The sequence below is a fragment of the Teleopsis dalmanni genome, chromosome 1, assembly GCF_002237135.1.
Source record: "Teleopsis dalmanni isolate 2A chromosome 1, ASM223713v2, whole genome shotgun sequence".
NCBI classification, from domain to species: domain Eukaryota; kingdom Metazoa; phylum Arthropoda; class Insecta; order Diptera; family Diopsidae; genus Teleopsis; species Teleopsis dalmanni.
In genome coordinates this window covers 163,754,460-163,826,548 of record NC_051846.1, presented here as the reverse complement: position 1 = coordinate 163,826,548, position 72,089 = coordinate 163,754,460, and the positions used below count along the sequence as shown (strand labels likewise).

The window sequence follows — 72,089 nt, the reverse complement described above, 5'->3', positions numbered from 1 at the left end:
TACTACGACCAAAAGATCAAATTGTAATATTGTATATTGTAATATTGTATCTTTTGTACTATTTCCGACGAAGTTAGTTCTGCTACTTCTTTAAGTCCAGTATTACAAATACGTACAATTTAGTGCGATATTCGTACTTGTTCAAATAAACGAATGGAATTAAAAAACTTGCAAGCAAACTATATTTTTTGCGACAGGCAAATATGAGCTGGACTCATACTTTCTCAGCAACTAGGTCAAAAGCTACAGGGTCCCTTCACTCCAATCACAGAACCTCTGCTAGGTCATGAGGTACAAGGTCCTTTCAGTCCAATCGTAGAGCCACCGGCGTCTTAATAGTAGGTTTTAAAGGGACACTGGAGTATAGAACGGCATGGAGCCCAATTCGCCTTGCTCCGTAATACTGGAGCTAGACAAAAAGAACACCAAAACACCTGTTATGTCCACGTTCACGTTTAAACTATTGGGCACGTCATTTTTTAACACACTTGACAAACATTAACATTGTCCAAATACCTGCTTCAGATGCATCAATGCATTTCGCTGTTTCAAATATGACTACTATCTATCCACTGTTACGAAGAATAAGAAATCAGCACGGCTTTCTAAGCAAATTAAGGAAGATTTCTTCTTCTTTTCAGTTCACTTCACCTAACCTAAACTAACAACGTATCAATTTTCACGGATGCCTCTAAAATGAACTACAGACTAGAAGTAGAAACTCTCGCTCGATTTCCACACATACTCCTCTCAGATACGCTTCCTACTGAAGCCACGGTTTTTCAGCCTGAAGTTAACCTAAGAAAATTCTTCATCTACATTCTTTGCAAATGACTATTAATTTTGGATAACTTTGTGTTCAGTCCCTGTCACATTGTCAACGTTCTTATTTACAATTTTCCTCGACTGTTTGATTCTTTTCTACGCATCCTTATCAAGGCATTTTAATGTGTATTGTAAACCATCCTCTTTTGAATTATTCTTCGACTTTACTCGTACTCCTTCACCTTACTCATAGTCTTCCACGACTTTTTAAATTTGGTCTTACACATTCCAATCGAAAGATTTTAATCGTCCCGATTATTCAATAGATTTCGATTTTATACCGTATACTTTTCATCACATATTTTACTGAAACCCTTTTTCTTATCGTATCTGACAATTTTCATTTTTTAGCGACGTAATAGAAAAAATTAGTTTTACTAGGGTTTTATATATCAGGATCTTTGATTTTTTACATAGCAGCTTGTTCTAAATCTGTTTGTTTAAATCATTTTATATAAGTAGAGCAGATCCGACTGTCTTATTCATTTCTTAATAGATACTATAGATACTACTATAATCAATACTATATGTGACTTTTTCAGATATCTTCTTGATTCTTGATTCTTCTTCTTAAGTTAGTGCTATAATGCACTTTTACTCTATAATGGCTGGGGGACTTATCTCTACCCCACACTAGGCTTTAACTAGGCTAAGAATTCATATAATTTATTTGTCTTTTAGTTGATCATGGACCTTAAATCAGCATATCTTCCTGAGAGTCCAGAATTGGACTTGAGGATTGTTAGGGCGGGCTTAAGTAGCGTATCAACTTTAGTGAATAATTTTAGAGCTCTGTCTCTGATATATTTTTACACTGAGCCAATCCTAAGATCTCTATGTATGTCTGTTGATCTAATATACCATGGAATCTTAAACAGTCTTCTTAAAGCCAGGTTTTGTGCTATCTGTAATTGCTTTATGGTAGTATTTGAGGCTTTGCTATATGTAACACATCCGTACAGTATTGCTGGTCTAATTACTTGCGTATAAAGTAACTTTCTGTTTTTGAAGTTTAAATGATAATTATTGAAATAAAAAAATTTGAATTAAAATTTTCATAATTTACTTTTTTTACAATTTGAAATTTTATATATTTTGAAGTTTTATTGATTGGTAAACCAGAAGTCTATCATGGGCATACTATAGTAATGACTCCTCGAACTGTTTCACTTTCAAGCATATCTGCATACGACATTCATTTTTTCCACTTCATCATCTTCTTCTTCTTAGTTGGCCATTACAGACGTGTGTCGTCCTTGGCCGCGTCGAGTAGCCTCCGCCAGTCAACCCGATTAGTTGCCTTCTGACGCCAGTTGGTAGTACCGAGCGCCCCCAAATCGTTGGTCACCTGGTCCTTCCACCGAAGATGCGGACGTCCTCTACCGCGTTTTCCACCTGCGGGTACCGAATCAAATACCTTTCTAGTCGGAGCACTTTCTTCCATTCGCACAACATGACTAAGCCAGCGTAGCCGCTGAATTTTTATGCGCTTAACTATGTTAATATCGCGGTATAGCTCATACAGCTCATCGTTCCATTTTAATCGATACTCGTCGCCAACGCGTAAGGAACCATAGATCTTCCGAAGAATTTTTCTCTCGAATGCTCCTAACGCCTTCTCATCACTGTTGGTAATTGTCCAAGCTTCTGCACCATACAGCAGGACAGGCATGATAAGGTATTTGTGAGCGTGATTTTTGTTTGTCGAGAGAGGGCTTTATTTCTCAATTGCTTACTTAGCCCGAAGTAATATTTGTTGGCAAGAGTAATTCTTCGTTGAATCTCTAGGTTGACGTCATTTTTGGTGTTTAAGCTGGTTCCTAAATAAACGAAGTCTTTCACAACTTCGAACTTATAATTGTCAACAGTGACGTAGGTCCCAAGACGCTCAGGAGATTTGTTTGTTGACAGAAAGTACTTTGTTTTGTCCTCATTTACCACAAGACCCATTTGTTTTGCTTGTTTTTCTAAGTTGGAAAATGCCGCACTGACGACGCGGGTGTTCAGACTAATGATATCAATATCGTCGGCATACGCAAGCAGCATTACACTTTTTTAGAATATTGTGCCAGTACGGTTTAAATCTGCTGCTTGAATTATCGTTTCCAACATTAGGTTAAAGTAGTCACACGACAAGGAGTCACCCTGTCTGAAACCTCGTTTGGTATCAAACGGCTCAGAGATGTTCTTTCCAATTCTAACGGAGCTGGTGGTGTTGCTCAACGTCATTTTACATAGCCGTATAAGTTTTGCTGGGATACCAAATTCAGACATAGCGGCATAGAGTGTGCTTCTAGTCGTAGTGTCAAAAGCAGCTTTGAAGTCGACAAATAGGTGGTGTGTTTCGATTTGTTTTTCTTGAGTCTTCTCCAGGATTTGACGCACTGTGAGTATTTGGTCTAGAGTGGATTTGCCAGGTCTGAAGCCACACTGATAAGGTCCAATCAGTTGGTTGACGATTGGCTTCAATCTTTCACATAGTACGTTTGATAGAACCTTATATGCGATATTTAAAAGACTGATCCCGCGGTAGTTGGCGCAGTTTGCAGGATCACCTTTTTTGTGGATTGGGGAAAGCACACTTAAATTCCAATCGTTGGGCATGCATTCATCCGACCAAATGTTGCGAATTAGCTGTAGCATGCATTTTGATAGCTCTTCGCCACCAACTTTAAACAGCTCAGCCGGTAAACCATCGGCGCCTGTAGCTTTGTTGTTTTTGAGCCGCGTTATAGCTGTTTTAACTTCATTATGATCGGGAGGCGGGACGATTATTTCATCGTCAACGATTGAAAATTCGGGATCATCTTCGCTTTCAGTCACATTGCTACTACCGCCATTTAGTAGTTTCGAGAAGTGATCCCTCCAAATATTAAGCATGCTTTGGACATCTATCACCAGATTACCGTTTTCATCTTTGCAGGAATTAGCTCCGGGTTTATAACCACTTGTCAGGCTTTTAATTTTTTGATAGAATTTTCGAGCCATATTCCTGTCGCCCAGCTTCTCAAGCTCTTCGTACTCACGTCTTTCTGTTTCCTTCTTTTTTCGCCTGAAAAGACGTTTCTCTTCCCTTCTCTTTTGCCGATATCGCTCTTTAACAGCGCGCGTCGCAACTGACCGCAGGGTGGCTTGATATGCTGCGTCTTTCTCTGCGGTAGCATTGCGACACTCTTGGTCGTACCAGCTGTTTCTTTGTATACGGTGATAGCCGATCACCTCTTCTGCAGCGGTACGCATAGAGTTAGAGATGTGGTTCCATTGCGCGCATATATCGGCTTCTTCAGATGAGTTTTCCAGATATTGGGAGAGTCGAGTAGCGAAGTCATTAGCTGTCTGTTGTGATTGCAGCTTTTCGACGTCTAGCTTTCGCTGTGCTTGTTCACGTACCTTTTTCATCGCACATAAACGTGTGCGGATCTTGGCTGCAACAAGGTAATGATCCGAGTCGATGTTGGCTCCACGGATAGTACGTACATCCAAGACACTGGAAGCATGCCTTCCGTCTATCACAACGTGATCAATTTGAGATCTTGTGTTTTGATCAGGTGACAGCCATGTTGCCTTATGTATGTTGAGATGCTGGAATCTGGTACTACTAACCACCATGTTTCTAGCCGCGGCGAAATCAATCAGCCTTCTTCCATTATCAGAAGTTTTCGTGTGAAGACTGAACTTTCCGACAGTAGCACCAAAGATACCTTCTTTACCCACCTTTGCGTTGAAGTCTCCAACAACTATTTTGATGTCATGATGGGGACAGCGTTCATATGCTTGTTCAAGTTGTTCATAGAAAATTTCCTTGGTGTCGTCATCTTTATCTTCCGTTGGGGCGTGCGCACATATTAGAGTGATAAAGAAAAATTTTGCCTTAATCCGGATTTTTGCGAGCCTTTCGTTTATTGGTGTAAACGTTGAGACCAAATTTCTCAGCTTTTGGCCTACCGCAAATCCGACTCCAAACTCGTGCTTTGTTGCATGGCAGCTGTAGTAGATGTCACAATGATCTCGTTTAGAGCATCCTTGTCCCGTCCATCGCATTTCCTGGAGAGCGGTAATGTCAGCCTTATATTCCTTGAGGACATTAACCACCTGTATAGATGCACCTTCTCTGTAAAGAGTTCGGACATTCCAGGTGCATATTTTTAAATCGTGTTCCTTAATACGTTTGCGTTTGTCGTCATCAGTAGATCGTTTCCTTATCCGAGGCTGCCTCTTCGTTTGCATTGAAAGGATTTTTTTAAATGGTGGGTTCCAAGCCCGACGCAAAACCTCATATATCCCTGAGGTGGATTTCGCTGCACACATTAGTTCACTACGCACGGATGATTGTAGCTATCCAGAGGGGCCACGTGGAGGCTGTGTGTCAACTTGGAGAGAACAGTGACAAGGATCGCGCTGGCATTTACCATGTTAAATGCAATCAGACACTTTACCTTGTATGTTCAATCCCATCCCCCCACTTCATCATCACTTACCATTATTTTATCGAGTGTCTTAAAATATTCGACCTTATCGTCATCAATGGTAATAATAGCCTGTCAGGACTTAATTTCCTTCATGAGTCCCCTCCATTTGCATCTACTGTATTCTTTGCAACTGATTAAGTAACAAAGCCATACCCCGCCAGACTACACCCGTGCACCATTTACTTTGGTTGGGATTTAAATTTATCAGTCATTCTAGTAGGATCTCTAAGAAATACAGAAAAAAAACTACATAAACGTGCTAATTCTTTAATAACTACAAAATCAAGCTCATCCTAATATAATATTAATAGATTATCTACCAGATGTGTGTACGATAATAAGTCAAAATATTTATCTTTTTTAAAAAATTAAAAAGAATTATATATGTATATCTATAAATTACTAAAATGCAGTGATATGCCCATTTTTGTGGTGACATTTGTTCATATACATTAAATATATATGTGTATGGTTATACCAACATACCAATATATGTTTGAATATATTTTCTTCAAATAATTTATATTTTTTTCTCTAGTTTTCTTATATCTCGACAACACTCAAGTTTTGTGTTTGGGTGTTAAATTTATGTTTAAACTGAAACTAAACTTGAATTCTATCGCTCAATTATGTTGTGATAAAAAGGATTGTTGCGACATTCATACCAATCTCATGTTACAATTTTAGTTGGACGTGATATTTTTTTAAAAATGCCGCCACCTTTTCTGAGATCGAGAAATATTCGTATTATGTTGCGGTACGAATTGATGGCGTTAAAATCGTTTAGAATTAATGCCACGCGTTTTGAATTTGTTGCGGCACTTTAAGAAAATCTCCATTCATACCTTAGTCTTCACAATTTTATATGTCCCATTCCTTTTTTTTTTTTTAATTTATAGCTAAAATTATCGACTAAACGATGCAAGCGAAAACAATCGATAAAATTGAATTCTTCAACCGGTTTCGTAGAGGCTATTCTCTTCGAGCAAAAGTCACAAACCAAACGAGGATCACCCATTAAACAAACCAGCAAACAAACACTTTTATACCAAAATTCATTAAATGTGGACTAAAAACGTACACACTTGAGTGTACAAGAAATTAATAAAAATAAAATAAAATACAAAATTAAGTGAAAAGCATCCAAGCATCCAAATGAAAGGCCGAGAAGGCCGAGAAGAAGGCACATCTCGAAAATAATACAAGAGAAAATAAAAGATACTTTGTACGTCGAAAGAAAAACCTTTTAATTTGCTTGTAACAAAAATTTGTTATCTCTTAAACTGTGCCATAAAATAAAAATGCACCGATAAGGCGACCACAACAAAGTCAGGCTCAGCGTGCAACTTGCACGCACGGACAGACGTTTTGATCTACCTTACGACCCGATTGCAGTTTAATATATCACAAGATGCAGCACGCTAGTGTAGCCCGTTCTAAAGGGTCTTAAAAGGTGTTGATGTTTAAGTTTAACATTGTTTCCTCTTATCGTTATGGTTTAGTGAAATCTCTTGAGTCTTACGAATTTGAAGTTTTACTTAAAATGTTTGTAACACATTATTATTGGCCTGTCCCTTTGATCGAACTATAAATCGACGGCTTCACATGGACTTCAATCCACGTATTAATTGTTTTAATTTCCGCTATTAAAAAAGGACTGCATCGAATCATGGGTAATAAAATGTATAAACTAATTAAATCTATTAAGTGATATTTTAACCACTAATTTAGATAAAGATTTCATTATTATTAAATTAATTTTACACATCTATAATATATAAATTTTGGAATTGAGACCAACAAAAAATGAGTTGTGTTCCATCATGACAATACCAAGCCGCACACATCTTTAATAACTCGGAACGAATTGACAGAACTTGGTTAGGAAGTTTTCATGCCCCCATCGTATAGTCCGGATCATGCACCGTCTAACTACTGTTTATTTCGGTGTCTGTAAAACTTTCTTAACGGTGAAAATTGTCCAGCCAAATTGTTTTAAACGTTCTTTAATTTCCACAGCACAGTGGTTTAACTAATTCTGATTTACCTTTGTTGCAGACATAACTGGACATTTACGGGATCAGCTAAGTTTGTCATATTTGGAAACACTGTTGGAAGTGCTTACACAAGTAAAATTTTGATTCATTGCGATTAAGTACGGCACCAAAATTTTATAATATTGTAGCCAGTAAACCTTTGGTTGCTTGCATTGGCACCCCATCATATAACTTTCAATGGACCTCAATTCTCCGTTTTGCTACCATAGTCCTCGCAGGAATCGCTAAGATAAATGAATATAGATTAAATCATTCCCGTCGAATTTAGATCATACATTAAGACCGAAAAGTTTTCGGAAATTCTCATTTAAAATTCGCGCGCTGTATATTTTTCGATATTTTAAGTTTATGTAGTTTGGCAGCAATTAAGGACAATTACTATGCAAAAAATGAGCGCGATCTGTCAGACAGTTCGTTTACGGCAGCTGTTGAAACCAGTTCACCTCAGTAGTGCGTTGCGAAAAAAACAATGGAAAAAAAAATTGAACAAAGAGTTTGCATCAAATTTTGTGTTTCGAACGAAATTTCGTGTGCAGAATCGTTGCGAATGCTACAAAAGTTATGGGGAATCAGTTTTATCGAAAACTCAAGTTTATGAGTGGTACAAAGCCTTTCAGGACGGTCGTACGACCGTCGAAGACATTTCGCAACGCACTACTGAGGTAACTGGTTTCAACAGCTGCCGTAAACGAACTGTCTGACAGATCGCGCTCATTTTTGGCATAGTAATTAAGACAGTGCTGCCAACTACATAAACTTAAAATATCGAAAAATATACAGCGCGCGAATTTTAAATGAGAATTTCCGAAAACTTTTCAGTCTTAATGTATAATAGGTCTTTCGTCTTTTCCATTGAACAGTTTGATAAGTTGTCAAAGAAATATCTTCCTAAAAACATTTTTCTCAACAGAACTTTAGTCATTAAAGTACTATTGTTCACTTCAGATTTAAAGCATGGTTTTAAAGCTATCCTATTTAATGCACTGCTTTTTCTAATTACTATTGCAATATATTTCTACACTCAACTTTTTCTGCTGGTTATGCTTAGACTATTTACCTATTCAATATTTCCAATTAAACTGATTAGTGACTTTGACATACACACCTTATTAACAGCAAAACCTTATCCGTTACCGATAATAAATATTTTTAAATAACAAGAATAGTGTACCAGAAAAAGTTTATTGATGTGTGTACTAGAAAGCTTTAAAGTCTTAATTCTATTTATTACTACAAAAATAAGTTACTTCTTATTGCATTGAAAGTTAAATTTAAAATATATAATCTTTTTAGAAACTTTAAAAGTATTCTTTTTTAATCTCTTGATTTATCTGAATATCGGTTCCATATCACTGTATTGTCAACATTCTCAGCGTTAATCTTCTTAGGCAATTTTGGCGGAAGAAGTTCATCCCTTTTTTGTTTTAATCTATTAGCCACATTGCTGAGAGAGATCGCGTTGTCTACTTGGCACATATAATTATTATTATAAGTATACATTTTTCTGAAACTACAAACCTCGCATTAAACGATACCCCGTCCTCGTCTTTTTTTCAATTACTTCTTTTAAATAATTTGCATCAAGATCATCAATACTTTCCGTACAGGTAATACAACGATCGAACAAGTTTCTTGTAGTATTATGTGAACGCGCTATAATTTGGGCCGTTTTCAGTAATTCTTCAACAGTATCACTCGCATCAGAATCAGAATCGTCATCTTTTTCCTCATCTTCACTGTCCATTGCAAGCAAGTCCTTAACACATTTTGGATCTCTAACAAAACATTTCTTTTTGTTGAGTGGTCTTCCGGGCAAAAATCCTTGCGCATCATTATCCTCATTAAAGAATGCATCAATGTCCATTTTACCACTACGTTTTGGAGGATTTATAGACTGATCTGATTTGGCAGAAGCAAACATTGCTTTAGCAGAAGTTTTATCTTTTGATACATCATAACCTGCATTTGAACGATGAGAATTGATTATATATCTCTCATGATCAGCGGCTACAGTAAGTGATAGTTTTCTTTTCGAAGCCACATTTACGTCAGAGCTATGTAAGTCAGTAACCTTAAGTGTTTTTTCTTCTCTTTCATCTTGGCGCTCTTGACGACTACTGCTTCTGTCATTCTCTTTTTGTTGTTTCCTGAATTTGGCGAGATCTTCTGTATAATGTGTTCGTAATTTCCTGTAATCTGGACTTGCGTTTTCAACTAATCTACAGATTTTTGGATCAGTACACTCTTCGACACGACTTTGTTTCTGTCCAATTTCTGCGATCTTCTTATCAATTTCTTGCAGTCTGGTGAGTTTAGCAGGCTGAACACCAGCTTTTTCTCGATGTTTGGTTAGGTGGTCTTTCAATAATTCTAAAAAAATAACGAAAACTTATTACTGTAGTACGAATAAAATTAATAAAAAAAAATTCACCCATTGTAATACTGCAGAGAAGGTTGGGCTATTTGTGAAAATTTAGAACTTGTTCGTAATTTATTTAACCATACTAAAAGAAAATTTCAGAATATGTCAAAAATTTTCTTGGAAATAAAATTTTACAACTAAAATTTTTGATTCAACTACTACTACAGAAAAGGTTTTAAAATTTGTAAAATGATATAATGATTTTAAATAATCGAAATATTTTAAATTTTGTTTTTTTATGTGATAACTAATAAACTTTGGGCCAAAGAACTAATAAAACTATTGGCTACTATATTCTGGTTTATTATTAAATTAACTATTTGTGGCATTATCCAAAATATCTCTGGTTCTTTAAGAGAGATATGGGGCAGAATATTCCCAACTTAATACATTACTGCCGTAAAAAGCTATTACTAGCGAGACCCAATCAGTCGTAGAATAATATATATCGGGATAAAAATAATAGCAATTCTAGTAATTGTTGAGTTGGCTCTTTTAAAGAATTGTAGTAGTTGGCAGGGTTGATACCTAAGGTATCGCAGAAAAAGTTTCAACATTAACAATTTCACTTAATGTGGAGTTGCATTTTTCAACCGTGTGTTATGACCTAAAAATCAACAGAGTTTTAGATAAGTCCCGATCCTCACAAAGACGAAATTATATCCAAACTTAGAACTACTATTGGTAAGTTTTCGATGAGGCCTTTAAGGCGAATAACCACGCAAAACAATTTTAAACTCTGTACATATCAGCAGTTCTACCTATATATATACGCAGCATACCGACGCAAGTCTACATCAATACAGAGATAAGGACGCAAATATATGGACGTTTGTGACATACGCTCCGTGAAGAATGTGATTAAAATACTACACGCTAACAAAATCTGCGTGGTACCTGACGCTTAAAAGATGATGCCATATTAAACCTAACCATTTTAGCCTCCACATAGGTGGATTTAACTATGACTTGGCACTGTAATCTTAAACTAAAAGCCATATTGAAAGTATTCAAAAATAAAGACAGACACAATATTCATAGAATAAGATTGATATAGCCGCATATATCTTATATATGATTTTGGCCTATAGTCTCGACAATTCGCGACCATTTACGAAAAGTCCAAACTAATACTTGAAGAAATTCTGTAACTGCGTTAAGCGTTCAGTTCATTGTTCTAACCAAAACTATACTTTGCTTTCTAATGTTGTATCTTGTCTTATTGTTTATAGGTATCTTATTTTATGTTAGTATCTTATATTGTTTGTTACTGTTAGTTTAAATTCTTTCAGAAAGGATAGACTTATTTTTAAAATTATGTGCTTAAGTTACAAGCTCTATTTTGGATGGATTCCAACCCAATCTTCTAAACGCATGACATCTAGAGATATTACGTTTAGCAACTTAAAGATGTTCTGAGAAAATTTTATTAAATTTTAACAAGGTATTTTTAAACCTTTTCTTACACTTGAATATTTTATTATTATTATTATTATTACAAGAAGGGATCGTGCACTACGACCTAAAAGATCTTTCGTGCCGCTTACTCGAGTTAGAGTGTTTCTCCAAGTCCGATTTCATTAATGGAAGACAGTATAGAGCCTACCTTTCCTAGTCTTGAATCCTTATGATCCATGAAATACCCTCCTAGGTGTTTCTTTCCCAACACCTCTCTCAACAGAGTTCTCCTCTGCGCCATTCATAAGAATGGATGAAGTTCCTTTGCCTAAACCACAGAATGATTCTGCGCCTTTTCTTGCAAGTTTGTCTGCCATTTCATTGCCTTGGATACCAGCATGACCAGGAATCTATATCAGGCGCACCTGACTGTTCCTGCCGAGTATGTTCAGCTTGTCAGTGCACTCTCATACCAGTTTAGATATTACATGGTAGGATAAAAGTGCCATTACAACTGCCTGGCTGTTAGTCAGTATTGCGATTTTACGTTTCCGATAGTTACGTTCCAGGTTGAAACTAGCGCATCTATCTATCGCATATATTTCCGCTTGAAAGATGGTGGTATTATTTCCCAGTGCTTCCCGGTATCTTTTGTCTGCTCCATAAACACCAGCCTCAGCTCCCTCATTTGTAAAGGAGCCTTCTGTATACCATGTTATCATGTTTCTTTTTATTATTTGGGTTTTGGAAAACCCTTCCCAATTCTTTTTGTTGCCAAGTTGAGTTTTGAAGTTTTGTGTAAAGTTATGCTTTACAATTATCCTCTCCGTTGGCATTTCAGTTTCTGGAATTTGTGCAGCGAGACTATCAAATTTTTTGCTGTTATTTTATTATTAGGAACTAATCAGATATTTCTTATAGTTAAGTGTGGGGAGCAATAATGAATACAAATGAATTAAATTATGTCAAAAGCAAAGATTTGCCACACAACTTACTCTAATCTCCCTACCGGTATACAGTATTCATTAGTGTTTCCCCAGAGGTGATCTCATATCAAATGAAATTAATTTATGTATTTCTGCCAAAAAAAATATTCAAATGTTCATCAAAATCTTTGAAAATCACTTAAAAAATGTTTAAACAAAAATGCTGAACAAATTGTTAACTTCATTTTGATGCAAATTTTTTTAATTCTTTTCAATTCGAACAAAGGAAAACGCTTATCTAGTTTTGGTGCGATAATGAAAAATCAGTACATTTACATAAAGAAAATGTTAATAAAGCCATTTTTCAAATCGAAATTAAAACAAATTTTAAGATTTTAAATCTTCATAAATTATTTCACACTTAAGTGCCTCTAGGAGATCTTCTATTCATTGTTGGTTACATTTTGTTTCCAAACAAACCTAAAACCGTAAAATGCTCAAATTTACGAGTATTGGGAAGAACTAGTCGTCGAAGACAAGGTTTGGCCAAAAGTTGTGAAATCGCTTTAATTTCAGAGATAAACTCACTTTTCGAAGGTGAATAATTAAAGATACAAAACTAGTGGAGGAAAAATAAGAAAGGTTAGGCGATATGTGAGGACATAAAGCAGGCCGCGGCGGGGAGAGCATCGCTGACGCAGATTAAACAAAAACGTTTAAAAGCGTGCTTAAGTGCTTTTTAACACTTTTACGGCATTAACTTTTTATTTTATTTGTTAATAAACAATTTAAACCAATTTCGTATAAGAGGAACGCGTGTTTTTTAATTGCCATTAATCGAGGCAACCTCATCGAATTTGTTTTATTTTCTGGCTTTGACGCCTTTTCTTGTAACCTGACTTCAAAATCGTTGCGGACGATTCTGAAGTCTTTTTCAAAATTTAAATTTTATCCGATTTGGCATAAAAAAGTAATTAACTAATTAAGTCAACATTTTGTTCGAGATAATATTAAAATATAACATATTTTATTAGATTTTATTAAACAAAAAAATCTTTAAAAACGAATTTATACAAGTTTTCGTATAAATAAATTTCGCATTCAAAGCCGTTGATAAACAAATTTTTTGGGAATATTAAATTAAATGAGATTTTGAATTTATTATTTGGCAGAAGTGTTTTCTATTAATTTACGACAAATTAATAACAAAAAACTGTGTTTTTGTTTAAAAAAACAAAGATTATTTATTGAGTATAAAATACTGCTTTTAAAATGCTTTTAACATAATTTTGTTTGCTAAAGAGTCACTTTCAACAGATCGGCAATAAAAATGCAAATGAACTTTAAATATTTTCAACACAAAAGAAAAATATTTTAAAATCATTTTTTCTTTAGATTAAAATATTAATTGTACAGTTTATTTATTGAAAAAAAAAACTTTAGTGTTTAAAAAAATAAAAATAAAATATTACTCACACGAATTATTATACAGCTTTGTATCTTATATCTTCAAAGCTATTGTTAACTTAGTTATTTGTGTTTATTCAAACTATTAAATAGAGTTTTAGGTAGAAATCATTATCTTTTAGTGCAGATTGGATATGTTACACTTATTGCTTTACAAAATTTAATTTATATCATATATAATATAAGCCCATGCATTCATTGCAGCCACACAAGCAGTCAGTGCTCAGCAATGCTTAAATACGCGAAATATTTCACCTTAAAGTTCTTTATAATTGGAAAGAAATCCCTTGATCTGATAAACAAAAAATTTGTTCTGGTAAGAGGATTCATTTTCAGTATTAACTAAAAAACGTAATGTTGTGTCTGGCCAGCTTATCTACTCCACAAATTCCCGCAATATTAGTGTGTACAAGAAATCTTATAAATAAATATTACCTATCTCATTTAGAAATTAGCGGAATAACGTAACTAAATTAGATTTATGGTAATCTCTACACCTGACTTGAACTCCACCGTTTCAGCCAGCTCACCGCAATTCAATCGTGACCTATTTCGTTTGATATTGTCGTAAGTGATCCTAATTCACTCTTCATCATCAGTCACCAACTGTTTCAGAAATGGGTCGATTTTGTTGCGATTCAGCAGCGATTCACAGATGGAAATTCAATCCATGAGTTTTTTGGAGTAAATTCGTGTTGCACCCATATATCGGGCTATATTTTGTATCCAGCTTTATTGAAATGGTTTCAAACGGTTTTTCATTCAATCTAAAGTTCTTGGGCAAACGAAACAGTGTTTACATGACAACAGCAAATCGGATATTCATGATTTTATCGACATTTTCGAGAATTGGTCTTCCAGTGCGTAGTGCATTTTTGACGTCGAAATTAACGGACCGAATTATCGACGAAACGCCATTATATAGTGTTTATATAAACACTATAAATAGCGCACTCAAACAAAATTAAGTCAACTAATTACCAAGCTATCAAATGATTTTTTTGTATGAAATCTCATCTTTATAACGCCATTTAGCACAACCCAATCGGACTTATACAACACGGGATACAGTTAACTAAAGTAATCTATTAGGAAAATAATCAATTTCTATTTACTACATTTATTAAAAATACCCACTAACCAAACCACAAAAATAGATTACTCTGAAAATGTTCGATTGGACAACAAAATTTTACAGATCGAGAGTAAATCTAATTTGAATCCATATTCACCAATCGATAATACTATCTGAAAAACTACTACCGTGTCTACTTAACTCATGTAATCCACTATTTCTCGCAATATCACTGTAGCCAAAAATGCTAGTTAGAAAGACTTTGTCTAAATTGCTTATCTCGTTTAGAACTGGTCGGCATAATGCCACTGATTTTGACGCCACTGTAGCTTATAAATTAGATTAAGAGCAATATGCACCATAAATACCAAATATATATACGTATATGTATAACCTCACATTATCGGGCGAGATTTGTTGTCTACAATCGTCATAATAGCATAAGGTTAGATTATGTTTTTCTACTCTTTTTTCAAGAACATCGTAATGGATCCTATAGAATAATAAGAATAATGAATCCTATCTCGAATAATCCATTAAATAGAAGAGAACAAATTAAAGCTTTTAACTTTCTACCGAAAAGGTTAAATGAACTGAATTTTAAGAACTTAATACCGAATAATGTGAATACTTCGTTTGATAATATTTTGTACAAATTGTTATATGAAGCCCTAACACGTGACAGGATGAAGTGTAAACAATTGGAACACGTTTCGGGAGCAAAAAATTTGACAAATGTGAAGTCATTTGACTGTCACGTGCGCTACGAACAACTAAAAGCGACCAATAAGTGTGACTTCCACTGGAACAATTAAAACGCAACATTAGTCAAAATATTTTAGTAAATCTAAAAACAGTGGGAATCTAGCCAGAGGATATACCATTACTTATGTATATGAATGAATGTCCTTAATAACCAATGATGGAATTATTTCAAGTGTTAAGAAAAACGCTTGAGGCGTCTCTCAACGAATTCGTATGCGCAACGGCGAATTAAATGAAATGAACACGAAAAGGCGTTAAAGCCCAAAAATGCCAATCTCAAAGCGATGTCCTTTGAAAGGATCATGCTGAGCTATAGCGGCTGTTAATCGTTAAAATTGTACAAATGTTAACAAAATAGAAAATATAAAAAGAAAAAAATAAAAATGAAATAGAATTAAATAAAAATTAAAGCAAACAGTTGTTGAGCGAGTATCCAATTACCAACATAATCTGTTGAAATTCCTTCCCTGCCTTTCAACACCAGCTCTGTGCTGCTGTTGGACTGGGAACATAAGTGTTCCTTCAGCACAAGCACGGGAGGGGGTGAATTATTTGAATATTCATTTAGTAGCATATAGGAAAATATATGTATAATTGTATATATATACTCATCATATAATGGTTTTTTTATTTTTCGTTTTGCTAATTTGACAGTTGTAACTGTCAGTTGTAAGCGGTATTATGTATAGATTTGTATGAATTGGCTTAGGTGATAATGCTTTGTGGTATGTTCTTTTGTTGGGTTGGGTGCTCACCGCTGTGAGCTTCAATTTGTCATCAATTAGCTGAGGGTGTTGTAGCAGTGGTAAGCCAAGTGAAAATTTTATTTATTCGTACCGCACTAATCAATCCCATTTCAAAAATTATTTCAAAATTAATTTTGATTATACGATTGTAACCATACTTGAAAGTTACGTTATGCAAATGTTAAAATATGTTCAAATAGAGTTGTATTATCCTTTCATTTCGTATCTACAATACAAAAACATGAACCGACGCTAATCGTTTTAAATTTCAACTTAATTTTGAATGCTACAATATCTTTGATTACAATACCAGATAATGAGAGTTGTTACTACTAATAACTTAATAAAAACAGTACATATCAGATTTTTCACATATGGGTAAATTACATATATCAGAATATGTTAAGGAATCTCTAAAAAGCAGTATTAGTATTATTACTATTCAAATTTCTGACAGTCAGTTGACTGGTAATCACACTTTCCGGATCTTAGACTAAGAAAATCACACTGCAGGGGAATTATCCATGCTTTATACGCTAATTCTAGCACCTCTCTGACTAGGTTGGCCCTTTTTATTAGTACTGCTTTCTGCAATTCTATGAATATATATTTTGTGAGATTGAAATCTACTATTGGTTTTGTTCTTTTTGTGGGTATGATTCCGGTTGAACTGATTATTATTGGAATTATTTTTACTGTCTTAAGATAATGTTACTTGTCTTTAAAATCTGTGATCTTCAATTTAAATAGATTTATTGACCTTAAATATCAAACATAACTCTCTTATATTTATTCAAGAATGTTAGCTAACTGGCTATTGTTTTTCATTGAACTGAGACAAAGCAGCCACATGTTGGGTTAATTGATTGAAAATCTATTGTTTGGTAGATGAACTTAAGTTACCATAAAACTTGCAGTATATAGTACTTCCAATAGCAATAATAATAATCAGCGAGTTCATTAAATGAATGATTAGAAACTTACTTATTCACTTATTTGGCTGTAACAACCCATTACCGGGCTTTGATCTAATGCAGCATGTCTCTTCAGGTGCCTCTGCTGTGTGCGCGTTCTCTTTAGTCTTGTACATCAAGTCCGGTTAGTGCGCCCTCAACTTATTCACTCCACCGAAAGCATGAGCTACCTCTACGGCTTCTTCCTCTAACTACCTCTTCAAACAACGCTGGAGCATTATAGAAGCTACCCTATACAATACAACGGTAATACAATTTCCGAACATATTAAGAGATTTAAATAATTATCTACTATTTTTGAGGTAATTTTCCATTGAACATATGAACATATAATACATTTTTTGATATGCTACTCGTAATTACTTTAGATAAAATATATTACCGCAAGATTTCGAATATTGCCACTATACTCAGCTCTATTGGGTGACCAGAACCCTATTGTTTTTTGTTCTTTATAAAATTTTTGTTATGTCAAATTTTTGCTCAAATTTCGTTTATTTAAATTTAATATACATATTACTAGAAAAACATACTTTTATATTCCTATAATGAGGTTGATACAGAAAGCAGGATATAAGGAATCGGAACTGGAAAACTAGTCCCAATGAAGAGGAATGATTATTTCTGTCCGTTTACTATACAATAGGAGGCGGACAAAGTATTTCTCGACAGAGTTTGTCTATATTTTATATCCTACTTTCACAGTCAGAAAACAAAAATGAGATTGATACATTCAATTGTTATTCATAAAAATCATATATTTAATATATTATAAGGAAAAATCTTTATATGTAATATTGCTATAAAAAAAATGTCACCAAAATTATTTTTTTCTATACTTTTTTTTTATTGAATTCCATATAGTCAAATGCCTGTAAAAAATACCAGTTGAGCTTAATACTATCAATGATATTTAACATCAAAGTCATGCACTCCCTCAAAGTTCAAATTTTTTTAACATTACCCATAAATATATATATCATATATGTTTTAAAATTTTTTATTCGTTTAATTTTTAGTTTAGTTTCTTAACACTTAAACACCTTTAAAGAATGCTAAGACCACACAGCACGATTAAAGCGGTACTTCTTGTCAATTTTTTCTTGGCAATTTCGATAATGTGACCAATGAAGTGAAAATTAATTTGAAAGAATTTTTTGTGCTTAACTTTTGAATTCTTAACATACAAAAAATTTATATTTTTTCCCCATTTAACTTTATTAAATTAATATGAACTGACAATTGCATTTAGACGGATCAGTCTTCTCAAAAACTTTATTGTGAGACAAACAAAAAAAGATTAATTATTTTAAATAATTTTTAAAATATAAAAAAAAAAATTTTAAAACAACAATTAATAATGTATATATTTTATTATTATGTGTAAATATTAATATATATTTAAAAAAAAGTAAAGCCTAATCGACTTCTTCAACGGGTGGCCTTCTTTACTCGCAGGGCTTGTGCCTTTCCATCAACAAGAATTCAAAGTTTTTTCTATTTCATTTGCCGTTGATTATTTTGTTGAGTTGATATTCTAGCCTCAGGCTTTGACCTAAAATTTCAAAAATTATTTCAAATATAAGCCTTAATTTGAAATATTGTATAGAAATTACTCACACTTGATTTCCTTTAGCTGAATAAATAAATTAATAGTAACTTCAATGTCAATTAGGCGCCTATAGAGCGGCTTTTATATCAATGAAATTCTAAACAAAAATTGCTCGAAGCTATAATTTATGTTAATAAGCTAGAAAAAATGTTATTATTTAATATTAATATTATTAATTAGTCATTAACTTCAATTCATTGGATCAACATAAAACAATAATGGGTATATTGTTCAACAGAATCATATTTTTAAAAGTAATTGCTATTAAAATATTATATTACAGATGATACCTTCTGCCCACATTCTCTTATACCTTACATATATTCTTATACTCACATATTCTTATACTTGTATATCATGATTTATTGAGAATTAGTTCTTTAACAGTAATTCGATCATTTGCTTGAACTTTTGCCGGATAGACCTATTACCTGCCGGGTACAGTATACTTTCAAACGCTATGTGTGAAAGGTTGAAGTTATGCCAACTTACACTTTGTGCCCTACTATTATGGCTTTTGATCAAGTTTCGCTATTATTAATCAGATTTTCACACTGCAGCGAATCCTTGAAAAAGCCCACAAATAAAGAAACCATCATATTTTTATTACTATAAAGCAGCATTCAATAGCACTGCGTATACACCGTATTAGATAAATTTTTTTATTCTGGAAATGCTAATGCGCCGCTACAAAATGACTTTTAGTAATATCTGTTGCTCTATCCGGATATAATTGTCAATATAGAATATACTTAAAACAAGGTGATATCTTACCTGCTGACTTTCGTTATGGAAATAATCATGTCAAGTGCAGGAGTGCATCGTATTGGCAACATTTGCTAATAATATGACTACCATAGTTCTTTGCTTACTCTGACGACATCAACATTATTTGAAATAGTATTTTTTTTGTCACCTTTAAGCAGTATTCAATAGTTCCATAAAGCCTTGCGTGTACGTTATAATATATAAGCTCGATATCCATACGAAATCAGTTCGACTCTACAGAATGACAGTGAGTCACATCTACAGCTATGTTGAGATAGGATCGAGTCTCTCTGTACATTTCAATACCGTACTAGTCTTTACACAATGTGATCTGTTATCTTACAAACTTTTGACAATATCGTCATCATTTGAAGTAGCAAGCGTGGTGTCTTTACTACATCTGCTATTATCGAAAATAATACTGTAGAACTTGGCTTAGCCATGATTAACGGAAAACAAGTAAGTAAACATACTACAGAACTGATATCTTAACGAGGCATTTCAAGGAGAGAGTTTGATTTTCTTTTATTGAAACGTGGCCAAATTACATTTTTGTATATATCGTTGAGTGTTCTCATCTTTTATGAAAGAGTTGAGCACAGAAAGAACTCAGTGCCAGCTTGCATGATGTCAACGATATACCCAGATTGTTTGAGTATTTCGAGTGATTTCCTGAAGCACCCCGTCTGGTTAGCTCGTTTGTTTTGCTGTTGACGAAAATATTCCTATGACCGGGAACCCAAATTGGAGAAATATTGAACTGTGTCGACATTTCATTTAAAGATGTTAGGGTTATCTTGCTACTTTGACAAAATATCTAAAGTGTTATATTTCAATCTCAAGTGTTATACATTTCATTCGAGACGTATATCGAAAATTAAAATCGCACTAAAAATGAAACTCGATTGAAGAAGTTCTCCCAGATTTACCAATCGAAGTAGTATATAAAACTTATATTAATATCTTGTTTGTATACTTTTTTGTAATATAAATGAATATTTTTGTTAAAGTAATATAATGAAATCTACCACATGAGTTACACATGTGAGAGAGTTTATGGAAAAATATTTACAAAACCTACATCATTTTATATTAGATTTAACTTATTTCATTTTGAAATAAAATTTGTCATATCCTTTTCATATAAAAGAATACCAATTTAATAAAAAAAAAATTCAATTTTCTCAACAACCTTTTCTAAAACAAATCCGTTTGGAAAACCCTCATAAATCCTGTAAACCAAAACCAAAACTAAGTTGCAAAGTTACAAGGCTGAAAGCGTTAATACTGACTTAACCCCAATCCAGCCTCTTGCTGACCTCTTAATACTTCCTAGCTTGGCCAAAGTACCGTAAACACAAAACAAACACAATCAAAGATGCAAACTCACAGCACACATGACAAAATAAAGCCATAAATTTTGGGTTCCTTTTTTTACTGACTGTGAAATCTGCGAAAATGTATCTTTTTTCCTCATTTCTCTCCACACAATCGTAGTATTCTACACAACAATACCATATAAAATACCATATAAAATAATAATAAATAAAAAAGTATCGAATGACAAAAGTGCATGGAAAATATCCACTAATAGTCGCATTTATGTAGTATATTCTCCGGGGGAGGAGTATGAGAACGTGTTGGCATGTGTATCTTTCCGGTAAGGAAAAAACTACATTCAATAGATACACAATTTATAAATAAAAAATGTACTAAATATCTTCGATTCAATGTCTAAACTTTGCTTGAAATGAACGCGAACTAATTCAGAATTTATTAGTTTCGGAAGTGCCAAAACAGTTTTTTTATTATAATATTTCCCTTTTGCGAGGAACTTATAGCAAATATCTTTCACCGCATTATTCCGAATCAATCGTTTGTTAAATAATTTGTTAGCCCTAATCGCAGATAAACAAAAACAAACATTAAAAAAATAGCATTTTTTATGACAATAACGCGTGTTAAGCGTGTTTCGTTCATTTTTTTTTTGGAAAAAGTGAAATAAATTTTCCTTTAAATAAAAAAACAATTTTTCTCATGAAAAGTTTTTTGCTTAATCGGCCTAATTACGTGCGTTCTCCATAAAATTCAAATATCCTGTCCAGTTGGCCTTCATTGTCCTTCATTGTCCTTAAGTGTTTTCTTTTGAGACTCAATGTTCGCAAACACACTTCACTTTGCCGAAATGAAAGGAAAACTGCTGAAATCTGATTTTGGTTAACTTCCTTTACGGAATTCTTCTTATTTCAGTACAAAAAACATAAAATGGAAATGGAAAACTTTTCATTTAAAAGTTTTTATTTTCAGAGATATTTTTTTTCTTCTTGGAAGATGACAACGTCGTCTCTCTTTTGCTTTCTGAAACGTAAAAAATACGTTTTAGGAAGTTTTTCAATCTGTGTTACGTTTCCTAATTTTAAATATTTTTTCTAGTTCTTTGCGTCAACTGAAATTTTTCGTCTTTTATCTTTTTTTCAAGGATTGCAATGCATTATCTTCAATTATTTTTAGTTCCTGTTCACGCACATTTAATGTGCAGATACTATTATTATATTAGTATTCTTGGATTAAATGAACTGTGAGATTGCATTAAAAATGCCATTATCAACACAAAAAAAGGGGTTTTAGCAAACAGTAAATGGAAAAGTTTTATGCAAGTCCTTCCATTTCTATTTGACATTGTTTACTATGAACAATTTGCAATTAAAGATTTTATAATAAATGTATCTGGATTTACTTGAAAAAGAAAGCAAAAAATTGATCAATTATAAAATATTTAGTAAGTCGTCTTCAAAGCAAACCTTAGCGAAAACATTAGAATTATATCATCGAATCACCCAAACCTAATTCTTGCTGAGGTGTACATTTCAAACCTATGTAACCGCAATCGAATCAACAGCTCATTTTTGAAATTATAATTTTAGCTTCAAGCACAGGAAAAACTTACGTGTATTTATGTAATTAGTAAATCCTACCATCTCTCCAATTTTACCTCAATATTTCAGGCAGAAATCTTCGCCATCCTTAGAGTATGGTGTCTTACTTTAAACATAGACTTTTGCGGAAGATAAATCTATATTTCTACTGATAGCTGATAGTCAACCAGCTATTAAAGCTTTATGAGCGCTATGTATTTCATCCAGATTCGTGCAAGAATGTAGAGTATTTATTAACGCACTAAGTGAAAGATTCAAGATAACTCTAATTTGTGATTCCCGGACATTCTAATATAATAGAAAAAGAGAGCGTAGACAAGCTTGCTAGACTGGGCGCCTCTTCCATACACGGAAACACCTATTTCAATTTCTGCCCTTACAATCGGAGGTTGATTTATGACCATTTTTTCCGACAGATAAATAGTGAGTAGACCTATACTGCCTCAGCAGTCAGGTCAACGACTGCATGGCCAACTTGTTCTAAATATAGAACCTCTGACTTGATACACACAAGCAACTCAGAAGTATTTGGGTTAATATCTAACTATACAGGGTATTGCACCATATAACAGGATGAAGCTTTGCTCGGCTTACCCTGTAGTACTTCTGCAATGCGTGACTACCGTCTCTCTCAGAAACGATACCAGAATACCTGTTGTGTCTATATCCAATCTTTATCAGAACTGAGCTTAAGTTTTGTGGGGGCTTCCTTCTTTCAAACACTCAGCTATGTCTCCAACATTAACATCGACCAGACTCTCGTCTTTATAAACGCTTCTAGCTGGTGCTAGCTTGACTTTCTTTTACCCATTATTACGAGGATTTGTGGATTCAAAATGAGTTTCTAATTGGAAAGGATTCGTTCATCCCTTCACTTCAACTAACTAACTAACTATTTATGTGAGTCCAATTTTTAGTTGGTTTGATCTCGGCTTTGAAGGTGGCTTGGTGACTTGGAGCAAAAGATGATGATCATATACTTCTTTTCTCCTAAGTATAGCATAGAGCCTCTACAATGAACTTGAGTTTGACTTTATTTTGAACATTTATGGTAATATCATTACCAAATTAAATTTAAATTTAACTTGATTATATTAGTTACTTTCATCAGGCTGTCAATATACTTCTTCGAGGTTTAATTGCATTGCATACTGCCATCTTTAGAGACATTCATTAGTGAGGTGCCTAAAGAACTATTCAAATGCAGGCCGTCTCTTACCTAGAGAACAGACACCTACCTAATTACAAATCGGCTTCCAAAAAAATACCAGGACTTGTTGAATTCATTGTCCCTACTAGACCTCCTCATCGCGACAAGAGTAAATTGCTAGATTGAATATTTCTGAGACTGTATAATGTATGATATATCTAATATTATATTTTTAGAATATAATAATATGATATGCGAGTATTATAATTATAATATATTAAAAAAAGTATTACATATTAGAATAAGTATATCAATTTTTTCCCTTATTTTTTAATTTTCCATTTACTCGTATAATTGAAGTTTATGAATGTCGAACCTAACTTTTGCCACAAAATGAATTCATAAAGGATGTTGTCCTGGGTTTAAATCAAAAATATATAAATTATAAATGATATGAAGAATATTTATAAAAAAAATTATTTCTTTGAAAGCTAAATACGCACCTCTAATTACAATACAACGCAATACATTAACCTCTAAACTGCAAGATGTTATAAAAAATAGAATTCTACAACTCATATTTCTCCGTTACTTCAAAATATTCCCACAAAACACCAACATTAGCCACATCCTCACAGTTATTAAATTAATTGATTCTCTACAAATGAACTTCGAGTAGACGCAAAGGCCAGGATTTGAAACAAAGTTCGCATGCAAATTTGCAAAACATACGCATAAACACACTTCAGAAAATTTGCCACATAAACCAAATTCAATTGAAATCGAATGCAGCACTCGACAAAGGACGAAGCATAAAGGACGAAGGAAGGATGAAATCCGTAACTAACATTCGAACACTTAAAAGGTACAACCCCATAAATTAAAACATTAACACAAAATCATTAAAAGACTTCAAATCCGAAATTACACCCGGGAAAGTTAGAGCGTTTGTGTCTCTTAAGTAGCATGGGTAATTTGATAATTCTCACAAGAATCCTATGCACAAAGGACTCTCAAGTCCTCAAGTCAAATGAAATTGTAATGAAAATAGAATAAAATCACCATGTAAACAGGGTGTAACATAAAAAACGAAAACAAACAAAACAATAAAAGGACATCAAGAAAGGAGCGTGCACGAAGAGGGTTGCTTTTGCATGTGGCATGAAAAATCAGTGCGCGTGAAGGCTACAGGGTTAACTCTGGGCTTTTGAGCGTCTATTGTTGTTAAAGTAGCATTGTCAAGGGGTGCAGAAGTCAATTGTGTTATATGAGGCAAGCATGTGTGTATACATATATGTGTTTTGTCTGTGTGTTTGTGAATGTGTTCACAGTCAGGCTCAGATACTCACAAACTGGTGCTTAAAGATGCCAGCTTGAGGGGTCTTCAACGCAAAATGCGCAACTTTATTTGAAACGTTTGTGCTACACCCATAAGTGCAGCACTCATGTGATTTTCTTTTAATTTTTGATAATTTGCAAATGTTAAAAGTTTTAAGTTCTAACTACTTCAGCACGTCAAGTGCACTCCACGAATCCATTTAAAGAGTTCTGAAGCTGATTCGGAGGCAGAAGTTTAAGTGCACTCAAAGTATGTAATAGAAATTTATGAAGTAAATGTCACAGTTTTGCAACAATTTTCCACGGAAAAGTGTGTGAAATAGTATGATTGAGAGGCAAAAATTAATAATTTTTAATTATGAAAATAATCAGAATCAGAGAATCAGAGTTTGAGAGCGAGAAAGAATTCCCCGTTTGACATATCAATTTAATTTAAATTGACTTAAAGAGCTATTGACTTCTTATCAAAAATATTAACGAGTAGTTTAACATGATTCTGGAACTAACATAAAAAGTCCAAGTTTTTTTTTTTTTTGAAATAAAAATGGAATTAAATTTTGCTAAAAGATTTTTGCAAATTGCGCATATCAATTGCAATCTTCTGCTGTATGTACGGGTACTCGAATTTCAAGTACTATAGTAGATTGTTATATTGCGATGACAGCTGGCGACGCGTACAACTCTTAAGTCATGTTTAAGAGTTTGTCATTTTCTTAAGTATGTAGCGCATAGCCTCTTATGAAAGTGCATTAAATATTTCTGTTACTGACACATATTCGGATTTAACGGTCGTTTAAATAAATTTGATTTGAGGCACAAAGATATATAAACGGAGAATCTGGTTGGACAGTTCTAATTTGAAAAAAAAAAATATCAGAATTGTATGTTGTGACAAAAAAACCAGTCTTCTGGTAATTGGTTAAAAAGTTTCTTCCAAATTTAAGTAAATTATATTCTAAGATTCTCTTGGTTCAAGTGATAACTCTGCATAAATTCACTCTTACCTTTCACACCACTTTGTTGCTAAGTACTCGTTATTAATTGATTGCCCGGTTATTCGTCTACACAAAAATTTTGAATCCAGTCTGTACGGCAAAACAACGATTCAAATTCATCGGGATTATTAAAGTGCAGCTTACCTAAAGTAATCATCAGATTTTCATTTAACTAAAGTATGGTGATAGGGTATTCTTTCTTAGTAAAATGGAACTCACATTGTTGGTAACCATCAGCAGCATCCATCATCTACCATCATCATGACCTACTTTAATATCTTAAGAGGATGGGTCTATCTGAGGAAGGAAAATGTCGTTTCTGCTTGAAGGTGAGTAAGACCTGTAGTTACATTATCTAAAGCTCTCTGGCTTTTTGATCATTTGCAAATGTAAATAGTTTTAAATTCTAACTAGGAAACTGCATGGTTGCGAGTTTCTATCCTCGGCTGAAGTTAGAATACTGTCAGCAGTAATATTTTGACTTTAATTCCAAAAAAAAAGTGTCTTTAGTTTAAGACACTAAAGCATAAAGCATTTTAAAGCACTAAAGCATTTTAATAAACTTAAAGTTTGTGTATTTACTGTGCAGTTACGTTACCATTGCACTAATTGTGCAATTTTTAGATATTTCGTCAAGTGGATTATAAAGAAATTGAATTGGAAGCGATTTAATTACGACTTCAGTAAATTGAAGATCGTTTCTTTACTGGCCTAGGAGATATGACAAAAGTGAAGTTGTCATATCTACACTGATTCTGTAGACATTGCCACGATCTTTATTTCTTTATCTTCGTGTGACTACAGATTTCGTGACTTGAATTCTTGAAGATCGTTTCCTTACTGGGCTGACATAGATGACAGCTTTTGTGATTTATCGTCCCACATCTCTTTAGTTTTATCTGTAAAACTATTTATTACACTATTATCAAATAGTGTAACGAAGATAATACACGAAGATGATAACAGTTATTGTCACACGCTTCTTCCAGGTAATTGCAAGGGCACCGTTATAGGCAAAAGATACCTCCAAGTGGAAGTGCTGATAATTGTATCAGTAATCGTTTTTTCAACCTACCCCAACTCAGCGTAGCCACAAGCTAATGATTCCAAGAACAGCCATTCATTCAGTATGAATAATACTTTAAAATCAGTACTGATTGTTAAGTTTTTATACCACCTATAGAGTATGATGATAAGTCTATATTTTGTCTTGAACCGCCAATATTTTCTGCATTGCACTGCATTGCAAACTTCGTGACAAGAACATAAAGACCGCAACTGTTCTCACAAGTATATCTAGATTACAGTAGTGTTTAAAAAATATTGAGACCCCTTAAAATTATGGTTTCTTTTTAACCGTCTTTCATGTATGTGGAAAAATTAATACTTTCCTAACGCAATTGCAATCGAATCTACCTACATATTAAACATTGTACCTGTTTAATATAATGTATGTTGATCCTTTTGACTCTTTGATAGCTGGGGGTACTACAGGGTCCCACCCATCTCATTGACTAATTTATATATTGCCTATAAGCTTCATGATTATTCAGTGATTGATCTAAAATCTGCGTACCTCCCCGTGCGGAGAGTGCTTACTCTAAGATTAGTGGGAAGTAGGATAGCCTGTCAATTTTCGCATATAACTTCAGGGCTCTGTCCCTTATGTATTTTTTTATCGGGTCTATTCTAAGGTCTCTTAGCATGTCGTTTATGCGGATGTACCAAGGCACTTTGAAGAGCCTTCGGAGAACGTGACTTTGAGCGACTTGTTGCTTTTGTATAGTAGAGTCGGCAGCTTTGCTTTATGCGAGACACCCATAAAGTAATGCTGGTTTAATTTAATATAATATACTATATTACATTTTATTAATTTGCGCTTTTATAAAACGCAAATAAACTCATTTGTTTCACTGCACAAATTAATTTATTAGCAATTCAGCTAACAAAGCAACTCAAATTAATTTTTAAAACCACAAAACTGAAATATTATGCAGCGAACAGATATTTTTATGTGAAGTGAATTTATTTCTTCCATTAGCTTTTAATTTTTACGAATTAAAATCCATTTTTATTTAAAATTTATAATAAATAAAGTATTTATTTATTTAATTATTTATTGCAGCACATTAAACATCAATTAAATTTCTAAATAAACTAAATAATACAAAAAAACTTTTATATACATTTATTTATAATTTATTATGATATAATCTAAAAATTAAGCTACCACACTTAAACACTTAAACAATATTGAGTATTTGCATATATGTACATATATATTTATATATAGATATATGCAATATATTCATATGAGATCAAGAGAATAAATACTAATTTTAAATTAGTTTCTTATGTACAGAAAATTCTTCTTTGAAGCAACCAATCAACATCAAATTTTATTTCCAACTGCAATTAAAGAGAAAAAAGTTAAATATTAATAAATATTTTTTTTTAAATATATTAAATATAATTAAAATAAATATATTTTTTAGCAGTATTGATAAATTATAATTTAATTATAATTTTAAAATAAAATATTTATAATTTATTATTATTAAATGTTTTTAAAAAAATTATTAAATTAAATTAAAATTAATTAAATATATAATGTGTGCGTACACACCTATAAAACTGATCCAAAGCATGATTCATAAATGAGAGAGTATCAGATAGTTTTGGAAGTTCTTTGGAGTTTAATACCATTTGTCTAACAAGGCACTTTGACTTTTCACCCGAAGCATTTACTTTTACCAGTGCGAAGAAACCACGCATCGTAACGCTAAAATTAAAAACAATAAAAATTAATTAGTAATTTAATATTTAATTAAGAAATTCTCAATAATTCTGAATGAAATGAATTCTCAAACAAAAAATTAAAACATTACTTATTATTAAATCATCTGCATAATCAACATACGAGTATAACTCACCTCACCGCACTGAAATAGTTGTTGCGCTCCATTGATATACACCGCCGGTAGGCAGCGCATATTTGAGCTGCATCTTTGGTGTACATTTCAGACTTCAATAGCACCATCATCCTCCTCAACATCCTCATCACTCGGTGGTGGGCAACTGCTATTATTATCAGTTCTTTCTGGTGGACTGCCAGGATTTAATTGTGGACTGGGCGAACGTCGTAATTCAGCGCTATTTCTTTGCTTATCGCTAATATCACTTTGTACCGGACTATGCGGTACATGTGTTGGTGGTAGGGTGTTATTATTAATTGTGGGATTTGATTGATAATAGCTGCTAAGTGACGATAACGAATTCGAAGCACTTAAATGTGAGATAGGAGTTGGTGCAATAGGCATGCCAGGTAGACCCGCCACTGGTACACTCGGGTACATACGATATGATAATGGTTTCTGTAGTGCTGCTGCAGCAGCCGCTTGTCTATAGTACAAGTCTATTGCAGATGGTGGAGCACCATGCGGGGATTGTGCTGCATATGGCCAAGCACTTAGATAGGGCGAACCACCATACAAACGTTGAAAAGCTGCATAATTTCCTGCCTCTGCCAGCAATTCTAAACCAACTGCTGTCTGACGCTTCCATTTTGTTCTAAAATAGAAAAATAGTAATAAATCATTATTATAAATATTTGCAGTTTATTGTAAAGACAGGAGATCTTTATCAGAGGTTTAGTGATATTAAAAAAAATAATGTTATTAATTAAAATCAACTATAAAGCTATTAAATATAAATTATTTATCGTTTTTTTTTTTGTTGCGTCATGCCTAGTCAGCAGTTTTTGTAAAATATTTAAATATTCATCACTCAACCCCATTGTCAAGTCGTTAAATTAAAAAAGAAGTCTCTTGATTTGACTGAAGTTTATTTCTCAAAACCTAAATTTGCACACACTTTTTAATTCGTTTTGGTTTACATTTCATTCAAATTTACTATAATAACTTCCACAAAAAAAAATAAAATATATGAGTGGTAGATCATATTTTTTGAGAACACTGTTTATATCCATTAAGTATAAAAAATGCATCCTGAAATTTACAGACTCCTCAGCAATGTGGGACATGTGCCGTTGTCAATGTTAATTCAAACATAATTAATCATTTTCAGTAGTCCTCTTACCTGAGCTAAAAAACCCAGTTGCTATATATGTTACAATTTTCTAAACTCTTAGCCCAGCTCATCAATGCTGATCCTTTGACAGTATATTAAAGAAATAATTGCTAAGTCATTCATGTCCTTTCGCCTTAATAATGCACGCGGCTTACTCGTTGCATTATTCTGGGATTTTGTTCTTTTTTCCTGATCATTTAAGAAAATAATTTGTGTTTATTTTTCGCACTTAATTGTTTTGTACTTTATCTTGCCGATCACTCCTACCAAAATTTGTTCTATTCATTGTTATTGTATGTCTTTAGATAGACAGGATATGAGACACCTCCTGCTGTTACTTTGTTAGGGACTGTTATTTTGTAATTGGCTTAGTGCATTTAAATGCATTTTTTCTTACAATTGTCAGGAAGCTGCTGTGCAATTCTTTCATTTAACATTATTTTTTTTCTAAATACTTAATCTTTAAATTAAAGAATTTTGTTTTAAACTAATTACTAAACGTTTTATTTTTTTTTTAAAATTTTCTGCAATAATTGTATTGTATGGCGCGCCATTCAAAAATCTTCTTGGCGCCAGCGAGGACGATTAAGACAGAGAAAAATGTTTTTTTCTTGTATGAATTTTTTTTGTATTTATTTATTCATATTATTACTTTAATAATAATATTTTGTATTCATTTGTATATATATTATATAAATAATATGCCACTCCAAATATAATTTTAATTTGAATTTCTACAATTTATACTGAATTGAATGGTGTGCAGACTTTAAATCTACCACACGCAGCAGCTGTGAAATTCATTAAGTAATTTTGTTATTTTTTTTTTTATTTTTGAAGATATTACAATTAAAAATGAAATTATTTTAATATCCGGTTTGAACACTTAAGTCCATAATACGTTTACATTGTGTAAAAATATGGCTATTAAAATTAAAAAGTAAACTTACAAGTCATTCGTCTTCAATTAAATGAAATGAAAGTAAATTTTAACGCCTTCTTGCTACTTTTTGCTTTTGGAAAATTCAAAAAATTCAGAAATTTATGGCATTTGGTCAAATTTTTTATCACTGAAAATTGGGGTTGAATTTACGTTTCAATAGTTAAACTTCTTAATAAAAACAAGTCCAACTCTGTTGAATAAGTAGCCATAAGCCACACAAATAGACCCATTCAAATAAATGGGTTTATTAGGGTGTTAACATAAATCTTAAAGTCAAATAATTTAAAGTACAATAAGCTTTTTTGCGATATTCTGAACATAATAATAGACTAGAAGTTACAAAATTTTGAGGAAAACACATCCTATTAGTCAAATATTTAATACTCGTAGCAGATCTGCTCAGTGATAACAGCTCTTATCAAAAATACCTTCTCAAGTTTTATGTTATACCGCATTTCAAATATTTAAAGATATAATTGTCTGTTATACTACTGCAGAAAAACGTTACGGAAATATTTTAGAGAACAATGCTTCTCTCTCACAAGACCTTTACAGCCTTCAACACCAACATTATTCTGAAAATTACTATAGCAAAGATTCTTTAGACATATTTGAGATTGGAAAAGCGACAGCCAATCTAAAACGTTGGCCCAGATAACATGACCCCGAACTGCTGATAGAAGACAAAAACTTAAACAGACCACATCCATTTTCATGCGACTCATTGACCACTCATTTATAAAAGTGTAACGATAATAAATCCATCGCAAAAGGTTAACATTAAGAGCAGCAAAAACTGCAGAGTTATAACGATGTTTTATTTTGAAAAATGGGTCAAACAGTGGTCAATCATGACCTACGCAATGAGCAAACAGGACTCAAGCCCCAACTGTCATACCCTCTTTATTAACAGTGTCTGAAGTATAGTCGAGCAAATAACACACCCCTTATATCTTATCTTAATCGACTTTCAACTTGGGTACCCGGACATGAGCGACATGAAGACAATGAAAAAGTGGACCTTTATGCCAAAAGAAGGAATAAAAGTGCTATTCATCGGTTCAACTCCCTTATTTGGCTTAAATAAAAAGAACATAAAACATGAGAGCACAAAATGGATCCAACAACAAATCACAGAATATTGGAATTACATTAACGGCGTAAATCACTCCAAAAAATTCTTGAATTTTGAAGCCAAAAGCGCAAACTTTATCCTCAATCTAAACAAGAATAGTCTTAAGTCACTCTCTGGTAAACTAACAGGCCACTCCACCTGCAAAAAACACCTATACGAAATGGGTACATCTAGCAAAAATATTTACAGATTCTACAGTGATGAGGAAGAGTCTATCTGACCACCAACTGTAATGTATTAGGCCACAGGAAACACAACATTCTAGCCGCATACCAACTAGATAATGAAGAACTTCCAAAGCTTCCTCCGATAGAGCTGATTCGTTTTCTCGCGATACTAAGCTTCTTAATACAATATATCAAGCTGGTCGCAGTGCATCAAGGCCTAAGTCTAAACCCAACGCATAAACCATTACATTACTTCGATTTTTAACAAATTTTCTGATGATTATTAAATTTTGTCATTTGGTCATTTGGTTGAATTTGCTACTTCCGCGAACAATTTTTTTTGGGTTTTGCTCACTTTGGAACACCCAAACAATGGATTGCTGTTTTGTTTCGGGCTTATAGGCGTAGATCCATGATTCGTTACCTATCATGATGTTATAGACGCATTTTGAGCTACATTGGCCGTGTTTTTTCAGCATTTCCTTGCACCAATATACACGTGCCTTCTTTTGAGCGATTGTTAAATTATGGGGAACTCAAGAGGAAGAAATCTTTCTAAAAGTTAAATGTATATATAAAATTGAAGGACGCCTCTATCTCCCAATGTGTAACATGCTGCTAAATTTGGATTTAATTCTACATAACAACACAGAGCGTTGTAATATATAAGTTTCTTAAATCAAACCTAATTAAATTATATGATTTTAAACAATTTAATTGTTTTATCATTTATTCAATGTATAACTTATAAGAAATCAACACATTTAAATCGATTACTTCAACTACTGGTTTCTTTTTTCATTCACTGAGTTACATATATGTAGAGATATCAAACACCAAATGACTAAGACATAATAAATTTAATTTTATTTTCACAATTTCAGGATATCACTTAGTCATATTTGTAATATTAAAGTAAGTTATACAATATATGAGATAACACCGCTATTTTAAATTATATGTACACATATTATGGTATATTAAATAATCTAGTGCCATAAATACTGCTTAACACTTTCAATGCTCTTTAAGTAAAATATTTTATTTGAATAAAATTTTTTATTGCTCTTATATCAATTTTAATTTATTTTCGTAATTAGTTTGAAATCAAAAGTGCCTCATAAAAAATCAATTTGAAGTGAAATTATTTAAATACAAAAGACTCAAGCAACAAACTTGTCTGCTACAATATTTTCTGACCAGCTTGCTGTTGCTGTGGTTATTGTTGTTGTTGTTTAATCAAACATTTAATCTTTATGTATATAAGTGACTATTAAGCAAAATACTGATGCTTGAATATTTGAAAAACATTAAATCTATAATCTCAATTAAAAAACGTACAAGCCCCGGTATCTTAATGCAAAAGCAAATTAAGAAATCGCATAAAAACAAAACGAATTAAAATTTTGCTTAATCGTTTAAGCAAGTAAATTCAAAAAATAATAAACATATAATAAAAAAAAATTTTTTTTTTAAAAAAATAAAAATAGTAAATAAAGTCATAAAAATTTATCAGTTGAAAATGTTGGAGTGCAATAAAACTGAGCAAAAAGCTATGCCTGCTAATCAATTTACAGCAGCTGCTGCAACAGAAATGGCATCGACATCGACAATAATCGCAGCAACCACAACAACAATAAGTACCAATAAAATGCAGAAAAATCGCTTAAAAATGCTAAATGCCTTGATTAAGCTTCACACAAAATGCAAAATGCAACAGCAGCAACTCTGGCAATACTTATAGTACCGGCAGCAGCAAATTAAAGCAAATAAACCAATTTGAGAAAAAAATTTATGGAAAAAAAAAATTAAATCAAAAATGCAAATAAACAAAACTTAAGTTGCTTGAGTAGGCAATAAAAAAGCTGAACTTCGCTTTAAGTGCAACTCAATCAATGCACATTAAAACGAATTTTACGATTTTGATGCTGAGCTGATCACACACTCAAATTATACCACATCAACATTTGCATCATTTGCAACATATGAAACATATGCAACATATTAGTGCCGCAAACGCTTTCCTCCAAAGAGTTACAATTGCTGTAAATTCACTGCTAAATAAGCTGTTCCAGAGGCATAAACACTCCAACTAACCAGCAAACGCAAACTGCATATGCCTAAACGCATTCATTTGCAGCATCCTGTCGTTTCTGGCGGAGACTTGCCAAGTGCCGGTTGTGGCTATAAAATAAAAAGTAGCAAATTTGAGAAACGCCAAACTTCGTCAAAATGCAACTGGAAAGCGGCAATTAAATGGCAAAAATTAACCAACACTTTGAGGCGGAAGCCATAAAAATTCTCCTCATTTGTATTGAATTATAAAAAAGTAAATTTTTCCATCCATTCAGTGAAATGTACGAATATATTTATGCGAATATTTCATTTAAAATAACGCATTAACACATTTGCCATAGAAGGAGAAATGACATCGGGATATCTAGTCTAAGAAATTATATGGCATAAGAATGCTACGTATTCGTCAATAATCATTCCATCTACTGATTAGTTAATACATGCTAGACCTAATCACAATAAAATATTGCATACTTTTTAATTTTTTTTAAAAATAATCTCTTTAACGAGATGTGACTTTTTGTCAGCGGGACACAGTGGCGTAGCTGGTTTTTTGAAAAAAGGAGAAACGTTAAATATATGTACTAAGTCATCTTATTGACAATATGTAACAGGCTATCCGTAGTTGGTATTTTGGAAAAAGGGAATGTTATATCTATTTAATGAATTATCTCAACGATAATAGGGAGGGCAATCCATGATGAGTACATGGGTGATGTTATTAAATATATGATATAGTTCATTATCATCGACTATATGTTAATGGCTATCCACAAAATCTGTAGTGATATAGGAAGTATTGCGAAAAGAAGGGTAGTGATGCAAATGGATTATATTTTCAATGAAGTATATTAGCAACGGAATGAATCTGACTATTCCACAAATATAGTGATGTATCCATAATTTTGAAAATAGAGGTTATTATTGGCATATATTGGCATAATTTTGAAGTTCTTGAGTTAGAAAAATTCTAAAAGAATTAGAATTGGAGGATAACACAGTTCTTGATTAGAAATACATCTTTTATGCTAACAAATAATTCTGACCGAACAGCAGTTATTCAGCCCAACGTTTAAAGACCACACTTTTTGGTTTAGCAGTTGCTATTAACAAAACAAGTGCAAACCTCTTGTAATAAAACTAGGTATATCATCTCGAAGGTGAATTTCAACAACAATCTCATTGTAAATCAATATTCAACAAAGGAATGGAAAACAGGATTTTTGTTAGATAATTTCAGCAGCACGATCTTCACGGAAGTTCCAACACGTATATTATTGTAAGTGAATATGATTAAAAGAGTTTCTTAACATTATAGACCTTTTAATAAAGGATTTTAAATATTCATATAAAGCACATGGAATATATAAAGCTAATAAATGCTTTTCTTCTACTGTACACCAAACATTATAGCTTTTATGCAGAAGTAAACAAAATATTTTTAGGCTGATGACATTTACTACAAATTCTTAGCCTATTGTAAAGCAAATAATCAAAGTAAGAATATTTTTATATATTTTATTGTCACAGTTACAAGTAAGTCTGCATTTCGGAATTAAAGAACAGTCATTATAGACAAACCACTCTCCAATAGTGTTAAGCAATCCTAGCAGGAAATGAACATTAGTAAACTTAGAGGTTCCAGTACGGATTCGATCTCACCGAAATGTCTACGCAGATAACCCAATAATCAGTTTATTAAACGTTTATTAAACATATGCATTGAATCCCTACTTCAACTAACCTACCAACCTACCAGAATATATATTTAAGATATTGTAAATTAATAGATAATTCATTGAAGTTATTACTGTTATCATTGCATGTCTAATTCGTCGCTAGGGGATCCACTTAGGCCTATTAGCCCATTATGTTACCGCATATAAACTTAGGGTTTAAAACCATCTAGAACCTCTGGCAAAGCTCAAAATGCTGTTTAGTGTCGAATCTTTTAATTGATTAAGATACACAAGAAGGGGGTTTCTAAAGTGTTGATTCGCCGCCGAGCATGAGCTGGGCAAAAAGAGAGTAGATGAGAGGTACTCTCATCGTTTTCCTCACAGCTTTTCCTAGTTTCCAATAACGTGTAAGTAAACCTACCATAAGACGAATAACCCTACAGGGCATATCAGTGAGAATATTGAATTTCCTTTTAATGGAAAATAGTCAGATTGCATACAAATGTCTACATATTGTTACCCTCCCATTTTTTATTAAAAGTTTCAACACAGAGAGAACTCAGTACCAATTTGCATGATAAATAATACTAAAAAATGACACTCTTTACCTAAAATACTAAAAACAATGTTTCCTAAGAATTCGGCTAATGGCAAAAGCTTAATATGATCCAAACAACGTAGCTCAGATTAATCTTAAATTCTAAACTAGATATACTACAGATAAGTACCATTTTTCAAAGATTATATTAAAAAACACCAACAGCAACCGACCTTTTCTCATCTTTTCTGCTCACTCCTACGATAAACAAGATTTTTTCCAATATATTCTTTAGTGTTCACAGAATTGTTGGATGTCTATAATTTTGTTGGCTTTATCTTATCAACAGTCTTAATTTGCTTAATAAATTCTGACTTATAGGAGAAGACTTACTCTACGAACACCACAATTTATCTCGTGTGTTGCGGTTCACTATTGTTTTTTCTAAGCGCCCCCTTCGTTACAAAAGTTAGGTACATTATTCTTCAGATTAATCATGCCTGTCGTGCCAGGATTTTGTTCTGACAGTCGACTTAAATCCAATAGGTACCACTCGATACAGTTTAAAGTACAACTGGAATTCATTGAGTTTCGCTTGCGGCACTCAACCAAAGGTGCATATCTGGTACCACGAAAATCGACGCCCATAGTCTTACCAATACTGATTGATCCTGTAACGGTAATATTGCGATGTTAGTGATTAAAACCTAATTTTTCAAGTAAAGAATGACTGTATTTATTTAATTTCACTCGATATGCAAATTCCAATTAGGGTGCTGTGATACAAAGAACGAAATTATATACAAACTTATAGCTACATTTGATACTGGGGGAGTACCTAAGAATACTAATGAGAGATTTATTTATGCACTACACCGGTACGATTGAAAGACTGCGGAATTAACTATTCGCGGCAAGTAATCACTTAAAAAAAACTCTTTGTTGGTAAAACAGCAATAAAAATTAACAAAACCCCAAGTTTGACTAAATCAAATCAAGTGTAGCGTTGGATCAGGTGACTTAAACATGAATTTATGTTTCAAATTTGTTGGATTTCATGTTCAACCCTTAGTACTTGCAGTTTAAAACTTGAATGAGAAAATTTAAATCCAAAAATCCATTAAAAAGCATTGGTGAGATGCGGTGACAGTACTCAAAACATCTAGTTCTTTATTAAATATATTACTAAATAAATTATTGATATAGTAAATGAGATAATTTATACATCATATTTCTTTTTTTATTTTTAACTAAAACAAATCAACACTGCAAAACTATTTACACCATTTATTGCTAGTCATTCTAGTGTTAAAATTTACTATTACTGCATAAGCAAGCAGAAAAGAAAAATTGCTTTACAACTTTTTTTACCGACAGTCAAATAGACAGACATCTTACTTAATATCTGCGTTCGATCAGATAGATTTGCAGATTTGCAGATTTGCATATTAAATTTTAGTTTGCGCATTCTTCTTTTTATTTTCTTTTTTACTCACTTTACTGCAAATTAAAGTTTAGTTTATAATCCGCTTTAATAACGCTTAACTCACCTGCGATTCTGATACCAGGTCTTCACTTGACAATCGCTCAGCTCCAATTTATTTGCTAATTCCATACGATCCTGTACGCTTAAGTATTTCTGACGTTCGAATGATTTTTCCAATGTTTGCAATTGATGATCGGTAAATGCGGTGCGTGCTTTGCGCTGCTTCTTACTTAAACCCATTAGATTGTCACTTTTAATGCTGTTGCCATCATCGTCTTTGGCACCTGCAGCAGCAGCAGCCATACGATACCGAGAAAAAATATATGAAACACAAAAATATATAAGATTTTTCTGTTTTTCTTTATTTGTTGTGTAAAATATGAGCAGCATTTAAGCGGATATTAAATTTAATTATTAAATTCAAATTCAAATTGCAAAATTACACACTAACGAAGTTGGGAAAAAAATTGACTCTTTGAATGGGAGATTGTCGTTGATTGTGTTTGACGTTGCAAGATGAAAGACTTAAGCTGGAAACTTGTTGCGCCAGAAAGACGCGTTTTTAAATGTAATGATGCGTAAATGTATGTCAAATTATAAAAAAATAAGTCAAATTATAAAAAAACCAAAAAAAAAAAAATGAAATTAAAAAGGTGTAATCAAATCGTTACTAAATAATAAATACAATGATATTGTTGCCAATAAGAAGCGCCAAAGGTTTTATTTCGCTGTTGTTAGTTGTGTTTCGTGGAGCGATTCATTTATTATCATGTGGAGAATATTATTATTATCTTCATTTAGTTATGTCTTTGCACAATCAACAACTTGAATAGAACATCTTTAGTTATATTAATTTAAGTATATTCTATTCAAACAAAGATATAAGCGAAATTGAATAAAATATATAAGCATAAAATATAAAAAATAAATATATATAATAATATATTAAATATAAATAAAATATAAAAACAAAAAGGTGTTACATTTGAATCTTTCCATTTCACTGAAAAAATCACTGCTATAAAAAGCCATTTTTTTCATAAAAAAGGCCTTGCTATGAAATGACCTTTCACTTCACTGCTATCAGCTTCAATTTAACTGATTTTATAAAATATAATATAATTACTATAATGGAAATTGTCATGGGGACATGTTAGCCCATATCCTCGTTTAGTAGTTTATCTAGACTACCATATAGAGAATTAGTAGTTTCTCAGTAATTGAAAGATGTATGTGTCGTTATGTTGAAGCTATTTGAGCCAGTGCACTTGAGCACTTTAACTCTCTCTTAACTCGAGGTTTCTTCATAACCCCTCTCTACGCCTTGACTGAATTAATGTTTATCACTTTATCAGACTAAGTAATAATTGACCTCAGATCTGCATACCTTTAAAAGTTGATTCAGTTTATATGGTGAAAATTCTAATCGCGATTCTATTATCTTCAACATACATACATTATCAAAATAGTTTAAAAATTAATCTAATTCCTAATTCAAGATTTTATTAATTTCATGTATCTTCTTATAGTGGAATTGCTGTCACACTTTCCTTTAGTTAACACTTTCATTAGAAGTGAATATAGTTTCATTTGCGATCATACTATTTATACTCAACTTGCCTGTAGAAGTTGATTCAGTTCATATAATGGAAATCCTATTCAGGCTTCTATTATCTTTAACATATTTCCTAATTAGAAGTTTATGTAAATACTACTTCAAAATTTCTCCGACTTTTTGTAGCTTCTCAGAGAGGAATTCCAATTTCCCGGCACACTACTCTTAAGTTCCCTCTTTGTTAAGAAGTTTATATTGTTTCGATTGTGAAACTGAATTCACGATCATGTAAATTCAGTTTTAGAGGTTGATTCAGTTCATGTAGTGGAAATTCTATTCGCGGTTTTACTATATTCAACACTCAGAAAAATATGCTCTAACCACATACTAGTTAAATTAACCTGATCAATTTATTAGAGAGATCTTAACTCATGTGATAAAGAAGATACATAAACCAACATGTGGTATAATGGTTGAACCAATATGATGCATTGATTAAGAATATTTTGACCTAAGATTTAGTTAAAATCTGGTTAAATCAACCAAATTATTTTTCTGAGTGAACATACTTCCTAGTTTAGCAGTTAATCTAAATTATACTTTAAGATTTCTCTGACTTCTTGTCGGAGAATGGAATTCCAACTTCCTGACGCAGTACTCTTAAGTTACCTCTTTAGGCAATTAATATAGTTTTAATTATGAAAGTCGTATTTTCGACGCTTTTAACGAACGCTTATGAGATATTATAATATCCATAGTAACAATTGTACTTGCAACATCACTACCCAGAAAAACCCCTTTCCGTTAAGAATTTGAAGAAGTTCATATAATGAAATTCGTACGTGCTACATTAAACTCCTCGCATTCTTCTTAGTTTAGAAGTTAATCTTGCTCTTTACACTTCAAATTTGTACTAGCAGATATACTAACATCAAGGCAATTCCTCGTTTATTAAATATTCTTTCTATTATGAACGTCTTTTTTACGACGCTGTTAGGTCCTACTTTTCTTCTCATTTATCAAATAACATAATCCAAAATCAAAATTTGTATTTGTAAAACCATTATCTAAAGTTCAGTTTCTACAGTTTCTTATAGCAGAAACCATACTTCCAGTACATCCAGATTTAGCTATTAAAATTAACGTCTATAGTTTCTCATAATGGAAATCCTGGGAAGATTTGTCATGTCTAGCTGCCAATAAATACCCCATCACCAAATCTCTAGTATCAATTGAAAAACATGTTTAGAAATAACTTCCTTCTTGGTAGAAAGGTATAGCTATTTAACACATCTGCGGTTCTGGGGAATGGAGTATCCAGTTGAAGAATGTAACTCTACATCGCATAATAAAAAACAAATACTGTTACTATACCCACGTACATTTGAAATCAACCACAGCCAATCCCATCAATTTGACCAATAAGCTAATCCTGCCTGGGCAAATGTGCCTATGTTCAAGCACTTCTCATTATTAATATAGATGCCGTTTAGGTAGATGAATGTTTTTGTAGAACTGACTTTTGCTTCGCATCCATACATTAATGTAAAGTTGATGCTATCACTGTTTTTTATGATACTTATTTTTACTACTTGTCAAAAAAATATATATAAAATCCATAGGGCATAGGCCCGCAACTTGTCAAAAATATATGGTATATGTTATAATCACGCACATTTTGGGAGATGTATTATCATGGACGAGAAACAAATGAATAATACTGGTTTAAATAGCGATTGCTCTAAAATTATAATTTGTTAACAATTTTGACAATCTATTGGTACCTATACACGGATGCCTCAAATTGCCGAAATTTGTCTTCTTTGATCAGTTCAAATAATCCGAAAACAACTGAAAGATACATGTACTGCCATTTGTAATGGTTTAGGTCGTCAATGATCAATCTTCGTCATTGCTTTTGGAGTGTTGTGTCAAAGTAAATATCAATGTTCAAAATTCTTTTGAAAAGTAAATATCAATGTTCAAAATATTTTTGAAAAGTGCTCTGGAGTCGAAGTAAAGAAACCAACTGTCTCAATGAAATTGACTTCTCTTCTTCTCAGTTTAATGCAAAGAAGAAGAAGCCAGTGGCGTAACTACAGGGAAGCGACTGGAAGCAACGCTTTCGAGCCCACGAATTTAGGGGGCCCCATTATAAATTTATGTATTCATTGTATTTATTTTTAATAAATTCTCAAAAGTGGGACGAAACGATTTGTGCTTCAATCCTCAATTTCTATCGGTGCTATATTTAAATCTGCATCTACTCCATATTGCAAAATAGTCCATTAACCATTAACATATACCAAATTTCAGTGGAGTATCTTTATTAAAAACGGAGAAACCCCATATCCGGTTGTTAAGTTTATATGGCAGCTATAAAATAGTAGTTTAATTTCAATCAAATCATATGGTGATCAGGGGCCGCTCCCAAAAAGTATGTGTGTAAAGTTTCATTCGAAGAGTTCAAAAGCTGAGAGAGTAGTTTGAACTGAAAAGGTATATATATACTTTACTGATATATACTTTATGGTATTTGCGACGTTTCCTTTAATGCGTTACGAAAATCTGGACAAACTTTATATACCCTTTTTACACTTTTTCGTGTAAAGGGTATAAAAAGATGTTAGTAGGGGCCCCTTAGTTAGTAGTTGCTTATAGGCCTAAAAAATGTAGTTACGCTACTGAAGAGAGCCCTTCTTCTTTCTTTGTGAATGAATGTAAACCTGGCAGATTCAAAATCGTGTAGCGCGCAAACTACCGCTATGTATACAATATATATTAATTATAATTTTTTGATTAACTAACAGATTTAATAAAAATGCTATTTGTTTTTAAAAAAAAAAAATCGTTTTCTAAAAATTCATGAACACGAAAAAGTGCAACAAGGTACGAGACAAAAATTTTCAATTTTCCGGAACATTTAAGCTGATGTTTATTGTATTACGAAATATAGTATTAATATATGCAGAGCGAAAATGTATCTCACAATAAACAGAATTCAGGCATTCCACTAAATAAAAACTTGGAGGTACTTTGTAATTAAACTATTTATGAACACGATGTAGGCTAACAAGCCAAAGGCTGCAATTGCACTTGCTGTGAATTTCATTAAAATAAATTACTCCACTTATTTGTATACATTGTAGTTGGGTTATATCCGCAGTTGAAATTGCAGTTGGAATTGAAGTTAATACCGCAAAAAATTGAAATTAAAAGAACAATAAGGAAACAACAAGTTTTCCGCAACATGCCACCAAAGCTTGTTGAATATTCAACAATTTTTATGTATTTATTTACTTCATAAGCGTTTTCTTCTGCTTATCTATTTTCTTATCAACAAATGTTATAATTATAATGTGTAATGTTAAAAGCATTGTTTTTTTTGCTTTAGCTGAGCTGCACTTAATAAAGCGTTTAAAACATTTCCTGAATAAACAATTCAACTCAACTGGATTTATGTCTGTCTAAAGCATAATTAATTAAATTCAACAAATGCTCAGTAAGTAAATTAGTGAAAAAGAAAATTAACGTTTAGTAAAGGCTCGTGTAGAGCATGAGATACTTTTTATGAATTTTTATCAAATCATTATTCACAATATAATTGATACTTGGTAAATCTAGAGTCATTTTTTCAATCAATATGCTCTTTTTATGCTCACTTATATCTCGAGCAAACTGTATAACACTCGAGATTAATTTATAACACTTCAGATATTATGCCAGGTAAAATGTGATTTAATTCGATATATGTATTTATAAAAAGTATTATTCTCTACACTCAGAAAGTTGATTTAACCAGATTTTAACTAAATCTCAGATCAAAATATTTTTACTTGTCATGTTGGTGTCATGTTGGTTCAAATATCATACTACATGTTAGTTTTCATATCTTTACCACATAAGACAAAATTTTTTTAACACAAAATGATCAGGTCAATTTAACTAGTATATGTTTAGAGCATATTTTTCTAAGTGTATTAACAATTCTACAAAAATGTTAGATTACTCTAAAAAAGTTCGATGGGCAACAACTTTTGACAAATCAACAACAAATCTAGATATAATCCTGATTTACTAATCGAAAACGTCCTAAGTTAAAAAATGAGATCACTTCGATCAATACTAAACAAATCTAAAGATTAAAAAACTCGGACAGAATTAAAGCACTAATTAACCTAAATAACCATAACCGATACCACCAGCTTCCTTGCATACGTCCTTTAACTGGAAAGTAGCGAAGACTTGGATTTACTATGCATAACAGAGATGCGGATTTGTAACCATCCATACCTATTATGCAAATATCCTTTCATTACAATTAACAGTATTACAGTACCTGTAGAATCCTTCATCGATGACTCCCAATAACTATAAGATTTTTAAAGAAATCTCTGGAAAGTAAGCTGGAAAGTAACTGGACAGTAGCTAAGACTTGTATTTACAACTTATTATGCATAACAGAGATGCGAATTTGTAACCATCCATACCTATTATACAAATATCCTTCCATTGCACTTAACAGTATTACAGTACCTGGAGAATCCTCCATCGATCACTCCCAATAACTATAAGATTTTTAAAGAAATCTCTGGAAAGTAAGCTGGAAAGTAACTGGACAGTAGCTAAGACTTGAATTTACAACTTATTATGCATAACAGAGATGCGGATTTGTAACCATCCATACCTATTATGCAAATATCCTTTCATTACATTTAACAGTATTACAGTACCTGGAGAATCCTTTATCGATGACTTCCAATAACTATGAGATTCTTGAAGAAATCTCTGCACACTCTAGAGCAGAGATTTATAACTAGAAAACTAATCATTTTTGGTAGTACCATAAACTATAATATTATTTCTTTTGTAACCGGCCATTAGCTTACAAGTGAGAGTGCACGAAGACTTGGATTTCTAACTAATAATCTTTATGGTCTCTGTCAAAAAGTAGGATAAATTATATAGTTTTTACCAATTGCTTAGATACCCAGTTGTAGAAGTTAAGTGGTTATTCTACTGCTTCTACCCGAACCATGTGTTCGGTTCTCGGTTTCTCAAATAAAATTAATTGATTAAAGAGATATAGGAAGTTCTTAAATTACGAATAAACATATCATAGAAATCCTTTTTATTTAGGAATAACGTAATCACAAACATAGTCAGAAAGCGAGGCAAAGAGAAAAAGTCAATTTTCGCACATAAAAAAGGTGACCAGTGATATAAACCCCATTCTAATGATATAACCAGTTTAGTTCTGGTAAACATATATTATTCTTTTATTAACAAATTCAATTTTTTTTAAAAAAAGATGCTTACATTGCAAATCAATTGTTTTTGCTACAAAAGAGTGTTTATAACATTCATAACTTTTGCCATGGGTGTTTCTTATTCAGAGAGACTGCATAATTTTAGTGAGGCAGAATAACAAAGTCAATTTCCTTACATAAAAAAAAAGAATAACAATGATAAAAGCACTATTCCACTGAAATAGTCAGTATGGTTTCGGTACCTAATATTTTATTATTTAAAAATAATAAAAGTAGGGCTTTAGGTCAGTTGGTTAAGAGCGCTGACTCTGAACTTCAAATTTGGCAGGGTAAGAGTTCGATTCCTGGTACTTGCAGTCTCAAAAAATTATTTATTAAAATTTCAATACAAAAATTATTTCCAAAACCACTGAAGATTGGTATTTGGCAATACTCGAAACAGCTGTATGGTCAGTCAAAAAATCAATTAATTAAAATAATATGAAATGAATATTTATTGTTGTAGTTCACTACTTTTGGAAAAAGTCTCATTATTTACAAATTCAAATTTACTTAATAAAAAATCTTTACAGTACAACTCATCGGTTTTTGCTGCAAAAGACTGTCTGTAGCATTGCATCTTAAACCTCGGTCCTCTTTGCAAAGAGAAGTCTATAGTTCTATAGGTTTTTTTCACATTACTTTACATTATAAAATATTATCTCACACATTAATCCTATTTACAGTACTTTTTGCTATAAAATCTACTTCACTTATGGAATACTTCTTCAGACTTTAAATCTCTTCATATTACTTTATATTATAAAATATTAATTCGGACACACTTTTAGTGGACAATTGCTTCATATGTCCCCCTTTAGCCATACCCCTGGCCCAAATAATTGAAAGGAAGAACATCTTAAAATAATATAATTCCAAACCAATGCAACGGACAAGTAAGCGGTAAACGTGGCATTTAGTACACAGACCTAACCTTTCTTATACAAAAAAAAAAAAATAAAAACATATAAAAAAAATATATGTATATATTCTTCAAATTAAATATAAAATAATCTTGCCATGGGTAAAGTTTAAACATTACTTAAAGCATTTAAGCAATAAATTAAAATAAAATAAATTAAAATAAAATCAAATAAAAATTAACTAAATTTCCGCACTGAGAAAATTTTCATTTTACATTGAATGAATTAACTTTATTTAATATTACGTTTTATCGCAAACCAACACAAGTGCATAAAGAAAAACCGAATGCATTTATATTTTAATTTAAAATTAAAAATTATAAGACTTTTCAGTACATTTGTTAAAATGTTTGCCGGGAAGCAATTAAGCACTTGCGGCTAAACTGCTTTAAACACGGTTAAATGCGCAAGCTTGAAACTCTATCTGAAAATCGTCTTCCATTCTTTAATTTAAATTTTTTTTGTTTTTTTATTTTGTTATTTTTCACAGCAGAAATGAAAACATTGTAGATTCCCCTTTTTTGCTTCGAAACCACCTACTAAACTATAACATTTTAATTGTATAAATTAACTGCAATCTCTTCTTGGCATGCATTAAATTGCATTTTTGTTTTAATTTCTATTTATTGCAGGTATTTTGCGGAAAATGTTACTAAACGTTTATCATAGCAAGCAACATTGTTTATACAAAAAAAAAAAAAAATATAAATAATTATATACTATTTTTATGAAGATTACATAACTGTAAAGTTATGTTCATACACATATATAAATATTTATCTATTTGTTAAAAATTAAAATCTTTTAATTAATTTTATTATTTATTTATTATATAAATGTTGCTTAGAAAATATATTAACTGCACTCAGCGTTGGCGCGCATTGTGCGTGCAGCAAACAGCAAAGCGAAAGACTTAAGCAACAAACTTGGCCTAGGGAAACGATTAAAGCTAGCATATTTTTTTTTTCATACAAATGCATTAAATGCCTTCATTCCAACAAAAATAAGAAAACTTATAATTTTTATTTTGCGTGTTAAACGATATATTGCATTAAAGATTTTAATAAAAAAATATTTGTTGAATTTATAAAAAAAAATGTATATATGTTATGGCATATATAAAACAAAAATTCCGTAGTATTATGCATATGTCATTCCCTTATATTATAAAATGTCTAAATATTTCTCAACATTTTGAACACGCATTTTGTGAGAGTATAGTTTTTAATAATTCATTTCAACCCGGTTTTATTGGTCAAGTTTTTTTAAATATTTAGTCTTAATATAATAAAAAATATCAAGTTTTAAATTTAAACTGTTTCTAGCGCCAGAAGTTGATTAAATTGATTTGACTGACCCAAACATCATAACTTCAGTAGTTGATTATTATTTTGCAATTATTAAAAAATTTTAGTAGTAAAAATTAGCTACAATTATTAGTACAAATCGAAACATTTATCGCAGCTTAATATATTGTTTAACTACATTCTTTAATGTTATTTTATGACTAAACCAATTTTCCTTCAACGGAAATATACCTAAATAAATTTAATATCTAAACCAAATAAACTAAAGCAAATCGTAACATCAGTTAGTCCCTTTATTTCATTAGTAAATTTTTCAAGAATATTAAAAAGAACTATTAGATAGTTAGAAATATCGAAAAAGGTAACTGAGACAACAGAAGATTCCTTTGTGCTTTCCTTAATTCTACAAATTAAAGCCAAATTGTTTACCATGATGATTCTTTTTTATCAGATAAGCCTAAAAGCTCCAGGCGTGAAACTTTTTCTGGGACAGCTCATAACCAGCGCACACACAAATATAATGCGAACGGGGCTCACACCTGTCTTTAAGTAAAACCGACTTCAAACAGATTTATGTTGTTAAGATAGTAATGTAGATAATGAGAAACCAAAACAGCTGTCAAAATCCTTAGCTCTGATTTACTTATTATAGAAGGAGCACCTTGTAATAGTTATACGAACGAACCAGCTCCTAACCCGTACTGTTAGCCAGCAGCAATTTGGCTAAGTAAATATTTGATTAAAGTATTAGTTGTGGACTTACTTATTCCTCGATAAGGATCCGGTTCACAGTATTCAAGGAATTGGGTCACGAACTACCTGAACGAACTGCATGATATCGTTACTGATCACCAAAAAATCTCTTAAAAGGTACTTTTATGTGGAAAATGCTTAGATTGCCGCAGATTTGTCTATACAGATACAAATATGGGTAACTCTTTACCCATTTGGTAAGGTTGCTTTTTTATTGGATTAAGTCTAAAATTTTGTAAATCAAACATTTTGAGAGAAATCATATAAATTTTGAGAATCTAATCAATACAATAGCATTTTCTTTAGTGGAATGTAATATTTATTATATTACCTTCAAGCTGAAGCATTTTTCATTTAAAATCATAAAAATGATAAATACCATAAAAATTATAAATATCATAAATTTCATAGATCATTTGCATCTCCTATTTATTTATTTGAAATTAACGTGTTTCTATTAAAAGCAATAAAAAAAATTATAAATAATTTTTTATGTGATAACATGCTTACACAATCTATATCTATTGTTTTATTCATTTTTATACCCTTCAAACAATTTGGAAAAGGTATAATTAGTTTGTGATGACATTTGTAAATAAATTGTAAAGAAATTCAAGTATTCTATAAAATATATATTTTTGATCAGATCCAATAGTTGAATTAAAGCAAACTTCTAGTTCATTTTTTTTAAAGAAACAAAAAATATCAAATTTTTTGGGACTAGACTGTATGAAGAATTAATGCAGCAATGAAAAAATTGACTCTAAAAGGCAATCCAAATTGTCTCTATTTGGGGACTGTCAAAACATGCATATCATATATCATCGTCAATCCCCCGTTACATTAAGGGAGGCCATTTCCTCATGGAACCTCCATTCAATATGAAGCATTACTATTCAGCACCTATTATTATAGCAATCATCTGTTATTGTTACATGTTGTTTAGCTGAACATACACATACCCATATCATCGGAATTCATCCGTCACATATTGGTGGACATTCTCTTCTCATCATGAAATATTACTATTCAGCATATATTATTACATCAATCCTCTCTTATTGCTAGTTATAAGCTGTCTGAGCATACTCTGTTTGTTGCCATTGACATTTATTTATTACAAGCAGTAAGCCATATTTCTAGGGATCCTCGTTTTAGTATGCAATATTGCTGCTCAAAACCGGATATTATATCAATCATCTGTTTTTGCTGGTTGTATTATCGTCATTTATCCATTACATAAATTAGTAATTAGAAGCTAATTCTCCAATGGAACTTCTCTTAACAATCAATTGTTACTAGTCAGCATCTACTTAAATATATTTAGCTACACATTTAGAGAAAGCATGGTCATTGTATTTTAGATAACAATGCTAGGAGACTGAATCTTCCTTTCAACCATACCTTCCGCGGTTGTGAAGAGGATGATGTAAATGTCTCCCATCTAATTTGCTTCTGTTTAGCACATGCGCGGTGCTGCTTATCAGTTTAGGGGCTTTCTTTTTTGAGGATCTTAGCGAATTGCTAAGTGGTTCCAACCCTTAAGTTTTTAATTACACGGTGACAGAATGGGCTTATAAGACTAAGTGAATCGCTTGGAATCGTCGGTATAACCTACCCAAAGAATCTCTATCCTATCATATATTAATGTTTTGCGCAGTTTTGGAGGAGCCACCGCCTCGTTTGCCTATGCCGATACAGCTGTCACATATACATAAATATATATATAAATACATAAATTTATTTATAAATACATAATCGTATATATAATTATATTTATCTTCGGTATATATAAAATATATATCGAAGATGGTGGCTCTGTCATAGTAAATAATTAATGATGACTTAGTGTGTAGGGTATTGAAATTTTGGCAAAGCCAAATCTTACTTCTTTTTTCTATTTTGCTGTCTTTATTCATCAAACGCCCACACGACTAAACCAGCCTTGACTACATTTTAGGATCAAAACTACACTGGATGAATGAATAACTTCCATCAACCATCAAAGCAAACAATAGGTATTAAAATCAAATTAAAATAAATGAGAACAATAACAACAACAACAACGCTGACTTGTTATATAAAAATACTTCAAAAAAACTAAATAAAACAAAACAACAAGCTCGTTAAAAAGGCTCATTTGACATTGTTTAAATTGGCTTAAACGCGCTTTGAGTTTTGTATCTTTGGCGGCAAATTTCCAACTGATATTTATTTTAACTTTTTTTTTTTTGGGCACAGTGTTGTTGTAATTTATTACTGTTGCTGTTCTTATATTGTATCTTTTGTTAGTTAACGATGATGTCATAAATTTAAGCCTCAAATAGCTCAATTAATTACTTAAGCATTCGACCGAATTAATTTAAATTTGTTTCTAAAGTGTTTTTTTGGGTGTAGAAAATTATTTATATAAAAATAAAAATAAAAAAAATATACAAATGAAAAATTTAAATTTCTTATAAAATTAAAAATGAAACAAGTTTAGCCTGGAGTGCAAGTGGTAAATGAAGAATGGGGGATTGAGAATGGAGCATTGAGGAACAAGAAATGCAGTCTTATCAAAAGTCGTAAATTTTATTTTTAATTATTTTATTCATTTTTTTTCTCTCTCTCAAAACAATCTTAAGGTGCCACAAAGTGATTGTTGTCGTCTGCACTTAAACACAACTGAAACCTTTTAAAGTAAAAACTTATGCATTTTTTAACTAATTTTTTTTTGTTAATTTTTTTTTATTTGAAGACTATCGATTTCATTATACCATATATTATATATACAAGTATTTAATACTGAACATGAACATTTTTTGAATACTTTATGCAAACGTTGATCAAAAATTTTTGGTACAAATGCTCAATGAACTGCAAAGAAGTGTGATCGGACGTCAACGCAATCACTCAACGCTCGAATTGGTTCACACAATTACAACAACTACAACAAAAACGATAACGATAACCCACACTTCACTTATAAGACCCTGCTCTTCTGAGTGCGGTGTGGTGCGGTGATAACGTGCTTAACAAGGATCAGTTTCAAGCACGACTTCGGCTCAAATGTCAACTTTAGTGATTTAATAGTTTAGCTTAAAATAATTTTGCCTTCAATTTTTATGCGAAAAAAAAAAATTATATCAAAAAAGTTGACGATGAGCGGTAAAAAAAATTTTTTTGATTTAAAATATTTTAATATATTTTAAATTAAAGTAAAAAGAAATTATAATTACACAATTTTTTTTTTTTAACATTATGAATGGAACAGTAAGTTTGTTTGAAATTGAATGCGTGGGGTTAACTGCATATGGCACTCGCACGCGTCTCAAGTAACACGCGTTTTTCTTAAGCTTAAAGAGCTAAAAAAAGTATTTTAAGTAAAGAACACATTACATTTATTAAAAAAAAATTTAAAAGAGAATATACCTTACTACGTTGACTAAAGTAATTGAACCAGTAAAACAGGCTGAAAAAATTACAAAACTTCAAGAAGTGCAAGAAGATGTATCACAAGATACCTTTTTAGACCCAATATTATAAATGTTATGCACAAGTGACATGCAAACCAGGTTAGATACTGTTATTGGTACTTTTAGAGATGACACTCATAGATAACTACTACAGATACTAAAACAAAACTGACATCAAGCAAATCCCAAGGTAGTCTAAAAAAAATTTCAGAATGGCTCATGAACTAGAAAATAGAAGCCAATAAAACCAAATCAACACAGTTTACTTTAACAACAAGAAAAAACTTCGCTCCTACAGTTTATCTTAACAATACTTTGATATCTAAACGAAAGCTAAGTACTTTGGTGTACCTCCTGAACCAAGTTTAACGTAGCAACAACATATATTCAGTAAACTCAAAGCACTAGATATTAAATTAAGTACTCTAAATTAAGTATTAAATTAAGGACTCTTAGGGTGGTTAGGTTAAACCTTGTATCCCAAAAAGACCATTTGAGCTCAAATGATGGCCCATTGTGGTAACACAAAACTCATAGGGTGACATTCAAAACTTTCCAACGATTATAAAATATTTATTTCTAATACGTATCCTGATACCGGTCTGGGCTAACCATATATTTTTATGTATCTATGCGACGTATTTTTATACTTCAGTTCTCCTAAACAATGGTTTTTTGATACCCCACTCAAAGAAATTTAAACACTTTAGTATGGGTTTTAATGCAAGGTTAACCTGGTTAGCCATTACCATATATTCACAAAACGCAAAGCATTAGGTATTTAATTAAGTAAATCATATAGACTCATAGCGTGACAATCAAAACTTTGCATCGAAAAGACAGTACTTATTATTATTTACAAAACAATCTTGATTTCGATCTGGACTTATGGTATTGAACTAACATATCAGGCTTTAACTGTTATCTTTCGAACAGAAGCAATATGTTTAGTTTATTATCACTTAAAATTTTGCTGGATCATTTCTGCTTGCTTGTCTAAAGTAAGGAATTGTATTTATCTCTGCTTATAAACAGTAAGCATAGCATATTCTTACTATATGCGACCATATAGTGAGAGTTACACTAGCAAAAAGAGCAACAAAAGCTGGGAGCTGGATATCACTACTTTACTAAATATATATCGTCGCAATTGAGAGCGATCTTGATAACTCGCAATTCGATAAATTTTTAAAAGTATGATTTGTGATATAACTGTTAGGTTTGATAATAATTTTCGTAACTTGGTTAAACTAATTTCTGTTATTTAAAACAAAAACGAAGAGGAAAAATTGTTTCTAATTTTTACTTAAAATTTTAATGAGAAAGATTTCCAAAATAATAATGAGAGATATCTTTACAAATAATATCGAATTCGGAATTTGAACTCTTTGATAAAACGCTACTTAATGACAAAATCGGTAAAAAATGACAAAATCAATAACAAAGTTCCAGTTTCAAGCACTTTACTATTTTTATTAAAATTACTCAATGACAAAGTGCCAGTTTAAACACTAAAATTCCTTATTATAAAGTACTTAATGAAAATGTACCAATCAAACACATTTAAATATGAAAAGAAGAAATATTAGAAAAAATTCGTCAAAATCATTTACAAAAATATATCCAATAAGTTCTATATTGAACAAATTAATCGGAATATGATTTGTTCTATTACATTAAGGTCATGTTAATTACGATGTCAAGTACTTTACCCAATTCGTGCATACAGTCAATACTCATCTCACCTCAAATATATATTCAGATAAACCAAAATTAAAGTGTTAGTTTACAACATCTAGACAGCGAAAATAATAGTTTACATGTTTTTACATTCACTTCATGCAAACATTTAATTTAGAATAAATAATGCTTTTATGCAGCACTATAGTATTCTTTTTCATATCTTTTGTAAATATTTAGAAATTATTTAACAAAAATTTGCATATTAAGGCATGTCGTACCTAATTGAAGTAGTTTAAATTGAATATCAAATATTTTAATATAATTAAAAGAAAAACATTTAGCTGTCATTAGTAACGAAAAGCTTTGTGCTCGATTTGTTGATATTTAAGTAGTCTTATTAGAAAAATGCTTATCTCTGGGATATTTAAAATGTTCATATACATATCGTAAATAAAATAGCATTATACAAATATTTGCATACATTTCGATCTAACAGTTAAAATGTTTTGTTAATTATTGTTATAAACAATGAAAATTAAAAATATTTAAACAATATAGATCTTTTGAAATGCCTTCAAAGATAAATGGGAGTAACAACGCTCCTTAGGTTAAGTTTGGTTTAATGGTGAAGGTGGTCTGAAAGACCTATTTAGATTTATTTATTTAATATTTAATTTAAATTTTATTAAATATTAACACATATTTTTATTTGAATTATTTATTTTGTGTATCGAAAAAATTCCCAGCTACATATAAGCTTAATTTGAATAGCTATATTAGCTATTCAAATTAAAAAATTCGTTTTATTTATTCTGTTACTTCTGAAAATAAAAAGACACAAACATTGTATCTTTTCTATGTAAGGGAATTACATTAGATCCAACCAAACCACTTCATTGATGATTGTCAAAATTTATAAGAAGAAATTTGTGTGTATCAATGAAACGTTTATAACAAAACATTAATACAGAAATTCATTCTTTAAAATTATTATTTTTGTTATTTTTATCTGAAACTCTTCTTGTTACTTGACTTCATTCCTCTGTACATTTGGTCTTGACTTTATTGATGTATCTTTTTAAAAATTTTTCTTAAAAGAAAAAGAAATTCAGTTGTTGATTTTATTTTTCTTAAGCAGCTTAGCAGATTAACGTCCGAAAAATGTCACGTTTACTCACATCTTGTGATATTTTTTCCTCTCATTGTGAAAAATACTAACTTATAAGAGAAAACTATAAGTTTTATTGTACACTATAATCGGTATTTTCAATTTAAATTAATCCAACTGTTCTTATGTTAGCATGGGTACAATGTTCTAGCCAGCCCATGTCAAACATCACATTATCTTCATATTTTTCTTTTATAATGAAAATATAACAGGAATGAGTACGGAATGTACCGAAATTATAGTATATAATGAGCGAACATATCTTCTATATGCCTTCGCTTTGACGATCTTATTAAAAATATAAATATAATTTATTACTTTACAAGCACCTGGTCTAATTAAATATACTTGTGTATTACAATAAATTATGAAATATATTAAAGATCATCCACTAATATATTTGAAAAATATGTTAAATTTTGAAATATACTAAATAATATCTATTTAAATTAATAAGCTTATTCAGTTTTTATTTTTATTTTTATTTATGTTTTTTTTTTTGTTTTATTCAAAAAAAACTCTCAACACGAATAAACTAGTTCAATTTGTATATTCATTAAATGAAGTTATACAGTTTATAAAGAAGAATACCACAACAAGCCAGTATATAATAGATGAAGTGAAAGAAGGATCGAACCCTCTTCTTCCCTTCTTAGCTACGAGAGCTATATTAATTCCACATCAAAACCTAGACGGAAAATATGAAGAAAGTATTATATCTCAGAAAGTAATTAGTAATCAATATATTACACAATAGTCCGTAAATTTGATATATGCTTAAAACCTTAAAAAAACTTAGTAATAAAAGTGTAATATACTTATAATCCATATTATTCTTAATAATAAACAAAACTAAGCACAAATCCGATGTTTAAAAGCTGTGTTTTTTATTAAATAATGTAACCCTGAAACTGTCAACTATTATTAGTTTCAAAATTATTTTTAATAATTTTTTTCATCAGTCAACTTCAAGTGTTAATAAAAATGTAGAAAAATAAATACGAATACATCGCTAGGATTAGAAGTAATACAATACTATTAATTCAAAATTACACTCTCTCAAATAGCGACAAAGTTCAAACATATTCGTTCTCATTAAGTTTGAGATGAGCCTTTTAGACAATTGAAAACTGCCGCCACTGAACAATACCGTAACACTATGACTATATTTAGCCCACAATCAGTACAATATTTAGTATTGAATGGTTGTATTCTTAGAGAGACAAAATTCAAAAAATTTTGTTCAAAATTAATAATATAAAAATTCATTGAATAACTTTTTAAAAACACATGTTATTTCAAATTAGTTCTAAATTTTCTGTTAATTAAGACATATTTTTAACACAAAGGATCTAATTTGGCTACAATCCTCCACTTTATTCGACTCTATTAATTTTTAAGAAATATTTGTTCCAATAGAGTAGTGTGACTTATAGTGCTTATTTTTTGTAGACAGATAATATACTAAATGAAAATCGATTAAATGCTCAATATAGATTTAGGCTCGCAGACACTCGAGTATTTATAGGTATTTTTAGCACAAAGAAACTTTGGTTACAATGTTCAGCTTTATTTACACTCTAATCATTATAAGAAATATTGCTTAGAATAGATTCCTAAATCTGTGATGTAAAGCTCTGTTTTGGGAGACAGATGATATATTGCATCGCATTCGATTAAATGGTCGATATGGATTTAGGCTCCCATAAATTCAAGTATTGGGACCTCAAAATATTTTTTGTACTGCGAGACCCTAATAGAAGATTGCTTAAAGTAAAATATTTTTCAACTCTTTGTTAAACGTACTAAATACTTGTACAAATACTTTATAAACTTCCCTTACTTTAGCATACAAGTACCTCATAAACACTTCTTAATCTAAGCGTATAAGGCGTATAAAACGGAATAAATCAACTTCAACCAGCTGTATCTAATGCGTTCCAACTAACGTCACTAACGCCACGAATTTTTATGAAACTAATCCACTACTCTTTAGCATTTCATTAAGTATAGTAATTATCTTTATAATATTAAATAAATAGTTAATACATATTAACAGCATATTATATTTTTAAATATTACACTATTTAATTGACTTATTAAAAACTTTATTCAATTACTTTGTTTTATTGAAATATAACTGCTAATAGAATTGCAAATTTTCCGTATGTTATCTGTTGTTTACAATAAAAAATCATTTATTTTATTGTCGCATAAATAAAAACAAAAAAAAAACAAAAACAAAATAAATTAAATACGATTGAAGTATATACAATATAAAATATAAAAATGTATGCAGATTTATGGAATGTTATTATCTTAATTAAATTTGCACTGCCTCTATCAATATAATAAGTAATTAATTGAAATTTTTACGCATCAATGACATTTACGTAAAATAATATTGATCTGATCAGATTTCATTTAAACATATATGCATCTATATAAGCTCATATGCATACCCGTGTATACCCATGTATACTCGGATAGGCAAGCGACTAAATTACATTCCACACCACATTTAAATACCGTAAATTAATTTCAATTATTTAACTCGTTCATCAAAATTGTCGTACGGATACAGTAGATACAAAACAAACCTAACCAAATCGAAAAAAATAATACTGTACAAATACAGAACAACAAATAAAAAAAATTATAATAATAATTTTATATTTTTCATCGCATTTAACACTATTTAAAAGTCGTTAGTAACGATTTGCATATCGATTAAAATGTTTAATAATACTTAATGATTGAAATAAAAATGAGCTTTCATGCATGCAAAATCCATGTAGAAAAAACTGCGGAATACCAACAACAAAACTACAAAATACTAAACAATATGAGATAGAATAAACTCGATCCGTACAAATGAACTATAAGCCGCTGTGCTCGCATACACACTCATAGATACATAAAACATGTTCACAGATACAAGATAGGCAACCACAAATAACTGGAATGTAATCTTAAGCTCGTATGCGAACAAGAGCAGAGCAACAAGAACACAAGTTACTTAAGCTAAGTTAGTTTGTTACTTAGCGCTAGCATTTTTAAAAGCATCTCCTCGCCATTTACAAGAGATTTGCATTGGCTTGGTTTGGTTGGTATCGAATTGGTTTCGAAGGTACGGTCTTAGTTAGGAGTTCCATGGCATACGACTGACTGACTACATTCGGTTTAGTGTTGCAATTATTTTTGCAATATTTAAATAGATAATTATTTGACAGGTTTGTGACTGCGGATAAAAAGTTTTGATGGAAAATTGTAATAAAAGTCATTAATATGATATATGTTTTAGATAAACATTATTTGTAATTTGTAATAAAGCCAAAATGGTTCGCAATTAGCTACATACACCATAATTGCAGTTCGTTAAAAGAATAAAAAAAAATTAATAATTACAGAAACAAATAAGCCACCAGGAAGTGTTAAAAAAAGTTTTAAGCCATTTTATCTGTTGCATGAAAATACTAACAAATTGTATGTGGACATAAAAAAGCCATTAGATACTTGTTAGGAAATATGAGTTTTTAATAATACCCATACTATATTAAACGAGAAGTTAATAAGTCACAATCGAAACCAAAGCTAATAAATTATTAAATTAACTATATGCATTAGGTTCTTGATCCCCAACAAATCGATTAAGTAATTAAAAAAAAAAAAAGACAAAAAAAATCAATTAATTATAACAAAAAAAACTAGCTTGCCAGGAAGTGGTACTAGTAAGCTTCATTCTGCAATGTATGGATCCCAATTAGATCTAAATAAGTCAGTATAACTATACAATAATTAAACCTATCCAATTGAGTTGTATACTAAATAAATGTTTCTTCAAATAAAACAACAATCTAATAAAAATGAGCCGTTAACATCCTATCCTGATTAAGAAGTCAAAAAAGTTCGAAGCGTTGGTAATTTTATATAGAAATAAATGAACCCTAAAAACTGTGTTTAATAAAAAATTATAAGCAAACATATGATTAACAAATATAATTACAATCAATACTATAAATAAATAACATAGTTTAATACTCTAATAACTAATATAATATAATTTTAAATTTTAATATTATTATTTTATTCCTTTTTTTTACCTCATTACATACCATTTATAAAAATTTTTCTTTTTTTTTGATAAATTTTTTTTTTATTTTGTGTTTATATTTTCTCTCTCACTTTTGTATTTTTTTCTCTTTCTTTCATATCACATTTTTTAATCTACATTGAAAGCAACACATAGCTTTCTGTGTAACATTGCCCTAAGACGACAGCTTAAATAATAAAACAAGACCCAAACATCAAGATAATAATAATCGCAATATATGTCCTTCACCTCTTCCACTTTTTATAACTTCCTAATTCTCTCTCATATATTCTTTTTGTACTTTCGTCCTTTTTTTAATTTATTTCTATTTATATATGTTCCATCTAAATTTTCTTATTTCTAAACTCATTTATACCGCTTCTTTTTTCCACTCTTTTTTTCAGTTGCGTTTCTTTATTCTCTTTTCATTCTCTAACTTTTAAGGCCATGTGTGGCTTTTTATAATTCTGTCACTTATATATTCATTTTTTGTTCCTTTTTACTTTCCATTTTTATAACTCACTTTCTTTTGTTACCAATTTGTTTTACCCTATTTTCTTCCATTTTTTCTTTCTGCGTTGTTTTATTTCACTGTATTTTTACTCTCTATCTTTTAACCCACGTTTCTTTTGTATAATTTTATCTCTTATCTATTTATTTTCTATTCGTCTATCTTTTCTCTTTTTTCTTTTTTATCACTAATTTCATTCTATTACCAATTATTCATTTCCTTCCGCCATTATCCTTTGTATTATCTGCATAGGTACTGTATCATGGATGAATACATATAGGTAAGAGCACTGCTCTTTGCTATGCAACAATCTACGCTCGCTCTCTGCAAAAGTGAGAGCTATAGCATAACTGTTACTGGGCGTTATAGGGGAATACTTTCTCAAAGGCGTCTACACCAACGTCGTGTAAAGTCAACTGATATTAAATACTCATTAATCTCTCTAAAAGTTTTAGCTGCAAAATTTTTCTTCACCTTTTCTTTTTCTTTTAACTCAGATTGGAGCATAGGGTCTCAATTATTAATAATGATTACCATATTAATAATGATTAGCAAAGACCAGTAGCTTAGTTATAACTAATATTTAATGAGATTTAAGATCTGTGGTAAGAGCAAACTCTTCATAAAATAATTTTATGTATTAATTTCAGTTTATTATTTATCCAGTTTAATATTTAAACTGAATCACATAAATCAACAAAGAAAAGTAGTATGACATACAAGCACAGTAAGGGCTAAATTCTATTAACAATCTATATCCACATAACACTTAATTGCAATTTGCGTAGGAAGTCAAAGTCGAAGCTGCCAGCAAAGCTTACTTAAATTAGTCGAGTTTACCAGTAGAAATTAATTAAGAACAATTAATTCTAGAACTAATTACTACACAACATAGGCATAAACACAATTCCAAAGTGCATAATTCATTTATAAAAGCAATTAATTAATTAATTAATCTCATTTCGAAAAAAAAAATGTTAATTGAGTAGTTATAATTATAAAGCTCAAAAAATATGCTTGAGTAATTTTTTAGTATGTTTTATTAACGCATAAATTGAAAGTTAAATTATTATATTGTTGAGATTTATAGGTTCGCATATAATTGCAACAAATTAATAAACAAAATATAATAAATAAATAATAAAAGTTTAGAATTAATAGTTATACTTAAGCATTTCAGATATGAGAATAAAAACAATAGTTGCTTAAACTATTAACACAAATAATTACTGCCAAACAGCACCGAGACGTAAAAACCCATAAAATTAGTTGTGTTTATGTATTTCCATAAAAAAAATCCATTTTTTTTTTCTCAACGATTAATAGAATTTTTAACAGTCCGAAGTCTACTAAAAGCGTTGCTAAATTTAAGTTGCATTTTTTCGCGCTTAGTTGAGCGCAGAATGACTAAAATAAAAAACAGTCAGACAAACAAACAGACAGACATACTTCTTATAACAAACTTTACACACTAAATTACATAAATACCTAATTTTATAATTACACATATTTGTATCTAGATACATAACTTTTATTGTACTGTAGCATAGCAAAATATGACTAAAAGATACAAATGCTTATTTAGTCATTTCCTTACACGATTTTTCTCGAAAAACATTTAAGTTTATTCTTTACTCTTGCAATATTCTAGATTTTTACTTGTAGTTCTAATTTACTAATTTAATTATTTAATGTTTAATATTTAATAAAATATTTTTATACTTTGTTTATTTTAATTTGTACAGGAGATCAATATCGAAATACCATGTTTATTGTCAATTTTAAAAATATATTGTAAGGAAATATCTACCCAATTTTTTAAAAAAAAAAACATTTATATAAAACTTTAAACTTTAAAAGTTTAAAAATATATTTAAATATATAACCTCCCCTATTCTGTGTACTTGACATAATATCTAGTAATTCTTATACTTATATATTAATATATAAGTAATATATTTAATAATATATATAATCCATTAAAGGTTTCATAAGATATATTAAGTTTGCGCGATTATTTCGTTGTAATCAAGAAGATGCTAAAGCCAGATAATTAGAAATGCAACTCTGTCAAGCAGCCAATAAGCCTATTCACACTACCGTTAACTTGATAGAAACCTAATTTCCAAAAAAATATGGGGAGGAAGAAGAATAATTATTATACCTCTTTAAGGATTAGCAGGAGTAGTAGGTATTACCTAACCCTTCTGTTGATATTATTTTACATGACACTAATTATGCCGTAACTCACTTCCATTATGTGTTATCACTAGGAACTGTATTTGCTATTATAGCAGAATTTATTCATTGATATTGTTCACCAGTCCCACGTTGAACGCCAAACGTGCGGCTGGTGTACATTAATATTTTAGTATACAGTGCTAAAATTACCGTGTTAAAATTTTGGAATGGGTGCTGGAGAGCAACTATACGAACGTTATGTTTCTTTTATATACATATATATTTATATAAAAATATATGGAAATATTTCGTTCCAACATTTGGTTTTTTAACATATTAATACCAAATAGTAATTGTCACAAGGTTCGCTTGAAATTTTCCTTTACAAAGGATCAACGTTTGCAGATCATCCCAAGTTATTATTCAGTAAGCTCTAAGTTAGACATAAATTAGCATAAAATACTTGAAATTCCGTACTAATGACATATGTTCTGGAAACTGTTCTCACAAAAAAATTACTATCTCTACCTAACATAATGTTGATGGATCTATCTCAAAAGTAAAAATACGCTTAGGTAAATACGTATTGAATATTCAACTAGCTCTAAACACAAACGAATTATAACCTAGTGCGTAATTAAATTCAATGTAGCTTGCACTTACACCACACTTTAAACATCCGCTCTACGTAGTTTTTAATTTTAATTTCTTATGTCCTAAAAGTCCCGATTTTTATTTTTCTATAATATATTCTATAATACTAATGGAATACCTACAACGCTCGTACCAATCCTTCACATAAATGAAACCTATCAATGAATTTTACTTAAAACTTTTACTTAGGGAAGAGTTCTACACCCAGATAGAAGACAAGACAAACCATTATTTTAAATAGTATGACAAATTAAAGATTAACATATAATAATTTGAAAATTTTTGCGGAACTTAGATTCATTATATCAAAGGAGGTTATATTGACTTACACTCACATTTTCTTTTATTTTAATTATTTCTTATTAGTAGTAAAATTAAATTGAAAGGTGCTATTTGGCAAGTTATATAGTGACATATACTATACATAGATATAATACTATATGCAATAATTTATCTTTGTATATACAAATAATACTTTCACAATTCATTATAACCCTTTCTAATTATGCTTAAATTACGTTTCCTTTCCTCATTAACTGTATCTTTAATTCTCTAGTTTATATTATTAGAGAATATATTTTTTTTAAAAACAAACTAAAATATACAGTTTAAAATTTATGACTTAATTTAATGTTAAATTGAACTAAGACTTAACCATATTTCATCTAATATTTAAATTACTATCAGAGAACTGTCACATAATATCTGTGACATATATGGTATAATTTTGCAATAACCTGTCTTATCAATAGATAAAACAAATGTTATTGAGAATAATTTATTACTTTTTAACACTATGAACTAATATCATATATACATTATACTTTATACTCAGCTGTACTTAGTTTTTTACTAAATCGTAAAATCATTTTTATTATCTGTTTTATATCAACTAAGTGCTCTCTTAATTGCACTTTATGATATCACTTTTAATAAAGTAGTTAATGATTGCAATGTTTCCATTAAATATATTTTATTCTTTTTTATTTTATGTATCTTAATTGAACATTTAAGTGTAACAATAAAAATAAAGTATTTGCAAATTACTTAACGATTCCTCATAAACAATTTGCATAATTTCATACTTTAGTATGCAAATTAAAAGTAATAATCGTATAATTTAGAGTATAAGATCTTATGAAGATTATGTTTTTCTATTAATAAAGAAAATTATTATTTTCTTTTTAAACATCTTATTCAATAAAAACTATATATGAGATAATTTAAATAAACATAAGCGAGAATCTTGCTATTAAATATGTATCTGATAACCTTTGTTTAACCTTCGGTTATAGATATTCATATGAATTCATATAAGATATGATATGATCATTCATATCATTTTAAAGACAATCATAATATTTGCTTTTTTTAACAAGTCATAGATTAGATTTAAGATCAAATCAGAAATCGTTTTGAATAACTCAGACCCTAATGATTCTTTAACTATTTTATGAATAAAAAAAATTTAAGGACTTAACAAAGCTCTGCATTTTTTTAATATTAGCGCCGGCTACCTCTGTGAGAAAACTACAGATATGTTTGCCCCCAAAAAGTTCGCCATGCTACTAACCAAAGCTGTGAAGAGAGCAAGTCTCAATTTTAAGCATTACTTTTTCCTGATCTCCCTTAGCTTTGATTTATAATTTATAAACAATTGGGGTCTTGAGCCCACTGTATTATGGAAATACAAGTATCGAATAATATAACAGTAAATGCAGCTCAACTAAATGTAAAGTAATTATAGTCGTCACTTTCTTTCTGTAAATATTGATGAATCTGAGAATGTATAAACGAAGTGTTTAGATTCAACTGTTGTAGCATTAATGGAAAGACTACAAGTTCATTGTATATATAACCTGGAAAGAGGGTTGATGGGCTAAACCTCTTTTTAAATTGAACCAGTACAGCTGTTGCTGATGTACATAGTACATAGAGATATTGAAATTTTGCATTTGTCGTAAGACAATAAATATAACGTCCTTCAAGTTACTAACTATTTCTCCATAAAATATTATTTTTTACTTCCTCATTCAGATAAAATTAGACTGCTAAACATGAATGTTATTCTTTCTTGGCTCTTTATTTATGGAATAAGATTCATTATATATAAAATAAGTCTATTTTCAATACATTTCTTTCAAACTGGTTTCATTGGATATAAGATTCATACTGTTGCTTTCAATGCTTACTACTTACTATCCATAGAAATAAAATCGAGTAAGACATATAGTCCATAAAAAAGGAGATTAACATAAGTTGTTTGATATTTGATAGTAAAATAAGTTAACTTATTAAAATAATGTAAATGAGAATGTAATAAAATTGGTATAAATTGCAATAAAATTTATTATCAAATTATTAAATAATTTAAAAATAGGTTAGTGTGCTGTAGTTGGGACAATACCCTTTCCCAAACCAATCGATAAAATAAATAAACTTAATTAATCTAATTTATTTCATAATGGAAGAATTCATTGTCTTTCATTTAATTGCAAAATATATCAAAGTAGAAGATTGCAAAATATATTCGTTAGAGTTACTACATTACAATAAATTTTTTATATTAAATTTTTATATTTTTATAATAAAATAATAATAATAATAAAATAATAATAATAATAAAATAATAATAAAGTAATCATAATAAAATAATAATAAAGTAATCATAATAAAATAATAATACATAATAATATTGCATATTTGTAAAAAATTGTTCATACAATTTTTATTCAGATATCATCTATTTTATCATTTTTATAATTTTCATTGGTAAATATATATAAGATAATAATAATAATATAATAATAATAAAATAATTATATTATAAAATAATAATGATAATTAAATAATAATAATAAAATAATAATAAATAATCATAATAAAATAATGATAATAAAATAATAATAAGGAGATATTAATAATAAAATAATAATACATAATAATATTGCATATTTGTAAAAAAATGTTCATACAATTTTTATTCAGATATCATAGACTTAATCATTTTTATCATTTTTGTGGTATTTTTATTTTATAACATAATTAGCTTATATCTTATATATATAATTCTTCTGTACGTGTGTTGACAGTGAACTTCTCCTAAACGGCTGAACCGATTTTGATGAAATTTTTTGTGTGTGTTCAAGTGGATTCAAGGAAGGTTTAGATTCACAATTTGGCCCACTGGATAATGTCTTTTTAATTAATTTTTTATTTTTTGGTATCCATATACATTTATATTAGAAATTTAAAATTTATCCATGCTTACTTTGATTTGTTTAAAAAGTTTAAAATATCTAAAATGAATCTTAAAATTGCATAGCTTTAGTGCATTTAAATTCCGCAGTATAATTATAGGTATAATTGTGAATCTAAACCATCCTTGAATTCACTTGAACACACACAAAAAGGAAGAATTATAAAATAACATACAATAACGTATATATAAAGGTATAAATAACGTACAAAAAAAACAATATGAATATGAGTCGGATATCGACTATTCGTCACATTTACGAATTGTAATCGGTGCTATAAACAATCAGTGCCAACACTGTCATGCACTCAAATACAAAGGTGAATCGGCCGGTTTCTGCTGCGCATCTGGAAAAGTTGTATTGCCACCATTGAATTCGCCGCTAGAACCATTGAAAGCACTATTGGCTGAAGCTACATCTCAATCTAAATTGTTTTTTTCGTAAAATTCGCAAATTCATAAAATTCATCATTTGGAACAACAAAAATCGTTCAGAATGAGATTGGTCGCAATTTTCAATCAACGCTTAAGATTCAGGGCCAAGTGTATCACCAAATTGGTTCTTTAATGCTGATGCCCAATAATGATCCCAAATTTCTGCAAATCTACTTCATGGGTGATGATAAGCAGCAAATAAACGCACGTTGCCAGTACAACCATATCGAGCAGATGGAGGAGCAAGAAATTGTGGGTATTTTAGAACCGTTTTTAAAAAATCATTACCAGTTGGTCCAGTTGTTCACTACCGTTTCAAACAGACTGCTAAACGACAACTATACAATCGTCATCAAAGTACCATCTGGGCAGCACGCGAGCCGATATAATGCACCGATTATTAATGAAGTTGCAGTTGTTATGGTTGGCGACGCATTTGAACGTCGAGATATACGAATACAATGCAGAGATAACACAGTGCATACGATTGCAGACAGTCATCGCTCTTACGACGCTTTGCAATATCCATTGATATTTTCTTTTATTTAAAATGTAGTGCTTATAAGGATTTGAAGTAACATGAAAATATTTGTAACATAAGTAATGCATGTGGACTTTTTGTAGTTCAAAAGAAAAAATCAATTTAAAATAATTTTCGCATTAAAATGCTAAAGGTTAAGTTGAATAACAACAAATATTATAACTCAGCTGAGCCAGGAAAATTAATTGCAAGGGGAAACAACGTTCGCCGGGTCAGCTAGTAAATATATATATTAGTTCTCATAGATTCTATGAAGAGCAAAGGGCCACAGTTTTAATAAATAAATCATGCTAAAATTTTTGTAATTATATTATCAAAAAATTATTTTTATTATTATATTCTCTTTTTTTACGAAAAATTTTTTATAATTAATTTATATATGGGTTAATTGTTCAATTAATAAAAATAATGTAAATAATTAATACATAAATCATTTATAAGAACTCATATTATTATATATCATAAAATTTGATTCATATAGGTAAATGTATATATGAGCTAATTGATTTCTTCTTTTTCATTCTTTTTATTGTATTCATATTTTATAACATGATTTGTTTTTTAAATAATTTAAAATAGAATTATAGTAATTATATCATTAAGAAATTATTTTCTTTTGTTATTTTTTTCGTCAAAATTTTATTAAAATTAACTTATATAGACTAATTAGTCAATTTAAAGATAAGGAAGTAGCTTTTTTTAATTAAAAATTGGGGTTATAATTAATTTATATATGAGCTTAGTATTAAATTGACTAATAAGATCTTCATTATATAAATATTTTGTAAAAATTTAATCTTCTAATCTACTAATTATCAATATAGTGCAAAATTTTAACACATATTAGTATATTGTTAATATTACTATATATTTTAAATGTTAAAATAATTCATTCTATATATGATATTAAATATTAAATATTAAGTGAATTATATGATTATAAATATTATAATTATAATTATATTATTATATTATAAATATTAAATATATTATATATCTATTTGCAACCGATATAAACTAATATATATAACAGGGTTATTTTTTTATCTTCTGCACTTCAAGATGACTTCAATGAATATTTTGCAATTAAAAAAAACTAATAGTTTTTTATTTATTTTAAATACGTAAAATAAAAATATACTCATTCATATCATATTTTTAATTATAATGTAATTAATTGCATTTCACAACTAATCTAATTGCTTTCAACCGATTTAATCGCTATTTCACACAAATAAAATTTATTTCTCACGATTTCGAGTTAATCAAGAAATAAATCCGAATTAAGAAATTATGAGCAAGTTTTTCATTTAATTCAAAATGAAATAAAAAAGTTCAATTTCAAATAAAATAATATTAATTTTTTAATTTATTTCGACTCACCACAAGTGTCACTGTCGCTGTCGTCAATGGTGCTAGCCTGATCGCCGCTAATACTGCTACCGCCCGTCGTGTTGAGTGCATTGCCGCTGAGATCGCGTATGCCGCCACTGCCACCGATTGGATGCGGTGAACGTGAACGTTCGTCATGATCGAGCCCTGCACTCGAAACTGAGGTATCCAAATCACGTAGGCGCTCCTGTTGTAAGGCAGCATAATGTGCAGCCGCTTGCGCAGCATGTAATCCATTGGCAGCAGCGCCTGGCGGAAAACCAAGTAAAGCCGTTGGTGGCAAATGCGTAAGCGGATGTTGTGCTGATTGATGCTGTGCTTGTTGCTGTTGCTGTTGATGCGTTTGATGCTGTTGTTGATGTTGTTGATGTTGATGATGATGATGCATTGATATTGCCGTTGGTGAACCTTGAAAATGTTGTTGTTGTTGTTGTTGCTGCTGCTGCTGTTGTTGTTGTTGATGATGTTGTTGCAACAAATGCTGTTGTTGTGCTATATAATGTTGCAATGCTACATGATGTTGATGTTGATGCTGATGTTGGTGTTGTTGATGCTGATGTTGTGCGGTGTGTTGTGGATGTGTGGCATTGTGATTTGCTGTTGGACTGCGTGCACCATTTTGTAAAACTGCAGCTGCTGCCGCAGCGCTACCTGCCAAAATATCGGTGATCATAAAACGCGAACGTGAAGATTGCAGTGATGACAGAGAATCACGTTGCATAGCATTTGGTGTGGCTAAAGCTACTGTGGGGGAGGCAGCAGTGGACATCTCTGGTGGCATCGTTGTCATTGGTAGCGGTTTTAAGCTTTTAATATAATAATTTGTCTTTAAAAATTATTTGATATTTTTTTTAAACTTTTCAAAAGTATTTTTTACTCTTATTACTCTTATTTATTTTATCAAACACTTTACACTTTGCACTTAATTATCAATTAAAATTCTTGATTTTTAGTATTTAATTTTAACACATTTTTCTTTATTTTTTTAATTTTGTTTGCTTTATTTTAACTATTTCAGTTTTGTGAATTTCTTTTTTTGCCGTCGCTAATATTTTTTTAAACAAATTTCTTTTTCGTATTCGTGTGAGAATTCGCACGCAGCTCTACAAAATTCCAACCATTCAACTCTACTTTTCAACCGATACTAAATCCTACGCTCTTCTTTCAATGCTATTCAATCCATTTTACTCAGCATGGTGCCAAATACACAACAAGAAACCAGTAATTTTTTTTGTTTTTGTTTTTGTTTTTGTGTGTTTCTTACCACTATACTATACTACTTGTCGCTCACCTGTCGTCTCATTTGCGCTTTGGCTTTGTACTCCCAGCACATCTTTTATCTTTTTTACACTTTTCTATTATGAAGCGGTGTGTGCTCACAGTGGTGGATTTATTTACATGCCAATGTATTTGCTTGTTGGTTGCATTTATTGGTCATAATTGTTTTCAATTGACATTCATTATTTTTCAATAAAAACAACATTCAACGCAACAACTACAACTACAACAACAACAATAACAACACTGACAACTTATATGAGTTAAAGTTGGTTGAAGTCATTTTTTTATGTTGAAAACCGTTTTATTATTGTTGTTTGTCGTATGTTGTCTGTTGTTTGTTGTTTGCTTGAGTTGTTTTTGTTATTTATGCTTGTACTGTTCCAATTTTGGCAAAACGAAGGAAGAATGGTCAAATTTTTTATGATTGTTTCACAAGACAATGGCTGTTTGTTTAGTTGTTAATTTTTGGAGTATGTTGAGAAAGGGGAGAAACTTTATTGTGGTGAATTATGACAATAGTATTTTCATTTTTGAGGAATTTTGATATTTTATGGAATACGGAGTATATGGTGGATAAAAAAGTTACATTTGCAAAAATGACCTCAATATCTTTAAGAAATCATTTATGAAATTGCAACTACTTTAGTGATATTTTTAAAATATAATTTTAAAAAATTCGAAAAATATCAATAAAAAAATAAGAAATACATAAGCAAATCCAATATTGTTTATTGCCAGTAATATAACTTTAGCAGTAAATATGTAAAAAGATAATTAATAAAATGTTAAAGACGTTTGAGCTTCGTACTCGGTTGGCTTCTTCATGAAATACCGTAACGCTGATCCCAAAAGAGCCAACCGTAGGAAATCATGGTGATTTTAGTGGGACAAAAACAAAAAAAAAAATTATTATAAGGGAATAATAATCGGGTGGCACTGCCCCCTTACTGCTGTAAACGTCTTTCTAAAAGTACTTGTAATTTTTCTTTCAGATCGTTAACAGAGATACCCACATCCACTTTCTGCCGTTCACTAGTTACAGATGGAAGTCGCTCACAACATCTAAAACTTACTGGTAAACTTGACTATACAGTATAAAGACCAGATTCAGGAAAGTTGTCAACATAGACAGAGTCCATTCCGCCAGAGCAATTCGCCAGGGTTTTTTCAGGTGACTTGGATATATCGCTGATTCGATAAGGGCTAACCATTGGAAATCGACGGTGATTTTTGTGGGTCACAAAGCAACAAAAAAATAATAATAAAATGTATGAATTAATTTTATTATCAGTCGTACTATCTAGTTTGACTTAGGCATTCCAATGCTTTATAACATGTTTAAGACAAAAAGAAAAAAATTAAAAAAATAAAAAGAAAATAAAAAAATAGGAAAATTATAAAATTAAATAAATTATAAAAATAATTATTAGAAGAAGAAACAGTGGTACTTCGTAAACTCTAAAATCAATCTTTCAGATCTTTCTGTTCCTAAAGAAAATATCTTAAACTAATTTGTATGTCGCTATTGATATACTTAATAATATCTTTATATGTAATATTCTAAGCCCCCATACGTTATGTTGTTTGATAAAATGTTAATAAAGATACGAGATCTGTGTTTTGATAAACGCAGAATATAAACCGAAGGGATGGACAGAAGTTTCATTTCTCAGACTCTAAAGGTGTCTGTACAGATTTCATCTACGTATACAACTTATTGTGACCAGTTCAGAAATTAATGATTAATCTAAATTCAAATCCATTAAGACTGTAAAGCTCATTATCATTTTTATATACTAAAGCAATTTAGCAAGCAGAAGTCGTGATCCAATATTTTTTTAAGATTATCAACTATTTTATAACTCAAGAATACATTTTATGTAGTCAAAGGGATTCCTTTCTTCAAACTAGCCAAATTAGACATGAGTTCTCTGTATCAAATTGTATTTTATGCTCAAAAATTGGAGATGTAATTATATTAACTAATAAAATAAATTATTAACTTCATTACAGTTATATTCAAAAGAACTAAATAGATTAAAATAAATTTACTGAACCTCGTAAATACAAAGATTTAATTTACAAATGAATAAAAGCTCGAGAACGTAATGACAGCATTGATGTCTGTAAACCCAGATATATTTTATTTACTCCAATGCAAAATTTTATGCTATATATCATTCATAACTCACAGCATCTAAAGCATTCCAGTCGACCTGGTCTTCAACTTATTAACAGAAACAAATTGCAAACCACCAGGCTAATGGTAGTCTTTCAAACGACTAGCATATAAGACTCTACGCAAAGAAACTACACCTTCCATTCAACAGAAGAAATTGCGGAAACTTCAATAAAGTTTACACAATGACACACTCTTAATGATTGCGTACATTAGAAACACATTTTTAAAAAAGTAAAACATGCCAGACGATCGGACCTTCAAGTGATAAGACCAAATTCATATAACTTATTATAAGTGACCGAGTTCATACAGCTAAGCTTATTTGCGGAAACTTGGATGAAAAAAAGATAATCACACACTTTTTCTGGGTTTGCTAGCCTCTACCTAACAAACGGAACAGATTTCTAAAAAGAGTACTTTCAGTTCAGTTATATTCAGTTCAGACTTTTTATAAAATAAACATTTTTTTATATATTAAAATTATCTGCTGGAACCCTCTGGTAGCAGACTTATTGGAAGATATCTATCGAACTACCATACTATATGCAGCATAAGATCGTGTTGCTGCCTCTATTAGTTCAGTTATATTCAGTTCAGACTTTTTATAAAATAAACATTTTTTTATATATTAAAATTATCTGATGGAACCCTCTGGTAACAGGCTCACTGGAAAATATCTAACAAACTATCATATTATATGCAGCATAAGATCGTTTAATTTAATTTAATGTATTTATATCGTTTTAATAAATCGAAATACGGTCTTCGATAATAAATTCCATAACACATAAAATTATAGCAAACATGCTGATATAATATCTACCACATTTCCCCTTTTAAAACTGTTATAAGAACTACTCAACAAACAATACCCAACTCAACATATACGATACACACCACACACACATAACACAACTCTTTTTAAGTCATAAACCAAGCATTAATGATTTTAACAATGGCTGCTGCGTCTGAAAGGGGAAATATTGCTTAGGTGAATATTTTGTTGTTGTGCCAGCTTAGAAATTATGATAAAAAATCTCTTTGCTTGTAGCTCCGCCTTCAAAACAAGTTTGGAACAGCTTCATTTTTTTTAATTGTTTGTTCATCCTCTTCTTACAAATTTTTTTTTGTGCCAACTGTTTGTCTCATACTTGCTCTGTTGACATTCCTTTTCAACTTTTTGTTAACAGAGCTGAGCATCAGCATCAGCTGCAGCAGCAACGGCAGCATCTGTGCTACGCATAGTAAATACAACTCACACAATTTGGAAGTTAAAGAGATCTTTTGTGTTGCTGCCTCTTCTTCTCGGCTGTTAACACTTTTTGTTTGGCATTTAAACAGTAAATTGACAGCAGTTAAATGATGCTA

At 30.7% G+C, this 72,089-nt stretch overlaps 2 protein-coding genes across 2 annotated transcripts; both read right to left on the bottom strand.

Annotated features, from left to right (window-relative positions):
* Window positions 1–8,519: 8,519 nt before the first annotated feature.
* LOC119669811 lies at window positions 8,520–9,909 on the bottom strand. Its single transcript, XM_038079839.1, has 3 exons — window positions 9,783–9,909; window positions 8,870–9,721; window positions 8,520–8,814 (listed from the first exon to the last, which is right to left on the bottom strand). The coding sequence occupies exons 1-3, from the start codon at window positions 9,784–9,786 to the stop codon at window positions 8,666–8,668; spliced, it is 1,005 nt and encodes a 334-aa protein (XP_037935767.1). The 5' UTR covers window positions 9,787–9,909; the 3' UTR covers window positions 8,520–8,665.
* An 18,339-nt stretch (window positions 9,910–28,248) lies between these two features.
* LOC119669810 (homeobox protein B-H2-like) lies at window positions 28,249–68,090 on the bottom strand. The gene is made up of 5 exons (XM_038079838.1): window positions 67,250–68,090; window positions 38,101–38,320; window positions 28,857–29,493; window positions 28,550–28,705; window positions 28,249–28,332 (listed from the first exon to the last, which is right to left on the bottom strand). The coding sequence occupies exons 1-3, from the start codon at window positions 68,046–68,048 to the stop codon at window positions 28,944–28,946; spliced, it is 1,569 nt and encodes a 522-aa protein (XP_037935766.1). The 5' UTR covers window positions 68,049–68,090; the 3' UTR covers window positions 28,249–28,332; window positions 28,550–28,705; window positions 28,857–28,943.
* Window positions 68,091–72,089: the final 3,999 nt, after the last annotated feature.

Bases quoted from the DNA above. Each gene is read 5' to 3' on its own strand.
- LOC119669811 (XM_038079839.1), bottom strand. The intron at 8,815-8,869 runs GTTTGTAGTTTC...TGTGCCAAGTAG, and splicing joins GGGGTATCGTTTAATGCGAG to ACAACGCGATCTCTCTCAGC.
- LOC119669810 (XM_038079838.1), bottom strand. From the start codon at position 68,048: ATGACAACGATGCCACCAGAGATGTCCACTGCTGCCTCCCCCACAGTA. The intron at 38,321-67,249 runs GTGAGTCGAAAT...CTGCTGCTGCAG, and splicing joins CAGCGACAGTGACACTTGTG to GTGCCAAAGACGATGATGGC. The intron at 29,494-38,100 runs GTGAGTTAAGCG...TTTCTATTTTAG, and splicing joins ACCTGGTATCAGAATCGCAG to AACAAAATGGAAGCGTCAGA.